The following is a 72,089-nucleotide window of genomic DNA, read 5'->3' on the forward strand; positions in this document are numbered from 1 at the left end:
GATCCAAGCCCTGGACATCACTCTATGCCAGGTCGCTATTAAGGACATCGCTGGAAGAGTCACCAGTAAGGAGTGTACTACATTGAAGCCTGAAGCTGTGATAGATCAGTGCTTGCAGTGAGCCACACCCCTGCAGGTACAGAGAACCAGGAATGTGTGTTTAAGTCCCTGTCTTGTTAGAGTGTGTCAGTAACCATATATTATTTAACACTGAGCCACACCCCAAGGTACAGGGATTGGGAGTGTCTGCTGAAGTCCCTGTCTGCAAGCATGTACACACATTCATGAGCGTTTAGAAGATAGGCAGTCACTGGTATCAGATCCAACCTGGGTCCAATGTGAATGTCTATATAATTGTTTAGTGGTTGAGTAATTAAGTATCGTTTGACGTTTTCCTCTGTTTGTCTCCTGTGTGTTCAATAAATACTTGTAATTGTAATACTTGTGTCCAGACCCATCTCTCTGTGAACCCACCAAAACTGATACTCTTACAAACACAACAGATGGGTCCTTCAGTGTGTTGGCTGCCTTTCCCAGGCAGCAGGAGATATAGATGGATTCCATGGAGGAGTGGGGGAGGTGTTCGTGTGATATTCTAAGCTCATTCAGCACCTGTGTTCATCACTAAAGGTTCATCTCTTGACTTGTTAACAAGATTGATTAACATTTTAAAATTTAAAAGAATGAACTTGGTCAGCTCTTTGGAGGCTGAGGGGAGACCTTAAAGAGAATTTATAAAATTACAAGAGACATCGATAGGGTGGACATTCCCCAGTGTAAAAACATCACTGCTTAAGGTGATGGTGTGGGGTGGGGGTGGGGGTGGGGGTGGGTGGTTTAAAGGAGATGTACAAGCCAAATTGTTTACACAGAGATTAGTGGGTGCCTTGAATAAGCTGTCTAAGGTAGTGGTGGAAGCAGCATTTAAGAGGCTTCTGGATAGACACATGAATCTGCAGGAAATAGAAGAGTACGGATCATGTGCAAATGCAGAGTTTTAATTTAATTTGGACATTGTATTAGACACAGACACATGCGCTCAAGGGCCTGTTCCTGCGCTGGACTGTTCTAGACCATTAAGACTATTGTATCTGTGCCCGTTGAAGAAGAATTACAAAACCTCATCCCACCTCCCGATAATGGGTCTCTCACCTGGTGGGGAACAGCTGTATATCGAGGCCCTATTTAAATCAGTGGTTCTCAACCTTTTTCTTTCCACTCACATTGCACTTTAAGTATTCCCTATGCCATAGGTGCTCTGTGATTAGTAAGAGATTGCTTAAGGTAGTATGTGGGTGGAAAGGAAAAGTTTGAAAACCACTGTTTTAATTGTACCTAATTTACTGATTATGTGCATGGTTTCAGAACTCCAAAGGAAATGGGCCAATGACAATTTTTCTCAAGCAAAATATTTTAGTAACAAATTGGGTCTAGAGCAGTGATTCTCAACCTTACCTTCCCACTCACATACCACCTTAAGCAATCCTTTACTAATCACAGAGCACCGATGGCATCAGGATTACTTAAAGTGGTATGTGAGTGGAAATAAAAACGGTTGAGAACCTCTGATTTTAATGCAGGAAGGGTTTCTACCTCCTCTGCCTTTCCAGGCAGGGTCTGGAACCCCACTACTTTCATCATCTAATCTCCCATTAGCCACTTTATTCCTCTGATGCCCTCCCCATACTGTTCATCCATCTGCAAATGAAAAGAAAATTGTTTTATTTTCATTGATTCTGCATGGGCCGCCGTCGTTTTAAACAATCCATTTAATTGTTCATCAAAAATAAAATATCTTGAGCTTATCCAATATTACATCAAAACTACAATTTTCCAATCCCAGCAATAAATCTCTTCATCTTTCCTGCCATGTGGTGAACGAACCTGGACATATGACTCAAACACTGGTCAAATTAGCATTGCATAATAAAAATAGAAAACGGTTGAAAAACTCAAGAGATCAGGAAATGGTTGATGCGTCAGGTTAAAGACCCTTGAAGCCTAACATTGGAGAGACAACACACAAAAGTGCTGGAAAAACCCTCCCAGCATCACACAAACCAGGTCACACAATGTCTTAAGGAAGCAAAGGGACTCTGAGCCCTTCATCAAGGTAAGAGCAAAGTGCAGGTGGGCTCCTGAATCAAAAAGGAGAGGGAGGATAGGAGAGAAGAGAGAAAAGGGCAGGAGGAGAAGCACAAGCCAACAAACAAGAGGTCATAGGTGGATTTGGGTCAGAGGGCAGAACAGAAAAATGCTGAGAAGTGATGGGAGAGACGTTAGTTTGGGTCATGAGAACTTTGATCTTCACTTGAGGTCCTTGAATATCTTCTCTGAAAGATGGCATCTCACACAGTGGAGCATTCCCTCAGTTCCAGACCCTACACTATGGAAAGGATAGACCAGCTTTGGATGAGTGAGAGAAGGTTCTTCAGGTTCATTCCAGAGATGAGCCTTAGTTTATTTAGTCACCTGGGACCATACTTGCTGGATTTTAAAATAATGAGAAGGAGATCTCAGAGAAATTCTGAAATTATGACATGAAAATAGGATAGAAGCAGGAAAGTTATTTCCACTGGAAGGTGAGATTAGATCTCGGGGACTCAGCCTCAAGATTGGGGGAGTAGATTTAGAATGGAGATGAGGAGGAAATGCTTCTCCCAGAGAGTAGTGAATCTATGGAATTCTCTGACCAAGGAAGCAGTCGAGGGTTCCTCATAAAATATATTTCAGACTCGGATAGATTTTGTATTGTGGTGGAATTAAGGGTCATGGGGAAAAGGTAGGTAGTGAAACTGAGTCCATGGCAAGATTACGTGTGATCTTATTGAATGCTTCCATTTCCAATGTACTTCTGTGTAGGGACATCAGCTTGTGAATGAGCACCTAAAGTGAGACTTGAAACAATAAAGTTGTGACTCCGTGGAATGAGATTGCAACCCATCGGGTCCAGCTGTCAAGCCAAAAAAATTAAGTTTCTCTTCCTTCTACCTCCACACAGCTACATGCAATTCAGAACCTAGGCAGCTTTTAGGCTGCCACGAAACATATTCAGTCTATTCACTCCATCCTGTTCTTAACTCCCAATCAATGATCCCAATGACTGACACGTTCCAATTGGATTGCCAATTGAAACATTAGCTGTGCAATATTCCACGACATAGAACATGATATTGTGCTGACCTATGTAAACCTATTAAATGTCTCATCTTCCACCACCACCCCCAGCAATGTATTTCAGGCAGTCACAACTCTCTGTGTACTTCTGATGTCTCCCCCAAACCTGTCCTCCATTCACCTTCACAGATGTCCTCTGGTATTTGCTATTTGTCAACCAGGAGAAAAAAAAGATGCTGGCTGTCCATGATCATCTACACTTCCATTAAGTCATCTCTAATTCTCTATAAAGCCCAAGATCACTGAACCTTTCCTCATACCAAACAAGTCTCCTCTAAATTTGAAATGAGCTCCCGTATACAGAACCCTGCAAAGCACCAGATTTTGAGATTTGCTCACACCAATAAATTTTGATCCTGATTCTGAACTAACCTTCTCCAAATTTCCAGAGAATGTGCAATCAAGAGACATGACTGAAATGGTATCAATCTGAGAAACGTGCTCTAGAGCAGCCCTTCTCAATGGGGGCTTATACAGCCCCAACTCCAAATGGGGCCACAGCACATTTAACGGGGGGCGCGGACTAGAAATCATGAATTTTTTTTATGTTTGATACGTAGTCGTAAGGAGAGAAGTATGGAAGAAACCGACTAATCTTGACTGCTTGTCAGGGAAGTTGGATCCATAAATTCAATACAGTAGAAGCCAATTCTGAACATTTAAACCAGCACTGCCCAATTACACCCAACTAACCTACAATTCCATACTTTTTGGAGGGTGGGAGGTAATCAGAGCATCTGGGGAAAACCCATGCATGCACAGAGAGAACATACAAACTCCTTACGGACAGCGCCGGATTCGAACCCGTGTCATTGGTGCTGTGATATTGTTGCGCTAACCACTACACTAACTGTGCCACACAGCTTTAAGCAGAGTCCTAAGTAGTGATAGCCAAAAAATAGTTGAGAATGGCTGCTCTAGAGCTGATCAGTAAACAAGAGACGGCCCAGCCTGGTGCACTACAAATCTTAGTCAGCTTCTTAAACCAGCCCTGTGTCAAGGAAACTCTACCTAAATACCACCACCAGGTAGCCTGCTGTACCAGAGGTCCAAGCACACTTGGTCACTGCTACACCAAGAGAAGGAAGGCCTAGCATTCTTTCCCAGGACCGCACTTTGGCAAGTCTGATCACCTGGCTGTGCTCCTTCAGCCTTCAAACAGACATGGCCTAAAAAGAGAGGCTCCAGAGGTCAGGATAGTTTGGTCACAGGATGTTACAGAGGAATGGTTACAGGACTTTCTTGAGTCAACAGATAGGGCAGTGTTCAAAAGCACTGTTGAGAATCTGAATGAGTGCAATAAGGCTATCACACACATTATCAAAACAGCTGTGGATGAGTGTGTCCCCACCAAATCATTCAGGATTTTCCCCAACCAGAAGCCCTGGATGAACAATGAAATCCAGAACCTGCTGAGAGCCAGATCACAGGCATTTAAGTCTGGAGATCCAGATCAGTAGGTTGGACCTGCAGAAGGCCATCTCCCTGGCGAAGTAGAGATTCTGGATGAAAATGGAGACGAGGGACACCCGACAGCTGAGTTAGGGACTAAATGCCATAACCTGTCATAAAATCAAACTGCTAAAGTAGCTGATGGCAAAGCTTCTCTCCCAGAGGAACTCAATATTTTCCATGCCCAATTTGACGACAGTAACAGTAAAGAACTACCCCTCCACACCCCCACATCCCCTGACGATCCCACCCTGTCCGTATCTTAGGATGACGTACATGCTGCCTTCAGGAGAATCCAAGGAAAGCATTGGCTCAGATAGAGTACCTGGCTGAGAAGTAAAAATCTGTGCTAATCAACTTATTGAGGTATTCATGGATAATCTTCAATATCTCACTTCAACAGGGCGTGGTACCCATCTGTTTCAAACAGGCATCAATTATACCGGTACCCAAAACGAAGGAACTGCTTGCTGACTTCAGGAAAGGAAAGACAGAGGTATACAATCCAGAGATCACTGGGGTTCCTGGACCAAACACAACAATGGCATCATGAAGAAGGATGTCAAGGTCTCCATTTACTCAGGAGTTTGCAGAGGTTTGGTATGATATCAGAAATCCTGGCAAATTTCTACAGAGGTGTAGTGGAAAGTGTACTGACCAGCTCACGGGCTGCTATGGGAACACCAATACCCCTGAGCGTAAAGCCCTCCAAAAGGTAGTGGACACAGTCTAGGACATCACAGGCAAAACCATCCCCACTATTGAATCCATCTACAGGGACCGCTGCCGTCAGAAGGCAGCAGCAATCATCAAAGACCCTCACTCCCCAGCACACGCTCTGTTCTCATTGCTGCCATCAGGAAAGAGGTATCGGTGCCACAAGATTCGTACCACCAGGTTTAGGAACAGCTGCTGCCCCTCCACCATCAGACTTCTCAACAACAAACTCAATCAGGGACTAATTTAAGGATTCTTACTTGTGGACTTCATTGATTTTCTTTGCTCTTCTTGTATTGCAGTTTGTTTACATTTTGTATCTATTTACATTCTTTTATCTGTTTACATGCTTACGCTGTGTACAGTTTATTTTTTTCACTACCAATTAGTGGTAATTCTGCCATGCCCACAGGAGCTAGGAATCTTAAGATTGTATGTGAATGTCATGTATATATTCTGACAATAAATCTGAAATCTGAGATGTGTGAAGCTAATATTTTACATAGAAAGTGGTGGGTGCCTGGAATGGGCTGCCAGAAGTAATGGTGGAAGCAGATACATCTGTAGCTTTGAAGAAGTAATGCACAAATGTGCTGGAGAAACTCTGCAGGTCACACAGCATCCACAAGAAATGAAAGCTACATAATGTTTCAGGCCTGAGCCCTGCTGAGTTTCTCCAGCACGTTTCTGTATTACACGACCTGATCATCTGCAAATGTTCTTCTTTAACAGCATTGAAGAGGCTTCCAGACCAACATATGATCTTGAAGAGAACAGAGGCTTAGGGATCATGTGCAGCCAGAAGACTTTTCATTTGATTTGGACAACATGTTCAGAGCAATAACATGGGTCAAAAGGTCCATTCCTGATCTACGTTCTATGTAGTTGAATCCGCATTCTTCTGTGCTTTGTCCTTGCTCCATGGCAGTAATCACTGGCACTGACCCTATGTATCATCCACACCGCACACCCAATCTACTTTAAAAGTTTCTCAGATATATTTCACTGAGTAACCTCCTCTTTGTTTTCAGGTGCTTCTCAAAATATTCAATAGGAATATGTCTTATTTACCCACCCCAAAGTCATGGTGCAGCAAGTTCACCAGGTGGGCTGGAGGATCGGTTTCCGTGCCATGTAACTCCATGAAATCTTGGACGGCAGTCAGTCCTTGTAACTGTTCCACCTTTCAATCAGACCAAGGCTGCTCTGTGACTTAAACACACCACCACATCATGTCCTTCAATGCTCTTCCAACCCAAAATATTTTAATCTGCTCTTGAATATTTAATTTCTCCAAGCGTGCACAAGTTCTTCCATATTTTCATCAGGTTTTAAGTGAAAAAAGTGTTTTATAATTTCATGTTAAAGGCCCAATGAGCATGGAGTTTTACAGCAAGAAAAAAGACCATTCAGTTAATTTTGACAACACTGACAAAGCGATGAAATTTGCCAGTGTTAATCCCATATCCATCCAAACTGGTGTGGTCGGGTGAGAGCAGAGAGCAGAGACATAGCACATGAATCCTAATGTGAGTGGCTTGGTAGAGGCTTTAAACAGACTGTTAAAGGAATCCATGGTGTTTGTAAGGAAAATCCTGCGACTGCAGAGATCTGTGCCCACAACGGTGAAACCTATGCTCAGCAGTGGCCACAAGGTATTGCAAATCTGAGGAGCAGTGGACCAGTGCAGAGAAATAGAAACAGGGAGCATAGCCCCTCCCTCACCCCCCCATTTAGAAGGAGAAGCAGAGAAGATGACCCTACAGGGAAGATGACCATGCCAACAGACCAGCAAGGGGCTCAGTGACTAAATAACCCACACAGGTTGTGGGCGACTTGTGGCCAGCGGACCGGGATGGGAAGCTGGCTGCTGGAGAACCAGGTATCGGAACTGGGATTCGAGAGGGTGCTGAGGGCAAGAAGGGCACTCGAACGGCCACGGGTGCTGAAGGCTTCCTCAATGGTGTCAGAGGTTTGCATCTGGAGCTTGTGTTGTTGATGCATCGAGCAGGAGTTTGTGTGGCTGCAGAGGCTGTGGGAGGAGCACTTGAGCACCTGAACACTCCATGTCTCTGAGGGACTCACTTTTGCTTCTCTTCCTCTTTCTGTAAGGGGTGCTGGGAGACATTAATGGTGACTCTTTGCCTTACAGCAGGCAGAAGGCAATTTCATGTAATATTACATGTTCTGTACTACTACATGATTATAAAGGAATCTTGAATTCTTCTACAAGGGAAGAAGCCTCTCTGATTCACTTGTTGATTACCTTTATCAAGTGCCAGACTTTGATCAAATTAACACTTAAATTTCTCCCTCTCAGGCACAGAAAGTACACAAGCCCTTTTTGGGATCAAAATTAAGCTTGTGGGACTGGTGTTATTCTGGTGAATCCTTTTTTAAAAGCAACGTCTCCTTTCTGAAAGGCAATGGTCAAAAGGATAGTGGTGACGGCAGGCCAGTTCCAGTGGATTGTCAGAGTGGGGGTAGAAAATGTAGTTGAGAACATGAATCAGCCCTCCTCTATTGTTTTCTTCTCAGTCCTGCTTGTTGGTAGATGCTTCAGTTCAGACTTTAAACTAGAGATACAATGATAATGAGTTTATCATCACACACGTTTTACAATGTACACGTGCATCAAAATTCTTACTTGCTGCAGCTGAACAGGTACTTCATTTGAAAAAGAAGATTATAAAATAACTAAAAAGCAACGACAATAGTAGAGTTAATTGAATTAAAAAGTGACAATAAATATGAAAAATATAGATAATAAATATTTGCCGTTATCCTAGTGCAAAATACAGTGACTTTGCAATAGTGCAGAGAGTTCTTTTGCGATATCAGGGCAGTCCTTGATTAGTGTATCAAGGGGAGGTTCACAGGGCTCCAGTGCATCCCAGACAAGGAGGACAACCTTTATATTTAGGATTCGTTGATGTTTTAACAAAAGAGATTTTAAAATAATACACAAACAAAAATGCCTGTACAAAATGGGAGGCAGGAGATAAAAAGCCAAAACTGGAAGTCAAAAGGTACAAAAGGCAGAAGAAGGTTACCAGAGAAGTGCCAGGAACCATGAACAGGGTTCGGTGCAGCACACAAAAGAGCTGGAGAAACTCTGCCAGCCACCCAGCATCTGCAGGAAAGTAAAAGGTAGTCGATGTTTAAATTAATTTAAGGCTGACATCAAATGCTAATTGATTAGATAGAAGAGATATTACAGAATGTATCAGCAGTGGAAGGGCATGGGTGATGGTCTAACACAAAGGGCAGACAAGTATCAAACAACGATCATGTTTTTATACAAGATAAAAAAACCTTTTTGATTTATGGGCTCTGACAGATGAATATCTGTAGCAAGTAGGGCAAAAATATTGATTACTGTGCAGAGCGTTTGCAATAAGGAGTTGTGTGGGGGCAGGGATCGAATTTGAGTTGTTAGCTCGGAAAACAAGTCAGAATCAAAAATTGCCAATACAAAGTTAATTGTAATACTGAATGGCAAAACAAAGATTTAAATCAGTTTAAACATGTTGGCAATTCCATATATAAAAATAAGTAAACCTTTGTTGTAACTTTCATTATATTTCCAGTATAGTAGAGTGTCAGGGTCTTCAACCACCTGGTACTATTCTAACCCTAACCATAAACAATCCTGTCAGCACGACTGAAACGTCTTGACGAAGGGCTCAGGCCCAAAACATTGGTTATACATCTTTGCCTGTAATGGACGCAGCGTGCCCTGCTGAGTTCCTCTAGCATTTCTGTGTTTTTACTACTGAAACATCAGTTCCAGTTTTTATTTTTTGCACAAACTGCAAATGTGAATATTCCTTTATCTATCCTTCCCTATTTATTATCTCTTTGCACTTGTGGTAATTTCTTTTACTATTGTTGGTGCATATTATTTACCAGTTTGAGTGCAGCAAGTAAGAAGTTTGGGGCATGTGAGAGACAATGAACCCTGAGAGAAGTTTATTCCATATTTTACTTCAGAATTATTGGCAGGAAAGTAACTGAGTATCTATATGTTGCAATGTTAATCGGTGGGAGCGCTGGAGGTGAATCCATGGACTCTCTGTTTCTCTGAAGGGACTCTCTTTTGTTTTTTTTCCCTATTGTTGTGGGGGACTGGTCAATACACATGGTAACACTTTGTTTGCCTTGTGGCAGACAAAAGTTTAGTATATCAAGATATTCCATTTTTATATATTATTATGTGACACTGAAAGGAACTTTTGAACCCTTGATTTTCACTACTTTCATTCAGTGTAGTGTTTCTCGCCTTTCTCCAGACTTGAAGCTGTTGTGAAATGTTGCTACGTCAGGATGGTTGGGGGGGGGGGGGGGGGGATTCGAATTCTTATCCTTTATTGATTAGTTGCCATTGCTCATTTGTCACTCTTCAACCCCCTAATTTGTCCTCCAGGATCACTAAGGGGCAGATCAGGCAGTCAGCTCTGAATGGGCAGTTTTGCTGTCAGCTCGCGGTTTGCGAGATGGATTTGACATTGAAATTAAGTCTTGTCCATTTGTGCAGCTCTGGTGGATGGTAGAAAAGATCACGGGATGAAGTTCCCTTAGACCGTGAGCACAGAGAGAACGAAACAGGGCAGTGTCATTCTAAACTAGTTTGTATGTCTTAAAAGCGACAGGCAAATCAACATCTGAGCCTCTTCAACAGTATAGCAAATTTTCCCAAGGATACACCTTTGCTAATGGTTGTAGGAATGCACAAGGTACATACATACTGGGAGCAGAAAGAATCAACAGTGATCAACTGAAGATGAGTTTTTCATAAAACAGTCTTTCAGGTTGGAAGCCTGTGACAAGCTGGTGCCTCAGGGATCGGTGCTGGGCCCCTTGTTGTTTATCATTTATATTAATGATTTGGAGGAGGGTGTGGTTAACTGGGTAAGCAAATATGCAGATTATATGAACATAGGGGGAGTGGTGGATTGTGAGGAAGGTTTTCTTGGATTACAGAAGGATTTGGTTTGTTTGGAAGAGTGGGCTGAAAGATGGCAGATGGAATTTTATGTAGACAAGTGCGAGGTGCTGCATTTTGGAAAAAATAATCAAAATAGGATGTATGCAGTTAAGGGGAGGGCATTGAGGTATGCAGAGGAACAGAGGGACCTAGGGGTTACGGTACAGATTTCATTGAAAGTGGATTCCCATGTAGACAGGGTGGTTAAGAAGGCATATGGTATGCTGGCCTTCATAAATCATAGCATAGAGTATAGGAGCTGGGAATTGATGCTGCGGCTGTTTAAGGCATTAGTGAGGCCAAGTTTGGAGTATTGTGTTCAGTTCTGGTCTCCAAGTTATAGAAAGGATATAGATAAGGTGGAGAGGGTGCAGAGAAGATTTACAAGGATGTTGTCTGGCTTACAGCATCTTGAGTACGGAGAAAGATTAAGGAGACTGGGACTTTATATATTGGAATGTAAATGGCTGAGAGGGGATTTTATAGAGGTATTTAAAATTATGAAGGGAATAGATAGACCAGACATAAAGTGGGGAGAACAGATGGGGAGACCAGGTGGGTAAGGTGGGGGACAAGATGAGTGAGGAGGTGGAGGAGAACAGGTGTCGATAATGTGGGAGAGGTGAGGGAAAAGGTGGGGCAGAAGGCTGTGAAGGCGGGGAGAGGACAGGGGAGAAGACAGTGGAGAAGATACAGACCAGGTGGGAGAGAAGGCATGGTAAAAGGTGGGGGGAGAAGGCAGGGGGAGAAGGCTGGTGGGGGGGGGGGAAGGATGGGGAGGAAGGTTGGGGAGTAAAGGTTGGGGAGTAAAGGTTGGGGGGGTAAGGGTTGGGGAATAAAGTTTGGGGGGTAAAGGTTGGGGAGTAAAGGTTGGGGGGAAGGTGGGTGAGAAGTTTCATCTCCCAATCTTCTGATGAACAGAAGCTTTGGTTATGATATACTTAACTCTCTGCTAAGTGAACTTTTCCCATTTGTACTTCCCTCTCCCTTGTCACATTCCCTTTTACTAGCACAGAGTTTTTTATTGTTAGAATTTTGTTCAGTGAAGCATCAAAGCAGAAAATTATACTGATCCTCCTTAGGACAGGCAGCTTCTGTTATATTACATTGAAACCTTAACTCTGCTCCTTTCTATACTGGTGCTACCTGCCCTGCCGAGTGTTTCCAGATTTTCCTGTCTTTCTTTTAAATTTATTCCTTCTATACTTTCTGACTTGCACTTTTCATCACTGACTCTCAATTTACAATTTTTGTTTCAATTCTAATTACTGTTTGAGAACTCAAAGAGGTAAATGTGGAAATATTGAGTGTGTTGGTTTGGCATCATCCAAAATTCTACAGAGTATGTAACATTTTTTGGTGGATTAGGTGTGAAAAATATCACCCAATAAATAAATTTGAGATAGAAAAAGCTGAGGAACTACAGACAAGTTAACCTGACATCAATGGGGGGTGGGGGGGGGGGGGTGGTTGGCGGGGAAACACTTGAACCAATTATGAAGTACCATTGTCATCAGAATTAAAGAAAGTCAATATGGATTTATCAAAGGTAAGTCAAATTTGACAAATAAACTGGAGTTTTTTGGAGGATGCTACAAGTAATATAGATAAGGTATATCCAGAAGCTATATTGTATTTTGCTTAATTAAACTAAGTGTGATAGTGGGTCATTTATTTGCATGGATTGATAATTGGTTGACTGATAGGAAACAGTATAGAAATAAATGGGACTTTTTTGGGGGTGGCAAAAGGTGACACATGGGGTATGACTGACCATTTCTTGAGGCCCAATTACAGTACAACTCCAATTATCCAAAATGTTTGGGACTGGGCCTATTTCAGATAAACACTTTTTTTCGGAGGACCGGTCATTTTTTAAAAATCAGCCAAGTAGCAACAGCAAATCACTTTAACAGTGTTTAAACAATAACAAATGACAATGTAAGGCTTTTTAAGGATTAAAATAAAGTTTAATATCTCCACAGCCGCCAGGGGCCCAAAGTCCGCTGCTGCCACCGCCAGGGGCCTGAGGCCCACTGCTACCAGTGCCAGGAGCCCAAGGTCCACTGCGCTGCTTTCAGCGCTGGGAGCCTGATATCCCCGGTCAGTTCGGCTCCGAAAACATTTTGAATAAATGAGGATATCAGATATCTTCATTTATCTGAAATTATTTTAAAATTTTAGATAACTGAGGGTTTTAGAGAATCTGATTTCGGATCTTTCTTTGGCTCGGCTTCGCAGACGAAGATTTATGGAGGGGTACGTCCACGTCTGTTGCAGGCTCGTTGGTAACTGACAAGTCCGATGCGGGACAGGCAGGCACGGTTGCAGCGGTTGCAAGGGAAAATTGGTGGGTTGGGGTTGGGTGTTGGGTTTTTCCTCCTTTGTCTTTTGTCAGTGAGGTGGGCTCTGCGGTCTTCTTCAAAGGAGGTTGCTGCCCGCTGAACTGTGAGGCGCCAAGATGCACGGTTGGAGGTGATATCAGCCCACTGGCGGTGGTCAATGTGGCAGGCACCAAGAGATTTCTTTAAGCAGTCCTTGTACCTCTTCTTTGGTGCACCTCTGTTTCGGTGGCCAGTGGAGAGCTCGCCATATAACACGATCTTGGGAAGGCGATGGTCCTCCATTCTGGAGACGTGACCCACCCAGCGCAGTTGGGGCTTCAGCTTCATGGATTCGATGCTGGCAGACTCTGCCAGCTCGAGTACTTCGATGTTGGTGATTAAGTCATTCCAATGAACGTTGAGGATAGAGCGGAGACAGCGCTGATGGAAGCATTCTAGGAGCCGTAGGTGATGCCGGTAGAGGACCCATGATTCGGAGCCGAACAGGAGCATGGGTATGACAACGGCTCTGTACACACTGATCTTTGTGTGTTTCTTCAGGTGGTTATTTTTCCAGACTCTTTTGTGTAGTCTTCCAAAGGCGCTATTTGCCTTGGCGAGTCTGTTGTCTATTTCTTGTCGATCCTTGCATCAGATGAAATGGTGCAGCCGAGGTAGGTAAATTGGTTGACCGTTTTGAGTTCTGTGTGCCCGATGGAGATGTGGGGGGGCTGGTGGTCATGGTGGGGAGCTGGCTGATGGAGGACCTCAGTTTTCTTCAGGCTGACTTCCAGGCCAAACATTTTGGCAATTTCCGCAAAACAGGACGTCATGCGCTGGAGAGCTGGCTCTGAATGGGCAACTAAAGCGGCATCATCTGCAAAAAGTAGTTCACGGACATGTTGCTCTTGTGTCTTGGTGTGAGCTTGCAGGCGCCTCAGATTGAAAAGACTGCCATCCGTGCGGTACCAGATGTAAACAATGTCTTCATTGTTGAGGTCTTTCATGGCTTGTTTCAGCATCATGCTGAAGAAGATAGTAAAGTGGGTTGGTGCGAGGACGCAGCCTTGCTTCACGCCGTTGTCATTGGAGAAGGGTTCGGAGAGCTCATTGCTGTATCTGACCCGACCTTTTTGTTTTTCGTGCAGTTGGATAACCATGTTGAGGAACTTGGGGTGGCATCCGAGGCGCTCTAGTATTTGCCAAAGCCCTTTCCTTCTCACGGTGACAAAGGCTTTGGTGAGGTCAACAAAGGTGATATAGAGTCCTTTCTTTTGTTCTCTGCACTTTTCTTGGAGCTGTCTGTGGGAAAAGACCATGTCAGTAATTCCTCTGTTTGCGCAAAAGCCACACTGCGATTCTGGGAGGACATTTTCGGTGACACTAGGTATTATTCTATTTAGGAGAATCCTAGCGAAGATTTTGCCTGCAATGGAGAGCAGCGTGATTCCCCTGTAGTTTGAGCAGTCTGATTTCTTGCCTTTGTTTTTGTACAGGTTGATGAGGATGGCATCACGAAGGTCCTGAGGCAGCTTTCCTTGGTCCCAGCAGAGGATGAAAAATTCATGCAGTTTGGTATGCAGAGCTTTGCCGGCAGCCTTCCAGACCTCTGGGGGGGGATTCCATCCATACCTGCTGCTTTGCTACTTTTCAGTTGTTCAATTGCCTTATATGTCTCTTCCCGAGTAAGGACCTCATCCAGCTCTAGACTCAAGGGTTGTTGAGGGAGCTGAAGCAGGGCAGATTCTTGGACTGAGCGGTTGGCACTGAAAAGGGTTTGGAAGTGTATTTGAATGAGTAAACCAAATGTCATATCTCTGAGCTTTGGCAGGACACAATACTGGGTGGGATTGTGAGATGCAAAGACTTGCAAAGGGGATTCAGAACGATTTAGAAAAGTACAGGGTAGAATCAATGAATGACGTGGACAAATGTGTATTCATTCACTTTGGCAGGAAAGAAAGAATAGCAATGGGATTATTTAAGAAGGATGGCACAATTAAGGTAGAAGTTAGCACGATACTATTGCAGCACCCACGAACTGGTTCAAATCCGCTGCTGTCTGTTAGTAATTCTCCCCATGACCTGAGTGGTTACCTCTGGATGCTTCGGTTTCCTCCCACATTCCAAAGACGTACAAGGTTAGAGGGTTAATCGGTCACGAGGGCCTGTTGTCGTGCTGTATCTATACTAAAAATTATATAGTAGTAGATTGGAAATTGTTCATAAATTAAAAACTTCAGTGTTCTTGAACACCAATCACAAAAGGAGATTTGATTGAAGGGTGCAATCTTCTGACACAATTGGACAGGAATGTGGTTCTAGAACCAGGTGTTGGTCTCCGAATATGGCATAAGACATTTGGGAGACAGTCACAGAGCTATCCAGCATGGAAACAGGCCCATCAGCACAATTTGTCCATGCCAACCAAGTTATCCATCTGAGCTCATTGCATCTGCCGACCCGAAGGACAGGCGTTGAGCTCCAGCAGACCCTGTGGTTGATGTGTTTTTCATTTTCTTTTTCTTTCTTCATTTATTATTTGTCTTTGGTCAGTAGTGTCTTGTTTTTTTAAAGTTAAATAAACATTTTCTGCATTTTCATGTAAGTTAAATTTTTTATGGTTAATGTGTTCTTTTCTTTAAGTTATTTTGTGTTGTGGGTAGAAGAAATGTAAATCTACTTGATGGACGTAATTGTTGTACTGTGAATTATTGGAACTGTCTGAATTTGGAAAAATCATAAAATATTCAAAAAAAATCTGCTCATTTCCTACATTAAGTCGGTGACTTGGCTCCTGTAGTTGCGGACATTCTGAAGAGACAAAAAAACATAGAGAATGCTTTTGAAAATGTTGATGCCAATTTAAACTAATGCCATTTATTTGCACGCGATCTCTGTCCCTCCAATCCGTGTTTGCTCACGTGCCGGTCTAAAGGTCTCTGACACATTGCTATTATATCTGCTTCCACCACCTCCCCTGGCAGACAAAGAACTTGCCTTAATCTCCCTTAAACATTTCCCCTTTCACCTTAAAACTATGCCTTCTAGCATTGGTGCAAATTTAAGTTTATTTATCATCCGATTGTACGTACAACCTGATGAAACAGCATTCTCCAGTTCTCGGTGCATGCAAACATATATTCAGACACAACACACATACAGACAAATGATACAGATGCACAGTGCGTACATACAAATAATGAAATAGATAAATATTTGTTAAATATATAGTAGGATCTCAGAGGGTTTGTATGAGCAGTTCATCAGTCATTCAGCATTCTCACTGCCCGTTGGAAGAAGCTGCTTCGCAGCCTGGTGGTTCTGAATCTGATTCTCCTTTATCTCTTTCCTGACGGGAGTAGCTGAAAGATGTTGTGTGCGGGTTGGTCGGGGCCCTTACTTTTTTTTGTGTGTCCTCTTTAGACAATGATTCCAGTAAATCCCATTGAGGGAGGGAGGGAAAAAGACTACCCTATCTACAATCTACTATCTACAAACTTCTACCAGGTCATCTCCCACTCTCTAATGGTCCTAATTTGTTCATACTCTCATTATAGCTAATACTGTCTAAACCAGGCTATATCCTGGTGCACTCTCTAAATCCTCCACCTCCTTCTTGTGATGCAGCAAACAGAACATCGTACAAAATTCTAATCGTGACCTAACCAAAGAAGCATAAGAAAGGCTCCTGCTGGAACCATGAGCAATTAAACAGATGCTGGAGGGAGCACCCAGAGAGTGAAATGGACAGTCAACATTTGGGGGTCAAGACCTAACCTAACCCTAGTTTTATACAACTTGTTAACTTTTATACAGTTAGCCTCACCGAAGAAGGCAAATATAGCAGATACAGCTGACTTTTGCCACTTTCAGGAACCTGTGGACTTCCACACCATGAGCCTTCTGTACAACACGACAGGGTTTAGATCCAACATCTCCTCCGATACTGCCTGACCTGCTGAGTTCTCCCACAGTTTGCCTTTTCCCCCAGAATCCAGTGTTTTGCAGTTCCCCCCTGACTCCGAGTGATTAACGTATCCACACTACTGCCACTGTGAATGCTTCTATCATCTAGTTCCTCCCCAGTGGGGTGGGACTTGGTACACCTGTTTACACTGCACTCCAGTTGAGACATATATCTCTAGATGTTTTGAAGTGCTTACAATGAGCCAATCCTGTTTATTTTTCTTTCTCACCCAACTCACTCAACTTTGCATGAGATTCCTATTATGATGCAATAGAGTTGGGAGGATGAAAGTTCTTGTAATTCCCCTAAAATCAAATCCACAATAAGACAACAATAAAGGGTTAGCCAAACAATTCCAATGAAAGCATTGCTAAACAGCAAAGGAACCTGCATATGATAGCAGTACCATTCTTTTCATCAACTACTAAGAAGCACGATTTGCCCATGTTACAGATGTGATCATTCCCTTTGAATGCACCATCAATCCCTCATTTCACTCTTACAATTCTAAATACTTTGTAACATGACTGACAAAACTACTGCTTTTGCTCCTGCGGCTGCAACCCAATTTTTGTGGTGAAAGATATGAAAGGAACTGTCACAAACTGCATTCAATAATCCTTTGAAGACTCCTCATTGATGAGCAGAGAAACCTAAACCTGAATAAAGTAAACAAGCAGATTGTTTCCCAGTGTTTCTCTGCTAATACAGCCAGGGAGTCAATCAGCACAGAAGCAGGCCCTTCAGCCCCCTGTCTCTGCTGATCATCAGGTTCCTGTTCATCTGACCCCATGCTATACTCCTTAACCTTGGCCCTCCTCAGGATTTTACCACTCATCTGTGAAGTGACTAATTAACCTGCCAACCCAGGCATCTTCAAAACATGGAAGAAAACCAGAGCGCCAGGAGGAACCACAAGTTCAAATTCCTCATGCAGACACCATGGGAGGGCAGGATTGAACCCAGTTCTCTGGAGCAGTGAAGCCGAAGCTCTGCTCACTGTGCCAGTTTGGCGGCAAAATCTTGGGCGGGAATCCAGAGAATACATCTCCACTTTCTTCCGCTTGGTGCTATGCAATCTTTCACATCACCAGAGTGGACTTATTAGCATCTCATCTGACAGGCAGCTCCTCCATCAGTGGAACCCTCCCTCATAGTGCTCCCTCTGCAGTGTCAAGCTCCCTCAGTGATGCACTGAAGCATCACCGTGGATTAAGTTCCAGGACCCTGGGGAGCACGTCATCTGAGCTTATGAGAGTGCAGAGCATAAGAAATACTTTCCCAACTGAGAAAGCTCATATCCTGCACTGGTTAAAGATTGGGTCACTCCTGCAGAGCAGATTAGTTACAGTCTCCTTGGATGCAATTCCTGGGCATTGAAAAGTCCAGTTAAAAGAGTTCACACAGGAATGGAGAAGTAAAATCCTGCTCTTCAAATTTAATTTTTTAAATCACCAATTGCAGTATCTAATTTGATCAATTGGTTGATTCTGGTTAAGTTGGACAAAAGCATTGCAAGAGCCAAAGTTAAATATATATTTAGAAAATTATTGATTCTTCAGGTCACCTGATTTAATAAATGCAAATATGGAACATGTTCCATGGGTTTAATGTGTTTGCTTTTGCCATGACTCCATCTCTCTACTCTCTTTATCCAGCTCACTCTTGTCTGCTAGAAAGGCAATTCCGAACAAGAATTCCATCCTTAAAGTGACTTTAACAAGCAGAGTTAAAGGAGAGAAACCAGACAAGGATGTTAGTTTCAGGGAGGGCCTCTGGCTTCAGAACGCATGGATTTTAACGGTGGTATTAGAAATATTAGGTGGGAAAAGCATAGACATTGGATAATCTGTTGGAGGAGACTGCTAACACAAAGAAGGGAATTAAAAGCAAGATGGACTCATGGTCCCATCACATGCTAAAAAGTGTGTGAGAACATCCCAATGAAATTTATTCAGGTCTGGCAGAAGGAAATTTGAAAAATGAAATGTATCCTCAACTGGAGTTGGATCTTCAATGTGCTGTGGGAGTATATTATGCTTTTGAATTTCACAGAGCTGACATGAAGATAATAACCATTTCTCTCATGCCAAGAAATGCCAGAACTACACTGCAGGTCAAGCAGCAGCTGTAGAGAGAGAAATGGAGTTCATATTTCAAATTGATGACCTTTTCCTAGAGCGAGGAAATGTTAGAAATGAAATGTGCTTCAAGTGGCAGAGAAAAGGGAGGGGTGGAAAGGACAAAAGACCTTTTTTTTTGCGTTTGTAGGGTGGAGACCAAGAGATTTCGGATGACTCAACTCTCAGTGCTATCATCTGAGAGAAGGTGGTGAAGGTTGTTCATCCAGCTGATCTGCCTGGTGGAGGAGTAAGCAAAGAGAAAGGAAAGTTGAGGTGTTGCACCTCCAATTTGGAGGTTGTCTCAGTCCGGCAGAGCATGAGACCATGGACAGACATCTCATCAAGGGAATGGGATGAGGAATTGAAATGAGTGGCGACTGGGGTCCCTGCTACTGTGGCGGACAGAGCTGAGGCGCACGACGAGCAAAGCGATCTCCCAGTAATGCGTTCAATCTCTCTGATGTAGAAGAGACTACAATGGGAGCACCAAATCCAGTAGAAAGGTATCATCCATTCTGCATTTACTTGAACGAGGGCCAGAAGGTCTCTGCAATGTCAATGTATGGAAAAAGACCATTTAGCCCATTGTACATGTGCAGCATTATTGCTGAGAAACCGTGGTTGGTGCCTATTCTTATCCCTTCACCACATTTTCTTCACAGATAAGCACATATTTCTGCTTCATTTGTCAGTTATTTTTTTAACCTTTGTGGCAGGATCTTCCTGTATGTGTCTGACTGGTTGCTCTGTCACTTTACATCTTTCAATCTTTCCAGACGACTTCTCAAGCAACTTCCCTGAATTAAAATTCTCTTTCATGAGCTGCTCTTGTCGGTATGCAAGGAATGGCTTATGTATGTAGATTTTGCACTAAATGAACACACAGTACCAGTGTTTTTGCTCTGCACCATCACCCTCTCATTTCATCTCATTCTTTTGATATATCCATCGAGTCCTTCCCCTTGCCATTCTCCTCTGCTTATCATTGACTTCTTCCCATGGGAGCATGATCGACACTCTGACTGAGCCCCCCTGGCTTTCCTGTGAGGGGTACAGCCCCCCTTTTGATTTTGCTGTAAGTAATGAAGACTAGAGATGACTGGATTGTTGAAACAACTGTCTTGGTTCACCATTGTCCTTTGGGGAGTCTGAGATTGCCATATGTATCCACTTTTAATGGAGACCAACCCCACTCCAGGATGTGTGGGTCTGAAATGGGGAGAATCCTGGATGGACACAAATGCCGCGGTGAAACACGATAGGCTGCAGATGCTGCGATTGTAGTAAACACTCCAAAATGCTGGTCCTTTAATCATCAATAGGAGATAGATATCTTGCTGATGTTGTAGGCCCAAGCCCTTCTTCAAGGTAAAAAGCTGGCTGTGCGATTGTTACCTGCACCCTGTGCACAATACAGACAGTGGAAACTTCTCCTCTAGGTTTCCCCACTCAGGGTTTTATAGGTCCATTTTTTAATCATATCACTGTCAAAAAAGGGCTTGGGCCTAAATGTTTGAAAGGCCATGAAGTTATCCGGCGAAATAGCAGAACTCGCAGATCAAAGTTCTGCATGTCATATTTCTCTTCCAGAACAATATATTTTTTGTGCATTTATGGCCTTTTTAATTCAATTAAATATTCAGTATGTAGTTACTTTAGTTGTTTTGTTGTATTTGTGTTAAGTGTTTAGTTGCAGCAAATAAAAGTTTTGGTGCATATGTACCTTGTGTAATGCACATCACAATAAATTCATTATGATTTCCACTATTTCAGAGAAAATCTGCATGAGAGGGTTAATGCCACATGTAACAGTGAGAGTCATTGCTGTTCACTTTCCAATTTATCCGAGTGTACGTAGCTCAGAGCTCACGTAGTTCAACTGGGTGGCACAGTCAGTGTCACAGTTAGCATGACATCCACTGCTGTCATTCATATGCTCTCCCCGTGACCTGTGTGGGTTTTTCCCAGGTTCCTTCCCACATTCCAAAATGTTTTAAATTTAGACATACAGTCCCTTCTAACCCATGAGTCCATGCCCCCAAATATGCCAATTAAATTCAAGCCCCATACTTTTTTTTTAGTATTTTATTGTTTAATTGGGTATAATGGACAGGAATGGTTTAATGGGCTCTATTATTGACATTTTAATTAAAATTCTCACCCAGCACCAGTGAAATGGTGAGCATTTGGGCCAAGACACGATGGATCAGGACTCAGAGCAATTCAGAAGCAGCTGCTGCCTAACCACCAAAAGATGGAATATTCAGGATTCTTTCTCAGATGGATTGAACACAAGGAATTCCATTTCCTTTCTGTGTTTTCCATACTTCACAATCACTGCCTGAAATTCACAGTGAAATTAAAATGTCCATGTATATACCAACAAATGAATAGTAATTACATTATTAGGTTCATCCAGGATGATCCAGCCCGTGTAGTTTAAGTCCACCCACAGGATGATCCAGCCTGTGTAGTTTAAGTCTACCCATTGAACGAAACATTCACTCCAGAGTCATTCATCAGACTGAACATTCACCAGGGAGTCTTGATAAAGGGTCCCAACCCGAGACGTTGACTGATCATTTTTCCCCATGGTTGTTGTCTGACCCACTGAGCCCCTCCAGCAACTCTTTGTCTCCTAAACACTCAATCCTTCCACAGTCGGCAACCAGTGGTTTCGGGCCACCCTCCTATCGCTGATCAACTCTCTTAAGAGCACTTCTCCAACTTGCAGTCTCTCGTGTGATGGACAGGGCAGCAGGACAATGCAAGTGCAGCAATTTGTACTGTTGCCTCACAGCTGCGGGGTCGCAGGTTCCAATCTCACCTCCATGCTCTCCCCATGATCGCATGGGTTTCCTCCACATACTCAGTTGTCCTCCCACATCCCAAATTATCCCCAAGGTACATTGGTAGCCAAAGAGCCAAAAACAAATAAGGAGTTGAGGTGAGAATGAGGAACAAGGCAACAGGAAGAATGGGAATGGGAATGGGACTGGCAGGATTGCTCTGATGGCGATTGGCTTTCATGATTCAAGATTATGTTTATTTTGTTGTGTTACACAAAATGCACAAAAATCTATCCTTTGCTCTCCAAAGGTACACAATGCAGCATTATCAACACAGCACCACTCTCAAGGCTAAATGCTTCCCCCCCCCCCCCCCCACAATGTAGTAATAAGTTAAACTGATTTATTAAAATGCCTCCACCTGCAGATCCTTCCCAACCAAACACTCCTGACTTGGTACAGTTTGCTGATCCTTTATTGATGGGTGCAGGTCCACGAACTCCCTCCCCATGCTGGAAAACCCTGCTTATGCCAGAAGAGAAGCAAAAATAAAAACATTGCACAAGAATAACTAAACTTGTGTGTCCAATGGAGATTCTTAAAACAGTCTGCAGTTCACGGCTGGGAAACTGGCGGCTACAGCTTGGCCCAAGCTTTATTTGCTTCTCTTTTTCCGGCTATAGCTGCATTGTGGTGTAGGACGTGTATGGGGCCAGACTGTCAAACTTACAAAACACTACGCAGCAAGTCACTACAAATGCCAGGCAGAGCCAAGAGAAAAGATCACAGGCTGAAAAACCACAACAACCAATATATTGAAAACGCAGGAGATAAAAGTGCCTTTGCCCCAGTTTTCTGTGCTGGTAAAAGCTGATTATCTGGTACATTATTACTGTGAGTGCAAGGAACACAAAGCCCCAAGGAACAGACACTTAAAGTTCCAACACTGGAAGGTAAGAATTATGTCTTGCATTAAGAGAGAAGCCACCTCTTTAGATATGTAGTCAGCCTAAAGGCCAGCAAAGAATGCATTTTATTTTTCTGTCTTTTTACTGCTGCCGAACAGAAAAATAAAGACCAGGGCCTGAAAAAACAAGGCATCTGTTCAAATTATGTGGAATCTCTCTTGTATCCTCAGGTTTTCAAGAGATCAACCTCATTGCACAATGACCTCACACTTCACTGAGTGCATGGAGTAGCACTAATGGACTTTGTGTCACAGCAGAGATAACAAGAATCCTAAAGAACTGTGTAAACTCATTCTCTGATGGCCCTCTCAAGGCAGGGGTCGTACATTGCAGAGATGATCAAACCACAGTTTGGAATACTATGTCAAGACAAAATTAAAGAATGGGCAGGGTTGACCTACTCTCATTCTTTCAAGGTCTTAGGATCCTTTTGTGAAAAGAATCCGAGACTCACAGAACACAACAGGTGCAAAATGTAAAGGATTTTACTCAGTCTATCAGCTTCCACTCACCTATTCCATCCCCTTCTGTCCCACCACCCACAGTAGTGGAAGCCAGGTCCATGGTCAGAGGTCTGAAGCTGGTGGTTGCTCACCATGGTGCACTCAGTTTGAAGTGGTTGTTGGAGGAAAGGTTGTCCTCAACCATGACAGATCTCCCTGTTCTGCTTCACCCACCACACATGCCAGCCTCTGAAGTTCTGGTCGTCTGCTTATGAGCGAGCAATAGAAATGGGATAAGGTGACAGAGATAGTGTTTTGTTGAACAAGCCATTAATCCAGAGACAAGAATCTTGATGAAGCATTGAACAGAGAACTTAAAATATTACTGCACAGTACAGGCCATTTGGCCCTCGATGTTGTGTCAACATATATTCCTATCAAAGATATACTAAACCCTTCCAACCTTGTAACCTGCTATTTTTCTTTCATCTATGTGCCCGGATCTTTTAAATTTCCTAAATGTTCAACCTCCACTACTACCCCAGGCAAGACATTCCAAGCACCTACAACTTGCTGTGTAAAAAGTCTTCCCCCTGATGTCTCCCCTAAACTTTCCCCCCTTCACTTTGTACAGAAGTCCTCTGTTGTTTGCTATTCCTGCCCTAGGGAACCACTGCTGGATCTCCACCTTATTTATGCCTCTCAGAATCTTGTCGACCTCTATTAAGTCTCCTCTCATCCTTCTGCACTCCAAAAAGTCCCAGCTCTGCTATTCTTGCCTCATAAGACTTATTTTCCAATCCAGGCAACAACCTAGTAAATCTCCTCTGCATCCTCTCCATTTCATCCACATCCTTCCTATAATAAAGTGACAAGTACTGAATGAAATACTCTAAGTGCAGCCTCGCCAGAGATTTGTAGAGTTACATCGCAGCCCCTCGACTCTTGATCCCCTTACTAATGAAGCTCAGCATCCCATAGGCCTTCTTAAATATCCTATCAACCTGCATGACAACCTTGAAAGAGCCATGGATTTGGATTGAGAGTTCCCTCTGTTCCTCCACACTATTAAGTATCCGAGCATTAACCCTGTACTCAGCCTTCTAGTCTGACCTTCCAAAGTGCATCACCTCTGGATTAAACTCAATCTGCCATTTTCCTGCCCCGATCTGCATCCTGTCTATATACTTGTGTAAAGTATGACAACCTTCAGCTCCATCCACAATTCCTCCAACTTGCATATCGTTCGCAAACTGAATGAGCCATCCTTCTGCTTTTTCATCAAGGTCATTCATAAAAGTCACACAAAGCAGGGATCCCTGAACAGATCTCTATGGAACTCCACTAGTCACTATGAGGAAGCTTTCAGCACCCAGGGCCCTTCTTGCCCTCAGCACCCTCTCAACTCCTGGTTCCAATACCTAGTTCTCATAAGCTAGTCTGCAGCATCCACAGTCTGGTGTGAGTCCTTTGACCCCTTTTTTGCCAGAAGCTCACGGCCTGTGTGGGTTCCTCACCTGCAAGTCATCAACATTTGTAACTCTTGCACCAACTGCATCTGTGAACATTTACCTCCCCTCTTATTTATAGAATCTTTTATCACTGGTGCGGTAATTTAATTTTTACTCATTCTTTATTTGTGCATTTTACGTATCTGTGTAGCTGCAGCCAGCCAGAAGAATTTTGGTGCATTTGTAGATTGTACTTGTGTGGATGAAAATAAAGCCTCAGACTCAATATTAATGTTTCTGTCGATCTCTCCTGGGCCCTTTACATTAATATAAATATGAAGAAGGAATGCCAATACCTATATTTCATTAGAAGCTTGAGGAGATTTGGTACATCAACAAAGACTCTCGCAAATTTCTAGAGGAGTCCCATGGAGAGCATTCTGGCAGTTTGTCTGGTATAGAGGTGGAATGCACAGGACAGGAAAAGACTATAGAGGGTTACAACCTTGGCCAGCGCCATCATGGACATCAGTCTTCATTCCATTAGGAGGTGGTGGTTCAAGAAAACAACTTCTTTCATCAAAGACCCTCACAACCCAAGCGATTCCTTTTTCCTCACTGCTACCATTAGAAAGGAAATACAGGAGCCTGAAGACACATACCTAATGTCAAAGAAAAACAGCTTCTTCCCTCTGCCATCAGATTTCTGAACAGACAATGATCCTATAAATGCTACCTCACTTTTACTAGGATGCTGCCGGGATTTCAGGAATTGGGTTACAGGGAAAGGTTAAACAGGTTAGGACTTTATTGCCAGGAGCATAGAAGAATGAGGGGAGATTTGATAGAGGTATATACAAAATTCCGAGGGGCATAGATAGAGGCTAGGTGAGATACAAACCAGAGGGCATGGGTTAAGGGTGAAAGGGAAAAAGTTTAGGGGGAACGGGGTAATTTATTCAAACAGAGTGATGAGAGTATGGAACGAGCTGCCAGATGAATCTGGGCTCAATTAGAATAATTAAGAAAGATTTGGATAGATGAATGGGAGGGATATGGACTGGGTGCATAATAGTTTAACACAGGCTAAAAGCGCCTTAGCCTGTTTCTGTGCTACAGTGTTCTATGGTTTTATGGTTCAGGAGAGACAGCACTGAGAGAGAAAGGAGGTGGGGGGAAGGGGGTGGGTGGGGGGCGGGGGGAAGTTACTCAAAAATTAGAAAAAGAAAGAGACCTTATATTGATTTTAATCAGTCAGGCCCCCCTATGGATGCTGCCGGAGTTTCTCCAGCACATTTGTTGTATTCCACTCAATCCCAGCATCTGCGGATTTTCCAGCTTTAGTCACCTTCTCAAGTTAATCAACAAGAGATTCGGAACTGAGATGAATTAGAGGGTGGTTATCTGTGAACTTTGCTAACACAGAGGACAATAGAAGCCAAATCAGGAATATACTTAAGAAGGAGGTAGATCGATTTCTAGACTAGAAAGAGATCACAGGTATGGGGAGAGTGCAAGAATGTATTATGGAATAAATGAGAAGCCATTTTTGAATGGTGAAAGGGGTTCAAAGGGTCAAATTTACTGTTTCTATTTTTACCCAGACTGGAATGGCTAGTTACCTGAAATATAGAATGCTACAGCACAGAAAAGCAGGCCATTCAGCCTTTCTAGTCATGTGCCAACCATCATTTCACTAGTCCCACTGGCCTGCTCCCATTCCCATTCTTCCTGTTGCCTTGTTCCTCATTCTCACCTCAACTCCTTATTTGTTTTTGGCTCTTTGGCTACCAATGTACCTTGGGGATAATTTGGGATGTGGGAGGACAACTGAGTATGTGGAGGAAACCCATGCGATCATGGGGAGAGCATGGAGGTGAGATTGGAATGATACGCTGCTGCTGTCATGCTACATTTGACATTGATCTAATCACCTCCATTCATTTCCGGAGATCTGATAAACACCGTTTTCTTTACATTTTTCCAAGATGAAAGAAATGCACAAATTCCATTTCCCACCGATCCTATGAACTGTGGGAGCTCTCTCCAGCCAATCCAAAATTGATGGTGCTGGTCCAAGTCCAGGCAGAGGTCAAGACCCTATGTGCAGAACTACTATCCCAGGTAACTCTCATATCAAAAAAGAAAATGTCAAAAATTGAATGCCACTGAATGTAAACTACTTGGTATCTTACGTTATTGCTATGTAGTTCAAGTTTATTTATCCTCTGAATGTAAAAGTACAACCCGACAAAACAGGGTTCTCTAGTCCTCACACTGCAAACACGCATGTAGGCATAACACACGTGCAGACAAATGATACATGTGCACAGTATTTATATATTGTACAAATATTAAAATAAGTAAATACTATTGTTAAATAGTTGAGTCGCAGAATGTTTGTACAGCAGTTCAGTTCCTGTCACAGTTTACTGTAAATTAATTAATTTTGGCATTTCTTCTGGTACAGAAATACCAACATTGTAAAGTGGCATCATTATTCTGTGGTATTCTATGGGTCTGAAATGATTACCGCAGACTTGTCTGCATTAAACTCCATCTGCTAATTGTTGGCCCATTCTCCAAGTTGGTCCAGATTCCTCTGCAGCCTTTGAAAATCTTTCTCACCGTCCACAACGTTTCCTTTCTTTGTGCCATCAGCAACTTGCTGATCCAATTTACCAACATTGCTTATAACCAATATATAAGCAACAACGGTCCCAACATGGATCCCTGAGGCACACCATTAGTCACAGGCCTCCAGTCTGAGAAGCAATCCACTACCATTCTCTGATTTCTCCCACACAGCCAATTAGGAATCCAATTTAAAACCTTCTGAACTAACCTCCCATGTGGGACCTTGTCAAAGGCTTTACTAAAGTCCATGTTTAGCAAGGTTCCAGACTGTTTAAATGCAATGCTGTCATTTTACAGTTTTTATTTAATGTAGATTCCCTGATCTTAGTCAACATCCACAGTCCGCCTCTCATCCATCTTCCTGATAACCTCCTTAAAAAACTCTAAAAGTTTCGTCAAACATGACCTATCATGTTAACTGCCCTTAATCAGCCCATGACTGTCCAAGTACCTATATATCCTACCTCTCAGACCTCCTTCCAATAATTTACCTATGACTGATGTCAGGCTTACTGACCTATAATTAGCTGGTTTATTTTTGGAGCCTTTTTTAAAACAACAAGACAACAAAAGCTACACTCCGATCCTCCAGCACCTCACCCATGGCTGAGGTCATTTTGAATACGTCAGCCAGGACCCTTGAAATTTCTACACTAGTCTCCCTCAAGTTCCAAGGGAATACTATATCATATCCAGCCCAGGTGATTCATTATTCATATAAGGCAGCAAGCACCTCCTCCTCCTTAATCTCCATATGTTCCATGACCCTTCTGTTTGTTTCCCTTCCTTACTTATGCACTAAGCCAGTTTCCTGAGTAAATATGGAGGCAAAAAAACAATTTAAGATCTCCCCCATTACATGGCTCCACACATAGTTGACTGCTCTGATCCAGCATGAAATGGACATCACCATACAGTCCTGATGAAGTGCCCCCCCTCCCGAAACATCAGCCATTTCTTGTCTGCCTTTGGTGCAGCTCAGCCCACTGAGATTGCTTTGTATCACCACAGAATGATTGGATGTTGGTGGATTTGCCTCGAACACAAAGTGAGTGAGACCCCTGGTTCTCCCCATGCATGCAGTCATTCAGAACCACACTTTCTGCTGTGGGTTTAGGTAAATCCTTCTCGGGTTTTTTTTTGCCTTTCTTATACCCTTGCCCTCAGGCACATTGGAAGAGCATTTCAATTTAGACCTTTAGAAATCCCTTTTCTTCAGTGTAGAAAACCCCTCCTCCAAGCCTTACCCCAAAAGCTCAGCCACTCCCAAATTTGACACATCTCTCATGCCTTACTTGCTAGGTATAAAGACTGATTTGCACTGAGCACTCTCCTGACCTTTTGCACAGTATATTTTGAAGCTGCCTTAATTTTACCCAGTTTAGTTTTAACTGACATCCTTGGTACTAATTGAAGTGTTGAAACACAACACCACTTCCTCTCAGTGAAGAATCAGGGAATCTACATCAAATAAATACTGTAAAATTACAGCATTGCATTTCTGGATGCATTTAAACAGTCTGGAACCTTGCTGAACAAAGACTGAGTCAAGGCACTTTCTACTGGTTAGAAAACGACATGTTAGAAGCTCAACAGTGTTTAGGATGAGTCAGTCAGTTTGATTGGCATCTATTCTCCATTACAGTCAAGACAGAAAGTCATAGAGTTATGCAACATATAGCAGACCCTTCAGGTCATCACATCCTTACCTGCTTTTTTAACCATAAGCCAATCACTTCAATTCTGCTCCTCTCCTGTGACAACATGTCTGTCCATGGTCTTATGCATTTCCAAACCAAGATTACCCATAAATTGGAGGAACAAAATCTAACATTCCACCTGGGCACTGTCCAACCAGATAGCATTAACATCAACTTCTCCTGTCTCTGCCAAACTACTCCCTGTTCTCCCTCTATTCCCTATCCTACTGTCTCCTTTACTGCAGCTCTCCACCCCCCTCTTCCATCTCCATTCACAGAGACATTCCCTCTCCCCGTTTTCTCTTGTGCCCTCCTTCCCTTATCCACCTATTACCTCTTGCTTGTGGGCCTGTGCTCCTCCCCCTGCCCCCACCACTGCTTTATTCTGACACCCACCTAGATTTAGTTCATACCTTGATGAAGGTTTCAGGCCCAAAACATTAGTTATGTATCTTTATATTTACTATATAAAGTACACTACGTGACTACAGTCACTGTGATTGCAGACTTTCATGTTTCATTTGGCCTAAAGTAAACTATTTCAACCACTCAGAACTAGAGTGACGGTGTTTCAATGAAGATGGATCATTGTTAAGAGGACGTCTATTACTGCAGTCAAAATCCCAGAAAATTTGCCAGTACCAGGTGGCAACACTGTTGGGGCATCAGTCCGGGATGCCTCACCACCACCTTCCCTGTGGAATTACAACATCTCTTCTGAATGACCATCACAGCCAGAAGCTCCAGCCATGAACACTTTGTCAGACAAAATAGCCATGCTCCTGTAATTTATCATCTTCTTCTATGAAATGGAAATTAAAAAAAAAATGCAAGAAATCTAAAATAAAGTGGAAAATGAGAGAAATACTCCACATCTTCAGAGTGACACAGTTTCAGGCTGAGGAATAGTATTTTGAAGGGTAGTGGCAGTCACATGACTGCACTGCCCACCGCCTAGTCAGAAGACACACCACCTGCCAATCAAGGATTGTCCCCACCCCACTTCTTAGTGCACACCTTGCCATTCGCCAATTTAAATTCCTTTGTACCTGGCCTTGGTCCATTGGCTGTTTGTAATTGGATTAACCTTGCTGCCACCAAGCCACTGGACCCTGTAAACAACCTGGGCGGGACCCCTCAGCCCTCCAGCACTATAAAAGGTGCCTTGTGTGCTCAGTTTGCCCTCTTTGGTCATCTCTGAGGGACCACCCAGCTTCACTCCAGGCTGAGAACTGTGGAATGGTGCCAGAGAAACTGTTGGTGAGCTGTGCACTGAATAGGGTTGGGAGCTTTGGTTGTCGTCCCTAATAGTATAAAGCAGTACCTGCACGGAGTCAAGGGGTGGTGTTGCATTGACTTTTCCCTTTGGGGGGATGGGGGCTGTGCATGCGCATGTGCACGTACATTGTGTTCCCATATGATTTTCCCAGTTTGTTGTTAATTGTCCATGTGAGTTTTATTGCTGATCTGACTTTTCTCATGGCCTACTGTAAATTGTGTGTGTTTTGTCCCTGTTGCCATTTTCCCATGTAAACAAAATCCTTTACTACCAAAACTTTGTGTCCTGGGTCTTTGCCTTTGAGACCTACCAAATCTCATTCCTCATTCTCAACAGGAATGAAAACTAATTGTAGAAGATGGGATAAGGTTGAAAGGGACAGCATCCCTGAGTGGCTCAGATCAAATAGCTTCATATGGATTGGGAGGTGATAATGCTGCTTTGAGTAATAAATGGTTTGCATGGTGCAAAGCCAGCCATTTCATCCAGTGCTTGAAGAGGCATTGCATCATAGAGTAATAAAGAACCAAAATTAGTCCTTTGGCTTGTCTGTTCCATATTGACTTTCTGTCCATTTACACTAGTCCCATTTGCCTTGACTATTTAAGTGTTCATCTGAAGTACCGGGAGTTGGGGTAAATTGAAAACAGGCAGCATGAATGAACTGGTTAGGAGGGTTAGAGTTGCCTAATTTGAAAAGTAAGTCTTATGAAGCAAGGTTAGCAGAGCTATGGCTTTTTTTCTTAGGAGTAAAGGATGAGAGGTGACCTTATAAAGGTCTACAAGATTATGAGAGGCATAGATAGGGTGGACTGCGAGTGCATTTTTCCCAGGGCAGGAGTAGCAAACACCAGAAGACATCTGTACAAGGAGAAAGGAGGAAAGTTTAGAGGAGACATCATGGGCCAGTTTTTATTTTGAGTTGTGAATGCCTGGAATGCATTGCCTAGGGTGATGGCAGGGGTGCAGTGTTAATTTTATAGGTGCTGGAGTTCACCAAAAAATAGTGACAAGGTCTCATAAGAACTAGTCTTGCTGGCCACCATGTTGCTTTTGGCATTGTTTAATTGAGAGCAAATGGTGGATGAGGAACAAGGACGAATGTGCAGACATGGAAGAAATTGGTTCCTTGTATGTCCAGAATAGCACTGAGTGGGGGGGGGGGGAGAGGGGGGAGGATGGACCGGGACCAGAGTGGAGGAGCCCCATGAGGTGTCAGAACGGTGCTCTGGCAGTCCTGCACCCCTGGATGGTAGTAGGGGCTGAAGCATTAGGGGTATTTAAGAGACTCTTAGACAGGCACATGGATGAAATAAAAAATTAAGGGTCACGAGGTAGGAAGGGTTTAGTTTTTTGTAGGAATATATAGGTTGGCACAACATCAAGGGCTGAAGGGCCTGTACTGTGCTGTAGTAATCTGTTCTATGTTCAATGATTCCGCTGGTAGCTGGTTCAAATGTTAACCAACCTCTGTGTTGCCCCTCAGTTTCCTTTTAGATCTTTTCCCGTTCACAAATCCACATCCTCTAATTTTACTCTCCTATACCAGGGTGAAAACTATGTCCATTCACCTTATCTAGGTCACTCATGATTTTATAAAGTCACAATTTAGCCTCAAGTTCCAGGGGAAAAAAATCCTAGCCTATTCTGCCTCACTTTCTAACTCAAACCTTCTTCAAGTTTGTTTATTTAAACAATCGTTCAAAATTTGCCATCCTCAATGATAAATTAGAAATGCCTGTCAAGGCTCAATTTCAGAGCTCTGGGATGCAATGGTCTGGACATGGAGATTTATCCACCTGATAAGATTTAAAACTGTCCACACAATGACTGACAAGACAACTAACAGGTTACTGGGTTCTATCTCTAAGAAATTCCTCCATGAAATGAAAAGTTGGGAAGTCACATTGCAACTGTATCAAACTATAGTTAGGAAATATTCAACTAAGAAACATGCTGGAGAAACTCAGCAGATCATCCAGCATCCATGGGAAGTAAAGGGTAACCAACATTTTGGGCCTGGGCCCTTTATCAGGTATGGAAACCTTTGTTGGTTACCTTTTACTTCCTATAGATGCTGCATGACTGGAGTTTCTCCAGCACTTTTGTATATTCCACTCAACCCCAGCATCTGCAGCTTGCCTTGTTTAACTCTGTTTGGAGTATTGTGTGCAGTTCTGGTCTCCACACTGTTGGAATAAGGTAGAAGAGTTACCCCTGGATGTTGACTACATTGGTGTATTCATTCATGACAAGGAGAGGTTGTACAAACTTGGATTGTTTTCTCTGGAACGTTGGAGGTGAGGAGTGTACTGATCAAAGTTTATAAAATGACGAGAGAGAGAAGACCGAGTCTTCTTCCAAGGGCATAGTTTTAAGGGGAGTGGAGGCAAGTTGAGAGTAGATTTTTGAGGCACAAGAAGCTGTGGAACATTTTGGTGGAGAGGTGATAAAATCACAACTTTGTTTCTCCAATTTGCGGATGGTCTCAATCTGGCCAAGCACAGGTCCATGGACAGACATGTTGGCAAGGGAATGTGGTGAGGAATTGAAATGGGTGGCCACTGGGAGGTCCACGCTATTGCAGTGGATAGAGCCAAGGTACTCAATGAAGCAATCTCGCAGTCTGCGTCCAGTCGAGAGTAGATTTTTGAGGCACAAGAAGCTGTGGAACATTTTGGTGGAGAGGTGATAAAATCACAACTTTGTTTCTCCAATTTGCGGATGGTCTCAATCTGGCCAAGCACAGGTCCATGGACAGACATGTTGGCAAGGGAATGTGGTGAGGAATTGAAATGGGTGGCCACTGGGAGGTCCACGCTATTGCAGTGGATAGAGCCAAGGTACTCAATGAAGCAATCTCGCAGTCTGCGTCCAGTCTCTCCAATGTAGAGCAGACCCCAGAGGGAGCAACGGATGCAGCAAATGACCCCTGCTGATTCTATGCTCGAGGTAAATAGTGAAATACGAATTTCCTTCCACAAAGTTTTACTTTCACATTTGATTGATAAGAAAAAGTGCTAGAATGCATTGCCAGAGGGTGGTGAAGTTGGAACAACTAGCATTGAAAAGACTCTTTCCATGGATGTATGAAAATACAGGATTATGGATGTGAGAGAGGGAAGGATTAGAATTTTGTTGTTTATGTTTACGTAGGTCAGCACAACATTGTGGGCGGAAGGCCTGTACTGTAACATAAACAAAAGTGTAGATTATGAACAACTGAGGGTGCATCCACTCCAGGTTCAGTAATTAAGGCTTGAAGTCTGTTCCAATGGGAAGAACAGCAGAATGAAAAGGTGGTCGATAATGAACTTGAGTCTCGACACGTCAGCCACTTGCTCCAAGAGATGGTATGGCATTACAGATACAGACCTTTATGGGATTAGACAAACACCGTCAACAAAGACAAGAGGCTTCTCAAATATCACAAAGAAATCCACACTGAAGGAGATTTGAGCATTTGTTTAAGTCTGAGATAGGGACAGCAAATCCGTGAGAAAAACAGGAAGCCCCTTCCTTACTGCAGATTAGATTTCCAAATTAATTTCCCAATTTTGTCATGTTGCTGGAGCTTGAATGCCAGCAGAATGTGCCACTAAAACATAATTATGGTAATCTATTCTCACCTTTAGAACATGAGAAACAGGATCAGGAAGTGGCCATCTGGCCTGTCAAGCCCACTCTGCCATTCAATAAGATCGTGGCTGATCTGGCCGTGGACTCAGCTCCACCTAACACCCTTTAACCCTTGATCCCCATCTATGTAGTTAATTAGGCAGCCTCCACCGCCTCATTGATTGTACAATTGCAAGGTCTGTAGACTTTTTCCTTGGACAAAGAATTCCACGGAATCACTACACTCTGGGAGGAGTGGTTCCTTCATGTTTGTCTTAAATCTATTCTCTCAGTCTCAAGGCTACGCTCCCCAAAGTGTCACTTATCAGTGGAAGAAACTTTCTTAATTCTGTGTTATCTATACCTTTCATAATTCTATGTTACTATAAGATCCCTTCAAAGTAAGCCAGGAGTTTGTGGATATTCGGTATGACATTGAAAATCTTGGCAAACTTCTGCAGATGTGTAGTGCAGAGTGCATTGACTGGCTGCATCATGGGATTAGAACAAACCTCTGAGCAGGAAGTTCAGAATCACAGGACATCATCCCCACCACATCTATATGAAAGGCTGGTGATGGAGACCAGCAGCAATTTTCAAGGATCCACACCACCGGGACATCCTCTGTTCTCGCTGCTGGTATCAGGAAAAGGGTATAGGTGCCACAAAATTCATGTCACCAAGAACAGTTGCTACCCCTCCACCATCTGACTCCTAAATACCATTCAGATACTTATTAAAGGTCTCTTACTGTGCACATTGTTTACTACTGAATATTTATTTTTTCTGTAATGCACAATCAGTTTATTTTTTTTGTATATGTATCTTTTTCTCAAGTTCAGTTTAGTTACTGATAAGTAGAAATTCTGCCTGGTCCACAGGAAAATCTCAGGATTGTAGGTGATGTCATGTTTGTACTCTGATAATAAATGTGAACTTTGATAGAGTTTTGTCCTGAATGTAGCTGAGCCATCTTTGATCACTTCAGTGGAGGGACGTCCAAGGTCACTTGCCAGGGTGACTAACTTTGCATGGATGATGATGTGAACTCAATCCCTCCTCACTGACTAATCCCCTCATTTACAGAATCAATCTAGTGAGCTCCCTCTGCATCACCACCAAGGTAGGCATGTCCTCTCTCAAGAACGGGACTGTAAGCAGTGCTCCATCTGACAGATTCTTTGCCCACTCAGTTAGCCCTGCAGACTCTCCAGGTCCTCTGCCCAAATTTGCTTTTCCATTCAGTTTGGTGTCATCGGCAATAGATACACTAGGTTCAGTCCCCTCTTCCAAATTTTTAATGTATACGGTGAACAATATCCATGTAGCCCAACTCTCTGCCTTCTATCCATTAACCAATCCTCTATCTATGCCAATACAATACACCCACCTCCATGCATCCATATGGATGTATTTTAGCCAATATATTTTGGAAATCCAAGTGTACAACATCCACCTGCTTCTGACTCTATCCACTGCATTCATTATATTTCTCATCTTCTTCTCACCCCCCCCCCCACATCTAACAACTCCTTTTGACTTTTATATAAACTCTGCCTCTCAGCCTATACACCCTTCAGAAATATCTGTTTTGTCCTTGAAACAGCTGTGAGTGTTTACAGTGGAGACCTGGTCTTCCTTGTCCATGCTGAGATGTTTCCCATTGTATGGGCTTTTCCAACCAACTCCTCCATGGAGATGGAAAGCATAGCTACACCACTGAGTTCGGATCTAAATGATGAAGCAAAATTTGCCTTAAAATGTTGGTTTTATAATTTCAGCATCTTTTAAATAACCTACTGACTCTACTGTAGTGTACCTTGAACCCAGCTCCCACTAACAGCAAAATGACAATGACCATCTTCAGCTGAACTAAGAGAATCTGGAGGGATTCAACGGTCAGGTAGCATCCATGAATAGAAACGGTTTAGGTTTATTATGTATTGAGGGATACTGAGGAACTTTGTTTTGTGATGTCCAGTTCGACATCCCGTGCAGGGTACAGTTAGTAAAACAGAACAAAGTTAGAGAGAGATTAGTTACTATGGAGCAAAGGCAACATTATTTACTGCTGGGGGATTCATTCTACTCTGATAACCATGGGGACGAAACTGTCCTTGAATTTGATAATGCATGAAACTCTCACTTGTGAAATGGGGGAAGAGGAGGTTAGAAGTAAAGTGAAGAGAGTGTGGCCGGGAGTGGGATGACTCTTTTAAGATCTTGGATGCTTTTTGAAGACAGTGGGACTTAAATTAATTTTTCTTGTTATTTACAATACGGTAGAAGTCAATTCTGGCCATTTAAACGAGTGTTGCCCAATTCTTCTTTGGCTTGGCTTCGCGGACAAAGATTTATGGAGGGGTAATGTCCACGTCAGCTGCAGGCTCATTTGTGGCTGACCAGTCTGATGCAGGACAGGCAGACACGGTTGCAGCGGTTGCAAGGGAAAATTGGTGGGTTGGGGTTGGGTGTTGGGTTTTTCCTCCTTTGTCTTTTGTCAGTGAGGTGGGCTCTGTGGTCTTCTTCAAAGGAGGTTGCTGCCCGCCGAACTGTGAGGTGCCAAGATGCTCGGTTCGAGGCGATATCAGCCCACTGGCGGTAGTCAATGTGGCAGGCACCAAGAGATTTGTTAAGCAGTCCTTGTACCTCTTCTTTGGTGCACCTCTGTCTCGGTGGCCAGTGGAGAGCTCGCCATATAACACGATCTTGGGAAGGCGATGGTCCTCCATTCTGGAGACGTGACCTACCCAGCGCATTTGGATCTTCAGCAGTGTGGATTCGATGCTGTCGGCCTCTGCCATCTCGAGTACTTTGATGTTGGGGATGAAGTCGCTCCAATGAATGTTGAGGATGGAGCGGAGACAATGCTGGTGGAAGCATTCTAGGAGCCGTAGGTGATGCCGGTAGAGGACCCATGAGTCGGAGCCGAACAGGAGTGTGGGTATGACAACGGCTCTGTATATGCTAATCTTTGTGAGGTTTTTCAGTTGGTGGTTTTTCCAGACTCTTTTGTGTAGTCTTCCAAAGGCACTATTTGCCTTGGCAAGTCTGTTGTCTATCTCGTTGACGATCCTTGCATCCAATGAAATGGTGCAGCCGAGATAGGTAAACTGGTTGTCCATTTTGAGTTCTGTGTGCCCGATGGAGATGTGGGGGGGCTGGTAGTCATGGTGGGGAGCTGGCTGATGGAGGACCTCAGTTTTCTTCAGGCTGACTTCCAGGCCAAACATTTTGGCAGTTTCCGCAAAACAGGACGTCATGCGCTGGAGAGCTGGCTCTGAATGGGCAACTAAAGCGGCATCATCTGCAAAAAGTAGTTCACGGACATGTTGCTCTTGTGTCTTGGTGTGAGCTTGCAGGCGCCTTAGATTGAAGAGACTGCCATCCGTGCGGTACCGGATGTAAACAGCGTCTTCATTGTTGAGGTCTTTCATGGCTTGTTTCAGCATCATGCTGAAGAAGATTGAAAAGAAGGTTGGTGTGAGAACGCAGCCTTGCTTCACGCCATTGTTAATGGAGAAGGGTTCAGAGAGCTCATCTGACCCGACCTTGTTGGTTTTCGTGCAGTTGGATAACCATGTTGAGGAACATTTGGGGGGCATCCGAGGCACTCTAGTATTTGCCAAAGCCTTTTCCTGCTCACGATGTCGAAGGCTTTGGTGAGGTCAACAAAGGTAATGTAGAGTCCTTTCTTTTGTTCTCTGCACTTTTCTTGGAGCTGTCTGAGGGCAAAGACCATGTCAGTAGTTCCTCTTTTGCGCAAAAGCCACACTGTGATTCTGGGAGAACATTCTTGGCGACACTAGGTATTATTCTATTTAGGAGAATCCTAGTGAAGATTTTGCCTGCAATGGAGAGCAGCTTGATTCCCCTGTAGTTTGAGCAGTCTGATTTCTCGCCTTTGTTTTTGTACAGGGTGATGATGATGGCATCACGAAGGTCCTGAGGCAGCTTTCCTTGGTCCCAGCAAAGCTTGAAAAACTCATGCAGTTTGGCAATTACAATTACACCCAAATTAACCTACAAACCCTGTATATTTTCGGAGGGAGGAAACTGGAGCACCCGGGGTGGGGGGTGGACGGGGGGGGGGGGGGGGAGAAGAGCCTACACAGACACAGGGAGAATGTACAAAGACCATATGGATAGTGCTGGATTACATCCCGGGTCACTGGTGCTCTAATAGCATTATGCTAACCACTGCACTAACTGTGCTGCCCACGTAATTTTGAGTGGTGGGGAGAGGGGGGGGGGGGTGTTGTGTAAAGGTTGGAGCTGCATTCACAATCCTCTGCAGATTCCTTCCTTTAAATGGTCCCTCTTCTCTTTGTTCACTGAAGACTACATCTGCAGTTTCTGCATTGCTCGTGTTATTAGGCTAAGGACATCTAATTAGTTCGTTCATAAAGGATTAGAGATATTATATCACATAGACATCTGAGGAAGCAGAAGGGGCTTTAGTCTATTATTTCATCTGAGAGATAACACCTCTGGTAGGGCAGTATCCCTTACGTAATACACTGTAGTTGCCATGGATTTTGTTACGACTCTGACAATGAACTCAACCATATTCCTACCTGCATACATCAGGCCCCACCATGTGTCCTTGAATGAACAGTATTTTTGTTCTAGAAACACAGGAGACTGTAGATGCTGGGATCTGAAGCAAAACAAAATATGCGGGAGGAACTCGCAGGTCAAGCAGCATCAGTGGGAGAAAAATAATGGTCGGCATTTCAAGCTGAAACCTATAATCAAGACCCTTTGTTCTGGTCACCCAGACCATCCAGATACTGACCAAGTACAAGGTCTCCAACCCAATTATCATTAACAAACATTTTTAAAGGAGATCTTATTTCATATCCCTTTGTACATGGGAACTTTCAATTTTTTCTCCATTTAGAAAATAGTCTGCCTGTTTACTACTTCTGCCAAAGTGCATGACTGCTCACTTTCTGACATTGGGCAGAGAAGTGGCAAATTAAATTCATTCTTCTAAGCAGTCCCTCTGCAGCTTCTGTTTCCTCAACTCTACCTGCTCCTCCACCTAGCTTCATAACACCTGAAAATTTGGCCACAAAGCCATTCATTCTATATTGTGATCATTCAGTTTATACCACTGTAGTTGGTATATTTTACATATCTGTTTGGCTGCAACATGCAAGAATTTCAGTCCACCTGTGCATTTTTCTCATCTCTCTCTCTTTGGCTTGGCTTCACGGACGAAGATTTATGGAGGGGTAATGTCCACGTCAGCTGCAGGCTCGTTTGTGGCTGACAAATCCGATGCAGGACAGGCAGACATGGTTGCAGGGGAAAATTGGTTGGTTGGGGTTGGGTGTTGGGTTTTTCCTCCTTTGTCTTTTGTCAGTGAGGTGGGCTCTGCGGTCTTCTTCAAAGGAGGTTGCTGCCGCCGAACTGTGAGGCACCAAGATGCACAGTTTGAGGCGATATCAGCCCATTGGCGGTGGTCAATGTGGCAGGCTCCGAAATTTCTTTAGGCAGTCCTTGTACCTCTTCTTTGGTGCACCTCTGTCACGGTGGCCAGTGGAGAGCTCGCCATATAACACGATCTTGGGATGGCCCTCCATTCAGGAGACGTGTCCTACCCAGCGCAGTTGGATTTTCAGCAGCGTGGATTCGATGCTGTCGGCCTCTGCCATCTCGGGTACTTCGATGTTAGGGATGAAGTCGCTCCAATGAATGTTCAGGATGGAGTGGAGACAACGCTGGTGGAAGCGTTCTAGGAGCCATAGGTGATGCTGGTAGAGGACCCATGATTCGGAGTCGAACAGGAGTGTGGGTATGACAACGGCTCTGTATATGCTAATCTTTGAGGTTTTTCAGTTGGTTGTTTTTCCAGACTCTTTTGTGTAGTCTTCCAAAGGCACTATTTGCCGTGGCGAGTCTGTTGTCTATCTCATTGTCAGGATATACAAGATAAAAACTCATTCTAAGCCCCTGTCCAGAGGGATTTGGGTGCATTTCCTTCTCTCTGTACAGTGGAATAGAAGGAAGAAGCAAACGCAGCAGAGAGTAAACAAGTACCAGGAGGAGAGTGGGCCTTTCACAAAGTCTACTGCCTTGAATAAGGTGGCCTATGACAATGTTCTCCTTTGGAATGGCCACCCTAGCCTTGAAGCCTACATGTTACTGAATATCTCTTTCTTTGACTTGGCTTCGCGGACGAAGATTTATGGAGGGGGTAAAAAGTCCACGTCAGCTGCAGGCTCGTTTGTGGCTGACAAGTCCGATGCGGGACAGGCAGACACGTTGCAGCGGTTGCAGGGGAAAATTGGTTGGTTGGGGTTGGGTGTTGGGTTTTTCCTCCTTTGCCTTTTGTCAGTGAGGTGGCCTCTGCGGTCTTCTTCAAAGGAGGTTGCTGCCGGCCAAACTGTGAGGCGCCAAGATGCACGGTTTGAGGCGTTATCAGCCCACTGGCGGTGGTCAATGTGGCAGGCTCCGAAATTTCTTTAGGCAGTCCTTGTACCTTTTCTTTGGTGCACCTCTGTCATGGTGGCCAGTGGAGAGCTCGCCATATAACACGATCTTGGGAAGGCGATGGTCCTCCATTCTGGAGACGTGACCCATCCAGCGCAGCTGGATCTTCAGCAGCGTGGACTCGATGCTGTCGACCTCTGCCATCTCGAGTACTTCGACGTTAGGGATGAAAGCACTCCAATGGATGTTGAGGATGGAGCGGAGACAACGCTGGTGGAAGCGTTCTAGGATCCGTAGGTGGTGCCGGTAGAGGACCCATGATTCGGAGCCGAACAGGAGTGTCGGTATGACAACGGCTCTGTATACGCTTATCTTAGTGAGGTTTTTCAGTTGGTTGTTTTTCCAGACTCTTTTGTGTAGTCTTCCAAAGGCGCTATTTGCCTTGGCGAGTCTGTTGTCTATCTCATTGTCGATCCTTGCATCTGATGAAATGGTGCAGCCGAGATAGGTAAACTGGTTGACCGTTTTGAGTTTTGTGTGCCCAATGGAGATGTGGGGGGGCTGGTAGTCATGGTGGGGAGCTGGCTGATGGAGGACCTCAGTTTTCTTCAGGCTGACTTCCAGGCCAAACATTTTGGCAGTTTCCGCAAAGCAGGTCGTCAAGCGCTGAAGAGCTGGCTCTGAATGGGCAACTAAAGCGGCATCGTCTGCAAAGAGTAGTTCACGGACAAGTTTCTCTTGTGTCTTGGTGTGAGCTTGCAGGCGCCTCAGATTGAAGAGACTGCCATCCGTGCGGTACCGGATGTAAACAGCATCTTCATTGTTGGGGTCTTTCATGGCTTGGTTCAGCATCATGCTGAAGAAGATTGAAAAGAGGGTTGGTGCGAGAACACAGCCTTGCTTCACACCATTGTTAATGGAGAAGGGTTCAGAGAGCTCATTGCTGTATCTGACCCGACCTTGTTGGTTTTCGTGCAGTTGGATAATCATGTTGAGGAACTTTGGGGGACATCCGATGCGCTCTAGTATTTGCCAAAGCCCTTTCCTGCTCACGGTGTCGAAGGCTTTGGTGAGGTCAACAAAGGTGATGTAGAGTCCTTTGTTTTGTTCTCTGCACTTTTCTTGGAGCTGTCTGAGGGCAAGGACCATGTCAGTAGTTCCTCTGTTTGCGCGAAAGCCGCACTGTGATTCTGGGAGAATATTCTCGGCGACACTAGGTATTATTCTATTTAGTAGAATCCTAGCGAAGATTTTGCCTGCAATGGAGAGCAACGTGATTCCCCTGTCGTTTGAGCAGTCTGATTTCTCGCCTTTGTTTTTGTACAGGGTGATGATGGTATCTCTCTTTGGCTTGGCTTCGCGGACGAAGATTTATGGAGGGGGTAAAAAGTCCACGTCAGCTGCAGACTCGTTTGTGGCTGACAAGTCCGATGCGGGACAGGCAGACACGATTGCAGCGGTTGCAGGGGAAAATTGGTTGGTTGGGGATGGGTGTTGGGTTTTTCCTCCTTTGCCTTTTGTCAGTGAGGTGGCCTCTGCGGTCTTCAAAGGAGGTTGCTGCCCGCCAAACTGTGAGGCGCCAAGATGCACGGTTTGAGGCGATATCAGCCCACTGGCGGTGGTCAATGTGGCAGGCACCAAGAGATTTCTTTAGGCTGTCCTTGTACCTTTTCTTTGGTGCACCTCTGTCACGGTGGCCAGTGGAGAGCTCGCCATATAACACGATCTTGGGAAGGCGATGGTCCTCCATTCTGGAGACGTGACCCATCCAGCGCAGCTGGATCTTCAGCAGCGTGGACTCGATGCTGTCGACCTCTGCCATCTCGAGTACTTCGACGTTAGGGATGTAAGCGCTCCAATGGATGTTGAGGATGGAGCGGAGACAACGCTGGTGGTATCTAAGGCTATCAATAATCACAAGATTGAAGTTGTGAAACTTATAGGCTTTTATTAACTCTAGACTGGAACAGCCATCAACCTCGTTAGCTGATCAAGGCAGAGTGGAATGGGGAGCATGCAAAGAGTAGGATTAGTCTTGGGAAGCGAGTCCAGCTGGCAGCAGTCATTCATCGCATAAGTGGTTTATCACACGCTGGAAGAGATTGCATTCCCTCAAGGTGTAGCTGTTGTGCTCTGCATCCTACTTGGCAGCTTGTGTCCATGCCACAAGCCTTCCATAACCATCTGCATTTCAACATGCACGGGACACAAAAGGTACCTGCTGGCTAATTCCACTTCCCATTCCCACACTGACATGTAGCAACCAAGAGGTTACAATGAGGTGACCTCTTCTTCTTCCTTGGGCTGAGATTTCCACAGGTTATTGCCCTCAGCGTTATTGTCAGCTGAAGAACACAAAATATTGGTTGCAAACAATAACTGCTGATTGTAACATGTGATGATCCCTACTCTGGGCAGCAACAAAATGCATAGAAAGTTCCAGAGACAATCTGTTTAAGCCTCACATGCCTGGACACCCTGTGGTGGAGTTTGTAGGGGTTAAGAACACAGTGAGCACATCTTTGCAGATTGTTAAAATTCGACCACAGAGCTGAGTCTGGAGGCAGAGGGAGATGAGGGAGTCAAATTCTCTTTCATGAAGATCATTTGTGATCCAGATAAATGTTGTAATAATAGGCCTTTTCACACTGGCGAACAAGTGGGTAAACCAGGTAATTTTGCCAGTTACCTACCTGGGAATCCTGCAATATAAAAAGGTTGGACTAGGCAGGACTGGTCAAAATTGGCTGGGCTCCAAGGCCTGGGTCAGGGGTAGTCTCTGAGCCTGGCTGAGTTCACCCGCCGATCACCTTATGGTGATGTGAATCAATAAATGACTTACAGGGAAGGCTTCATGACATCAGTCCCTGCGTGCGTCATATAGGCAATTAAATAATTATACCAAAGGATAGGCATGCAATCTGCCAACACTGTCTGATATGGAGAAAACCAGTTCAAATGGCCTTTTCACTCATGGGAAGACTGTTCTTTCACTGTCAATTTGCTTTGATAAAGTTTGAACTTGAAGTAAAGCAGCGGATGAGAATTTGAGGCATTAACCAACATGTCACAATGAGAGATCACAACAGATGAGAGAAGGGATGTGGCTGGTGACGTATTTACTATCCAACCACGCACACGGGGTGCAAGTGTCTGTCTAAACTAAACATGGGGAACAAAGATAAATAGTGCTGCCTCTCCCACTCTACTGCTCCTGTTCTATGTATCATCTTATCAGTCTCCATACCTTTGCTTCTATCATCCAGTTTTCAATTCTAACAACAGTGTGTCTATAAATGTACTTAATCATTAGAGCTCTTGTACATGTAACCCTTGTTTCCCTTAATCAAGAACGTATCTACTTCCATCTTGCACATGCCCAATGACGTGACCTCCACAGCCATCCGCGGCAAAGAATTCCACAGATTCACCACCCTCTGAGTAAAGAAATTCCTCTTAATTTTCTGTTCCGAAGGGATATCTTTGTATCTCCAGATTATGAATTGAAATCTCTGAAGAGAGGTTTGAATTCTCTTTCTGCCCCCCCCCCCCCAAAGGTTCTGTCTCGGAAACAAGACGCATACAGGAACAGCCAAAGAAACCTCATCATTGTCCTGCCAAAGGAGAAAGGGGAAAATTGGTCCTTCATGGAGAAGGTAATTGTGAAGTCCCAAAGAGAGTTTATCACAACTTGTGTGATACAATAAAAGGCAGTGGTAAAAGCAATGAAATTTCTGTACTCGGCATAAACGAGAAACATTAATACCCCCAATTATTATCTGAGTGATTTAGCAAAGCAATGCTTCTTTTGTCTGTCTGTGTTGGCAAGAGTTCTAAATTATTTCAAGTGACATAAACAAACCTCTGTCTTTTATGTACTGTAGCCACTTGGAGAAGTGAATCTTTGAGATGCTGATGGCAGTGGAAGCAATTTGACAGCATTGCTGCTATTTTTAACAAAGCAATTATTTCTCACTCTTTATTCTCAGCACAGACAACTAATACCAACCTCAAACCCCATTGGGTATGGGAGCATGTAATCTAGGCAGTGTGTGTAACACTCAGGCTCATAAAAGGTTAGCCCTATCTTGTGACCAGATTTGAATGCAGCCATAGACAATTTCTACCATAGTGGTCATTTATTTCGAAGAATTTTTTTTGTAATGTGTGCAATACAACTCTACCAGTAAAGAGGGAGATGTAAAGGTTTATTCTCTTTGTGAATTCAGCCTATGGGCCAGGTATTGGAGGATTGTGGAGCTTAAGAAGATGATCGAAAGAGGGAGGGGTGATACCATGGAATAATTGTAAAATCAGAAAACAATGCCCAATGAGGGACCAGACAAGTGTGTTGTTTTCTCAGACGTGAGGTGTGGTATTCAGTGCCCACTGAAACCAAGTCCTGCTCGTGGGAACATAACACAATTAATTCTGGGGAACCTCCCAGTCTTTGATACCTGACAACAGCCTGGAAAAGTTTCGGGCAACGTATACTGGAACCACAAGGAAGGGAAAGATTTATGACCATAGAAATAGACAAGAGACCAGCACAGCAGTGGAACAAGCCTTTTTGCTCAGGATATCTGGACCGAACATGATGCCAAATTGAACTAAATCTCTGCTGCTTGCACATGATTATTGAATAGATCTATTCAGTCAATCAACTCTATTCTCTTCCGCCACCCTCTCGTTAACCTAACATTGATTTATTTTTCTCCTCTGCAGCGTGCACTTCAGCAACTCGCCAATTCCCTCCCTAACCCACTAGCTCTACCAGTTTGAAGGTCAAGGTAGCAAATTTATGGGAGCACATGACCCTAACTTGGAAAATATCTAGAAATCCCTCCCTCAGAGCATTGTGGATACACCCACACTTTTAAAGACTAAGAGGTTCACCAGCAACTTCTCAAAGCCAATTCGTGTCAGGCAATTAAAAGCTGGCTCAGCCTATGATGCCCACAGCCCTTCAAAGAATAATAAAAATCCCCCAACTGATTTGTTTCCAAGGCCGATTGCGTGCAATCCTCCAGACTCCCTGAACAGCGGAGCTCCTTCTGTGATAGGAAATAGTATAAAATGAGGGGAAAAAATAATTACCTGTGCCTTTGGGGAACATTAAAAAATGTGCAGATTCGCGTGCATCATTCCCCTGTGATTCTCTGACAGGATAGTTTGATGGGTGTTGGCTGTTTTTGCACATAGAAATAGATTTTTGAAAAAAATCAACAGTATCCGTGCCAGGGAACTGGTTCCACAACTTCTGAGCTGAAATGATGGAAGATCCTGGAGCTTCACTGCTGGCTCTCCACTTGTGCAGCATCCCCTCACTTCACTCTCACCACTTGAGAATATTCCATACCTGTTCCAGCCCAGCTGTGGTCTTGGCTTGTATCAGTCCTTCAGCTGACGTCACTAAAATCAATGACTTAATTGGAATTTAAATTTTAAATTTAAATTTTGACCTACAGCACGATTACAGGCCATTTCAGCTCACAATTACATCCAATTAACCTATATCCCGTTATGATTCAAACATTGGGAGGAAACCAGAGCCCCCATGCAGACAAGGGGAGAACATACAAACTCCTTACAGACAGCGTGGGATTCGAACCCTGCTTCCAAATGCTGGCTTTGCATTGCGCTAACTGCCAACCGTGCTGCCCCAAATTGCTCTTTGTACATCCTTGTTCAATACTAATTGTCTGCCATATTAGGTCTGTTTAAGTTTATTGTCACACATACCAAAGTGCAGTGATACAGCTAGCTTTGTGAGCAGACCATTAGACATCTCATACATAGCACAAGTAAGACACAGTACAGGAGAGCAGTTAGAAAGGGAGATCAGTTGGTATGAAGCAAAGGCACGAGTAAATTTACTACTGAGGTTCATTCAGGAGACCGGTAATGATGAGCAGGAAACTGTTTTTGAATCTGATGGCATGTGCTCTCACACTCATGAATGTTCTTCCTGTTTAATAGAAACTTGCATTGTCAGAATCCAGGAAAACACATAACCCATCAAGAAAGGGGTTAAGAGAGTGTATCCAGGGTGGGATGAGACATTTAATATGTTGGTTGCTTTTTCAAGGCAGCGGGAGTTATAGACTGAGACGTTGGAGGGAACAGTGGGCAGTTTGTATGGTGGTCTGAGCAATGTTCACAACCTTGTGCAGTTTCTCAAGGTCTTGGGCAGAACAGTTGCTGTCCCACGCAGTGATATACCTGGACAGGATGCTTTCACTGGTACACCTGTAAAAGTTAAGGGACACTGGGACCTGCCAAATTTCCTCACACTTCTGAGGAAGTAGGGACACTGGTGCACTTTCTGGGCCAATGCATTTATGTGGGTGGGTCAGGACAGGTCACTGGAGATGTTTACAAGACCACCCATTTTATAACTTTGCCTGCTTCTGTGAGAATTGTAATGTCACAAGTCAAGCAGGTAGCTTTGTTCTGGGGATGTATCCTTGTATGTGAGGAGTTTACTGGTACTAGCAGGGGTAGATGAGAATGTGGTTAAAATTACATCAGATTCCAGGTTTCATAAGATGTACTGAGTACAAGAACAAGGAGGTCAAAATAATTACAATGGTTTTGCATTTTAAAATGTCCTGATATTATTCATCGAGTCCAAAGTTTTTTTTTGTTTGATTTGTTCATTTAATATTTTCCAAGTTTAAATTGTTATATCTTTTTAATCTTTCAATATCAGATCCACATTATCTGTCTCTCTGGTAAATAGATGCAAAGTTATGTCCAAGACAGAACAGATGAGAGAGCAGTGAAGAAATACAGGAATGCATTTGTCTACTGTGTATCATTAGAAACTTGGTGTTTTCCCTTCCTTCGTACACCTATCTATCTTTTAATTTTAAAAATTTAGATATACAGGACGGTAACAAGCCATTTCGGCCCCCGAGTCTGCGCCACCCAATTAACCTGCGTATCCGGTCCATTTTGAAGGGTGGGAGGAAACCAGAGTTCCTGGGGAAATCCCACAGATACATGGGGAGAATGTACAAACTCCTTGCAGACAGCGCAGGATTTTAATCCTGATAGCTGACGCTGTAAAGTCAGTTTTATCCGCCATGCCTACTGCGCACCAACTGAAAGCAGCGAGTGAAATGAGAGGGCAGTTTGTCTGGATCAGGTGGTATTGAGTGAGGAATTTTGCTGTTGATACTGGGACAATTCCACTTGGTGACTGGAGTGCTGTCTGTGGGATTTTTCACATCAGCAGATTGCACTGTTTCCCATACCCTAATTCTCAAATTAAAGTTCAAAATTCAGATTTATTGCCAGAATTCATACATGGCATTACATACAACCCTGAGATTCTTTTTAATAAGCCTCACATTAAGCATTTAGATCAATGGTTCTCAACTATTTTCTTTCCACTCACATACCACTTTAAGTAATCCCTATGCCATCTGTGCTCTGATTAGTAAGGGATTGCTTAAGGTGTATGTGAGTGGAAAGGTTGAGAATCACTGCTCTCAACCCAATTGTTACTGAAATATTTTGCTTGAGAAAATTGTCATTGGCCCATTTCCTCTGGAGTTATGAAATTGTGCACATAACGAATTAATTTGGAATGATTTAAACAGTGGTTTTCAAACTTTTTCTTTCTACCCACAGACCACCTTAAGCAATCCCTTACTAATCAGAGCACCTATGGCATAGGGATTACTTAGTGGTATGTGAATGGAAAGAAAAGGGTTGAAACCCATGCTAATTTTAATCCATCATCTCTTTGACTCTGAACAATTTACTATTTTCCTCCCATCAATACTTTCTCACTGACTGCTCTGCTAGATAATTTACTGGACTAATAAGATATTATTAAGTAAGGGACAAGAACAAAGTCACGCACAAAATACATGGGTAGTAGAGGTTAGTAAGATGCAGAAAGATGAAAAGTAAAAACATGCAAGTTGGAAGTTCAAGAGAAGCTTTCAGAGCAGAGGAATCTTTCTCAGATATATACATAATGAAAGGCAAGCGAGCTGGGGAGAGAGAACAGACAGGATACAATCACATGCAGGGTCGGTAAATTATTCAATATCCATTTATTTTGCTTCACTGTTTACCAGTGAGACAGATAATGTGGATCTGACATTGAAAGATTAAAAAGATATCACTATTTAAACTTGGAATAGAAATATTAAATTAAGAAATCAAACACAAAGAAACCCTGGACCAGGTGAATAATATCAGCACATTTTAAAATAACCTAGAGATGAGATAACAGTACCACTGTCTTCTGTTAAATGAGCCAAAATAGAAACATGAATGTGTCAAAATACAGGAAAACGCATAACCCTGGGGTTACAGAAGGGAGATGGACCATGTTCTTTAGACCAGGAAACTTTATGTACTTGTATCAGAATTTATATTCTTTCTTGAACTTGGCAGAGAAGCATTTGAAATATTTCCATTGACTGCTCTGACTATTGTTGTTGATTTATTTTCCTAAGTTCCATGCTCAGCCCCTCAAAATAAAATTCCCTTGATTTGCTCCCCTGGAACTCATCATATATTTGTTTAGACCATAAAGCTTTGGAGTGGAAATAGGCCATTCAGCTCATTGAGTCTGCTCCACCATTCAATTGAGCTGATCCATTTTCCCATAGCCCGGCCTTCTCCCCATCACCCCTTTATTCCCTAAATCATCCTTGTGAATCTTCTGTAGCATCAGCACATCCTTTCCTAAATGAGGCGTCGAAAACTGCTCACAGTACTCCAAGTGATGTCTCACCGGTGCTTTATAAAGTCTCAATATCACATCTAGAAAAATATTACATTTTGATCACTATTATCTGGATGTTCACCCTGTTTTAATTTATCTTAGTTATGGTTCATTTATCATTACAGGACACCTTTGTCAGGTTTGAAAGCAGCCCAGCAAATAATGTTAGATCTCCATTTTTTAATTATTCTGATAGATCAATCAAAATTAACAAAGCAATCCAATGATCACTTTCCATATTTTTTGGATAACTTCACTGTATATTTCCTCCTCTGCCTTCCCATGCTTTTAAACTTTATGATTTGTTGCACCACCCATGGAAATTCTGTATTTTTCTTGCAGATGCTCCAACATCTCTCCTCATTTGACCTTTCTCCCCATTCCTTTTGCTTTTCACTTTATTTGTGGTCTCTCCACGATTTCTCCTGAAGCTGTCTGTTTTAAGCAACCATCTGTACCTTTAGTCTGTAGTAGCTGAAGAATGCAGCTCACAGCCAACTTCTAAAGACCAACAGGGATGGAGAGTTAATGTTGGCATTTGCAGCAGTGTCCAGATTATCAATGAACAAATGAAAGCAGGGTATCAAGGTTATGGGGAGAAGGCAAGGGGATGGGCTGAGTGGGAGAAAGGATCAGCACATGATGGAATGGCAGAGTGGACTCAATGGGCTGAATAGACTACTTATGGTCCTATATTTTATGGTCTTGTTCTTGACGCGGCCACCACCTGTAATCTTGTACGCCTTAATATTCCCATTTTCTGTTCCCTAATTTTGAATATCTAGAGTCCTGGCCCAACTGGGAACAAATTTCAAAGACTGACCATTCTCCAGGACAAGTTGTTGCTGCCCTTTGTTCTAAAACTCTTGCAATAAAGACCATTCCATTCATGTGATGTCCACTCATGTTGATCACTGATACTCTCCATCCTCACCACAACTATAACTTGCAACAAATAGTATTGTCCCATCTTCTTTGAATCATTATTTTACATGTATTTATCTCTAATTATCATTTAACTGAAGAGCAGTTAAGAATCAATCAGATGAGTGAGTTTGGATTCATTTTTGGTCCTCAGTGCATGAGGACAGCAGTTTTTCTTCGCCAAAGGACATGAGTGAACCAGATGAGTTTTAGTAATAATTCAATCTTTTTTGTGGTTAATATTCTGACTCTTCAAATTCTGGACTTGTTTAGTTACTTCAATTTACAGCCCCTAGTACTGGGTTGGTTCTCCAACACAAGTCTTTCGGGCTCCGGTTGCCAATTCACTGATTAAATCCTAACGACTGAGCTCCATTCAAGTCCAGTGAATAAAGTCACAGCTATTTAAGTCTCTTTTTGCACTTTGCTTTCTTTCTAGCAGGCAGCATCCTGGGGTCCTATTCTGGTTGGCAGCCAGTTGCTAGTGGTGTTCCACAGGAGTCTGTGTTGGGGCTCCTTTTTATGTTGTATAGCAATGATTTGGATTATGGAACGAATGGCTTTGTGGCCAAGCATGCAATTGACATGAAGGTAGGTGGTGGAGCAGCTAGTGTTGAGGTGGCAGGGAAGCTGCAGAAGGACTGTGGCAGATTAGGAGAATGGCCAGATAAATTGCAAATTAAATATAACATCAAAGTGTACAGTCAAGCACTTTGCTCAGACTATTTTCTAAATGGGGAGAAAATTGAAAATATTCAGATGCAAAGTGACCTGGGAGTCTTTGTGCAGGATCGCCTGAAGGTAAATTTGCAGGTTGAATTGCTGATGAAGAAGGTAAATGCATTGGCGGCATTCATTTCAAGAGGAATAGAATAGAAGAGCAGGGATGTGATGTTGAGGCTTTATAGGGCAACATCTCCAGCACTGAGATACTCCTGACACCTTATCAACAGGGATGGATAGTCATCTCAGCAATCAGAATTGGACATTATGGATTTCCAACTTGAGAAATTGTGATCTGGAAATGCACTGTCTGAAATGCCATAATTGCTTGGATTGAAGAACTTTATTTATAGGGAGAGATTGGATGGAGTGGGCTGGTCTTCCCCAGTGTGAAGGTGGCTGAGGGGTGACCTGATAGAGATGCATGAAATTACAAGAGGCATTGATTGGTCTTTTTCCCATGGTAGGGGTATCAAAAATATGATAGCATAAGCTTAAGGTGACAACAAAAAGCTTTAAAGAGGATGTGAGGGGAGTGTTTTTTAACAGAGAGCTAGTGATCTCTTCCCCCTGGAGGAGGAAGTGTCACTCCGTTTAAGAGACATTTATACAGGCACTTGAATAGGCGGGGGATATAATGACGGGAAATTTGGCTAGTATAAATAGCAAAAGGATCGTGGCAGGGTGAAGGGCTTGTTTCTGTGTTTGCACTAAGGAGCAGGCTCAGTCAGATCTTTTCAGAGAACTGAACAATTACAATTTTCAGGGCAATGGGGCAGGAATAGATGAGGGGGACTGATTGAAGAGCTCTTTCAGAGTTGAGAGAGGTATAATGATGCGTGGCCTGTCACTTGACAAGTTATTCCTGCAGGTTGGTTAGAATGAACAGAATTCAGAGGTCAGAGATTTTCTGCACCCTTAAAAACCAAGTTCTTGGTCATTTGGATTCACGAGAGGTTGTAGATGCGGGAATCCAGAGCAGAAAATGAAGGGCTGGACCACGTTAATGGGCCTCTGTGGAGGCAAAGGGAAGGTCGATGATTTCGTTTGAGACCTCTCCTACGATCAGTTTTTGCCTGGAGTCACATTTGTGCTGTTTTACTGCACAAGAGGCTTCATTGCCCTGAACTTCCTCCCTGGTCAGTAGGTGCTTTGCTGGCATGTTCTCCGAATATTAACCTCATGCATGCTCTCAGTGTTGTTGTCGTGTCAGTTCAGAGCTGTCAGCACACCTGTCTCTGGGGCAAACTGTTGTGGGTTCATATTCTTCAAATCAACAGCCTGTGTGGTTTTCTTTTAGCTTCAGTGCCCCTCGCTGGACCGCCGCCATGATCACCATCCCGTTGGTCATCTCCTCTGCTTTTCCTCAAACGGGTGGTGGTGTCCTGCGCCAGTCCTCTATTTCCCCGGAATACACAACCTCTATGGCTTCTGCCAATAATGGGCAATGTCATCTTTGGCCCAGACTCCACGGTCACGGGATTTTAAATAAACCAGCGTCGGCTCCATTTACAGGCTGTTTAAAGCCTGTGTGGATTTGATGGCAATTGGACAGGGCGGTTGAACCCCGCGGGCATGCTGTGACTCCATTCCCTGTTCTCCACGGGTCCATGCCAATGGCAGTGCTGTTGTTACAGCAGCTCGAGCAGTGCCACCATTTTCCAATTAATGTCTATCCTCCTCCAGCATTTCTTTGTTTTTATACAATGATCTTCTCTGCCATTTTGATGATCTTCAGCATTGATTTGCAGTACAGGGCTTACCGTCCCACAATGATGCTTTCAGACGGGATACTTAATTATACTCCTGAAAAAGGTTGTAAGATGGGGGGCTGGTAGCCTTGCCCTCCTCAACCTCCTTCAGAAGTGGAGACGCTGCTGTGCCTTCCTGACTAATTATGAGGATAGGCTATCTTTTATATGCACACCAAGGAACTTTCTGCTCTCCCTTGATGAGTAATGGCTATTGCGTGAGTATTCAATAAGATTATGAGAGCCTTGAAAAGTGTGGGGGCACCAGCACTTGTTTCCCAGGGCAACAACATCAAATACCAGAGGATGTCTGTTTAAGGTGAGTGGAGGAAAGTATAGGAGAGACATCAGAGGTTAAGTGTTTTTTTTATATAGTAGCGGGTGCTTGGAATGCAATGACAGGGGTGATGGTGGAGGCTGGTAACAGGGGCATTTAAAAGACTCTTGTTTAGGCAGATGGAAGGTTATGGGTATGAAGTAGGGAAGGATTAGATTGTTGTGGAGTAGGTTTACATAGATTGACACAATGCTGTGGGTCGAAAGGCCTGGACTGTGCAGTAATGTTCATGATCTACTGTCTAATACAGGAGCAAAGGTATCTCAATATTTCAATTATCTACAGCCTTGGTGAGGCTGCACCTGGAGTATCATGGACAATGTTGCCCTCCTCGCCCACCTCAACATGGATAAACATGCCAGCATTAATTAGTTTGGTTCTGGGGATTGACGGCTTGCCATTAGAAGGAAGATTGAGTGGTCAGCATTTCGAGAAGTGGCGTGGTCTCGCTGAATCCATACAAGGTGGATGCAGGGAGGATGTTTGCCCTGGCTGGGGTGTCTTGAACCAAGGTCCTCAGAATAAGGCATACATGATTGTGTGCTGAGGTAAGGAGAAAGTGCGATTTGGAATTCTCTACCCTGGAGCACGGTGGAAACTCAGTCCCTAAGTTCATTTAAAACAGAGCTTGATATATAACAGAACCAAGGAGTTTAGGGGTTGTGATGGGAGTTGTGGGTGTGAAGCAAAATGCAAGGAAATGGTACTGTGGTCAAAGAATCAGCTATGATCTTAATATATAATGGAGCAGACTCAAAGGCCAACTCCTGCTTCTGAGTTTAATTCGCATAAGATGACAACTTTTTTCTTTTATTATGCCATATCAGGAATGCACAGCAGCGAGTGCACTTGGAAGGCTGAAGCAGGCAAGGCAAGGCAACAAGCCACCATCCTGTCAGCTTTCTACAGGAGTTCTATCAAGAGCATCCTGGCCAGCTGCATCAGAGTGTGGTACAGTTGTGGTAGAGCATACAACTACAAAAGTGGCAGAGAGAATCACTAGGGTCTCCCTAGTAAACTTGTGATTTACCAAGACTGTTGTTAAAGAGAGCTTGTAAAATCTGTGAGGACCATTACCATCTCATGTGCAGCCTCTTCCAGCTATTCCTGTTGGGAATGATGTACAGAAGTATTAGAGCCAGAACCGCCAGGCTGAGAAACAGCTTCTCATAGGTAGTGAGACCACTGAATGATTGATGAACTGCTCATACAAACCCTCCATGACTCTATTTATTTCATAATATTTATTTTAAACATGTAAATATGTTCTGTGCATCATTGTCTGTGTTCACTGGTTTTGCACCATGGTTGGGAGAATGCTATTTCATCAGGTATGACTGATACAATCAGATGATAGATTAACTTGAACTAGTACAGTTGTAATAATGGAATAGTCCTTCGTTCTGCCATGCTGCTCACCTCAGAAGTAACCTGAAGCCCAGTGTATAATACAATGACATCACTGAACTCTAAATCGCCTGTGATAAAGCTCTCCTACCTTTTAATGTGACAGTACCCTATAATTAAAACAAAGGTGAACCCTGTCTCCAGCTTCTTTCATTATCACCAAAGCTACAGTGTCTCGTTTTAAACAGAAGTTGGAATTAAATGGGGTGATTTTGTTAAAAAGTTCAACTCTTCCACCTATTGTCATTAGCAGGGATTGAAATGTAACAAATGGCCATAAAATGTTCAGGGCTTTGGGCAAAGTTTGGAACCTGCACTCTCTATTTCAACTCCAGGATGAGAAGCTGCTTCATGCAGATGGTCTGATGGCCTCTGTTAGTACTGTACCATTGTGTCCAAGGGCCCTTCAGTGCAAAGCTTTGAAAGTTCTATTCCAAGGACCTTGGGTTCCAATGTGGACCTCAGTTCCCAGTCTTGGGGTTTGGGGAAGAATAGGAGGTCCAGTAGTGCAGCAGTTAGCACAATGTTATTACATTGCCAACCACTTAGGTTCGATCTGGCACTGTCTAAGGAGTTTGTATGTTCTCCCTGAGTCTGCATGGGTTTTTCCCGGCAGCTTCGATTTCCTTCCACTGTTTGAAACTTAATTGGGTGGCATGGACTAATGGGCTGAAATGACTTGTTACCGTGCTGTATGTCTAAATTTTTTTGAATTAAAAATTTTAATTTAAAATTTAAATTGGGTGGCGCATTTAAATGGCCAGAATCTGCTTCTCCCATGCTGTAAATAAAAATTAAAAATGACTAACATCAAATTAACCACATTGTGCCACATTCAGGGAGGGAAACATAGGGTCATGTGTACAGACCACAGCTCCACTTGTTCCAACATCGACCTGGAAATGAAATATCAAATACAACCTTTGCACTTGGGGAATTTAAGTTTAGTAAATAATTTTCACTTGGGCTAAAACATTAACCGACTCTTCACCCAATGAATTGTCAGAGAAATTAAAGCATGTTGGAAATGTACAACAGATCAGGCAGCATCTTTAGTGCTGAAGGACAGGATTTGGCTTAGCATGTATAAGATTGAAGAGTTCAGATAGGGTTACAGCCTGAAGATTTTTTTCTCCTGGGGCAACAACAGCAAATACTAGAGGACATCTGCTTAAAGTGATTAGAGGAAAATTTAGGGGAGACGCCAGAGGCAAGTTGTTTACACAGAGTGGTGCATTGCCGGATGGTGATGGAGGCTGGTACAATTGGGACATGGGTGTTTGAAAAATAGAGATTTATGAGTGTGGCAGAGAGGATCACTGCAGCCTCTTTCTTCCCCCCTCCCCCCCACACTATTGAATTGATTTACCAGGATCTTTGTTTGAAGAGGGCCCCTTTCACCCCGCACACAGCATCTTTCGGTCGCTCACATCAGGAAAGAGAAACAGGAGTATCAGGGCCAGCACCACCGGGCTGAGGAACTGCTTCTTCCCAAAGGCAATGAGAATGCTGAACGACCAAAGGAACTACTCACACTAACGATCTGAGACTCTTATATTCATGAAACAATATTTATTTATTTATTTGTATGTATGAATACTTGTCCTACACATATATTGTTCATCTGTATGTGTGTCTGGTTGTGTATCTGCATGTTTTGCACCAAGGACTGGAGAACGCTGATTGTCGGGTTGTACTTGTGAAATCAGATGATAAACTTGTTGACTCGAGGGAGAGAATGGTTAGATTATCATGCAGTAGGTTTCCATATTGTGGGCTGAAGGGGCTGTAATGGTGTAAATGTCTAACTTCTGCCAATGAAGGAGGTCTTAACGTGAAATGTGGACTTTGTTCCTCTCTCCTCCATTCTCATTGCTTGACCTGCCGAGCATTTCCAGTAACTTTCCATTTTACGAATTCTAGCCCTGTAGAGCTTGGCTGCTGGATGGTGTAGGATCCATCCTGATTCAATTTTTAGCTCAGGGATGAACATTTGCCCAGTCTTCACGACATCCCCTCTGAAAGGGCCCTTCAGTGCAAAGGCTGAGCACCAAATGCTGAGAGATTTAAAAAAAAAATCCTCCATGAGGAAGAAATAAAAATAAATCCCATTCTCCTTGAGGACCTTTACACTGAGAATTTGAAGATGGGTTTACGAGATCTTAGCCTGACAATATTGTTACCTGCCATTCCATGCAGCAATGGACAGACCAAACATCCATCCTGTAACATTATACCCAGCAGCCAGAGTTGAAGCTGTTGATTGATAAGGTTTTACATCCGGTACTGCACGGATGGCAGTCTCTTCAATCTGAGGCGCCTGCAAGCTCACACCAAGACACAAGAGAAACTTGTCCGTGAACTACTCTTTGCAGACGATGCCGCTTTAGTTGCCCATTCAGAGCCAGCTCTTCAGCGCTTGTCGTCCTGCTTTGCGGAAACTGCCAAAGTGTTTGGCCTGGAAGTCAGCCTGAAGAAAACTGAGGTCCTCCATCAGCCAGCTCCCCGCCATGACTACCAGCCCCCCCACATCTCCATCGGGCACACAAAACTCAAAACGGTCAACCAGTTTACCTATCTCGGCTGCACCATTTCATCAGATGCAAGGATCGACAATGAGATAGACAACAGACTCGCCAAGGCAAATAGCGCCTTTGGAAAACTACACAAAAGAGTCTGGAAAAACAACCAACTGAAAAACCTCACAAAGATAAGCGTATACAGAGCCGTTGTCATACCCACACTCCTGTTCGGCTCCGAATCATGGGTCCTCTACCGGCACCACCTACGGATCCTAGAACGCTTCCACCAGCGTTGTCTCCGCTCCATCCTCAACATCCATTGGAGCGCTTTCATCCCTAACGTCGAAGTACTCGAGATGGCAGAGGTCGACAGCATCGAGTCCACGCTGCTGAAGATCCAGCTGCGCTGGGTGGGTCACGTCTCCAGAATGGAGGACCATCGCCTTCCCAACATCGTGTTATATGGCGAGCTCTCCACTGGCCACCGTGACAGAGGTGCACCAAAGAAAAGATACAAGGACTGCCTAAAGAAATCTCTTGGTGCCTGCCACATTGACCACCGCCAGTGGGCTGATATCGCCTCAAACCGTGCATCTTGGCGCCTCACAGTTCGGCGGGCAGCAACCTCCTTTGAAGAAGACCGCAGAGCCCACCTCACTGACAAAAGGCAAAGGAGGAAAAACCCAACACCCAACCCCAACCAACCAATTTTCCCCTGCAGCCGCTGCAACCGTGTCTGCCTGTCCCGCATCGGACTTGTCAGCCACAAACGAGCCTGCAGCTGACGTGGACTTTTACCCCCTCCATAAATCTTCGTCCGCGAAGCCAAGCCAAAGATATTTTTGCAATACAGTAGCATTACAAATATCACTCATAAATTATAGCAAATACCATTAAACAGAAACAAGTAGAGAAACCATTTGTTATTTTAACATTTATTACATGCATTGTTTTGTAATATTTTCACTGAGACTAGCCCATACTATATTGAATCCTCTGGCATGAACCAAACCTACCAGATGTTCAGGGTGTGCCTGACCCACAAACCACACATACTCCGCCTCCCACTTGCTTAAGATCCTGGGGGATGGGAATGACTTAATTACCAAGGAACAACCTTTTTTTTCCAGTGCCAACAACTTTGACCCTTCTTGACCTCAATAAATTCTTTACTTCCATCGACTAAGAGCAATTACGGAATTTGCTACTCAAACTTTGTTGATTCAGAGCACACAAGGAATTGCTGGAAGAACTCAGTGGGTCAGGCAGCAGCCATAAGAAACATTTTGGGTCTCAATCCTTCATCAAAATGAGAGGGAAGGGAGGTGACATTATGTAGGAGGGGCCCATAGGTGATGACAGAAGATGAGGCTGAGAGACAGGTAGACCGAAGGACCACTTGGATTGGAGGGGGGGGGGGGGAGGTGAATGAGAGAGATGGGGAAAAATAAATTCAGGAGTAAGGGACACAGTGGAACCAGATGAGGGTGAAGGTTCTTTAAAATTGGAAAAGTCACTTTTCATGCTATTAGGCTTAAGGCTGTCAGGAGGGATATGATCTCTTATTCCTCATGTTCACACTTGACCTTGCGCTGACAATGGATGAGACTGCGAACAGACATGTCCATGTAGGAATGGTTTGGGAAGTTGAAATGGTTAGCTGCAGAAACTCCAGTTTAGGCCCATGCACAAAGCGCAGGTGTTCAGTAAAGCAGCCACTCAATCTGTGTTGGCCTCACCCATGTAGGGGAGGTGTAACTGATGAGATTGAAGAGGTAGATGATCCCCTGATCTCACTAGAGGACCCAGGGGAAGGTACCCGAATCCCTGCTTATGCTCAATGGCCCACCCCCTCTTCGGGAAGGCCTCGGCCTTGTCCCGTCCACTGGGCAAAGGACCCTGTGGGCCAATGTGTGAGCAGAGGTCAAGAGGAGTCAATGATACGTGACTTCTCTATAAAAGCACTGGCTGCCATTGGAGATATATTTAGTCAAAAGGCGGGAGAAGGTATACTGGCACCCCTTCCAGGTAAAGGTGAACTGATCCTGTGAGTCCTCAGCTATAAGAATACTGAAGAAGGTGTTAGCGAGATCAATGACAGCATACCATGTTCCTGAGTTCCCAGTAGCAATGTTTTCAATAAGGGTAACAATGTCTGGAACTGCCGAAGCAAGTGGTGGGGCATGCTCGTTCAAGAAACTATAATCAACTGTCATTCTCCAGGAGCCATCCGGCTTTTGGACCATCCAAACTGGGCTATTAAAGGGCGACGTTGCGGGCCTCACTACCCCTTCTTGCAAAGCATCGATGGTGGCAGTAATCTCTTCCTGCCCTCCAGGGAGGCGATATTGTGGAATGCACACTGGTTTCGTGGGGGGGAAAGAGACACCATCACAGGATTCCACTTAGCCCGACCCACCACTAATCTTTTGGTAATAGTCCAAATTCCAAATGCAAATCCCCCTTGGCTAGTATTAAGGGCTGTATCGGCCAACATGTTAATACCCAGGATACACTCGTCAGTGGTAGCCACCAGGGCTTGTAACTGTACAGGGGAAGGGCCATCACCCATTGTGGCATGGTCTTTTATTTCCTTCTCCCATCCCCTCCATTCAAAATGTTGGTCCACTCCAGAGGTCGGGGTTACCAGGAATCACCGAGTGCTCTGCACTGGTGTCATTCATTACCCCCACCCTAATGGATTGTTAATGATATGTAGGGCCGTGGGTCCCCGTGTATCTCAATGGAGTAGACACGGGAGCCCTGCCCACACCCTTATGCTTTAGTATGGTTCAGGGGCTTCCAGGCCCACATAAGCCTTTTTAACCATTTGTTGTATCTCATCATGGGTAACTGGAGCAGGAGAAGCTGGCTCGATAGAAGCAGCAATGGGAGCAGAAGGCACAGCTGGGCCAGGAGGACTCAGCAGTTGGGGATGATGTTCCCCTGCCTTCCTCTTATAAAGGGCATAAAGGACCGCAGTAGGTTTCCCATCAATATCACTTTTAGGTACGCCTAACTTTAACAAGGTTAGATAAAGGTCCTTTCTTGTCAGTCCATTATTAGCAGCAGGCCCTCTCTTTTCATCCTGCTTGTCTGATTTAACCTGGGCTGTACGTGAATAGATTTTACCTCCCACCTCTAATTCTCGAAGCCCAGATAAGGCGTGCACCGCCTCAGACACAGGGTGCCCAATTAGTGGACTAGTTACAGACAGAACCAGTCCCCGTATAGAAACGCCAGTTTAGGCCCATACACAAAGCGCAGGTGTTCTGTAAAGCAGCCACTCAATCTATGTTGGCCTCACCCATGTAGAGGAGTCATTACCAAGTCCACCAAAAGGTGGGACAATGCGCAGCTAAAGCTCTGCCTCACCTGGAAGGTCTGTTTGTGGTCCTGTGTGGAGGTGAGGGGCAACCTCTTCCATGTGATGACATGTCAGCCTTAATGCTAACCAATGAGTCCACCACAGTGTGAACTTAGATTAAGCAAGGCTGCGTCATCCAACCAATGTTTTCCCAGTCTTTCTGGGAGGGCATTGAGCCGCAAGTCCCTGTGACAAGTGAATACAGAGGGCAAGAACAGACAGTGAAAAGGGTGCACAACTTCCCGAACTACCCACTCCCACCATTCCCATCCCTCATCCCACGTGGGGGGGTCTTCTACATCTGGACAGCTAGTGTAAGCAAATCAACCTCAGCTTCAAGGGATTACCCAATGAGTTTCAAAAGTTGATGAATTGCCAATGAAGTTCGATGGAAATGGCTGTTTTTGTGTTTGGCTCCTCAAGTTGCATTCCTTTTTCTAACCTTCAATCATATTGCTTCATGTTTTTACACTGACTCACTCAAAATAAACTTGTACGGTTCCTCTTCTCTCTATAAAAACATGTACAGAACACTCCCTTTTATTTTAAATTCAGAAAGTTTTAACTCCCTGAACCTGTTTTTCATAGATTTTAACCTGTTCTATTTTCCATCTTAAAAACCTTCCTGGAATCCTTCCAGTTCTGTGATACTCATATAATTTCCAAGTCAGAGAAACCTTCATGACAGCAGGATGCCATCTTCGTGTCTTAGGATGCTCTGATACCTTAGACGCAGTATGAAAACTGTTACTGTTTGAGGGAGGTTGCAGCGCTTCAGGATTTCTTCAGATGAGACATTCAGTGCTGAGTGACTATTCCAACCACAAGTTGAAGACCAAAGTCTATCTGTCCAGTCAGATCAGATTTATTGTCATGTAATAAAAGAGAAATATATTACACAAAATTGCCTTTTCTCTGCCATAAGGCAAAGATTCACCATTAGCATTGCCCCAGCGCCCCTTGCAGTCAAAGAAAGAGAAGCAAAGTCCCTTTAAAGTCACTGAATGTCCGTCCATTCGCCTACAGCCACAGACTCCTGGTCGGTTCAAACCATCAGCAACCTGAGCCCAGATCCAAACCTCCGACATGATGAGGAAGCCTTCAGAGCCAAGGACCCTTTAGGATAGTAGGATCTTTCATTAAATAATGAGAAGCTGGAGGGTCTCAATGGGTCAGGCAGCATCTGTGGGTAGAAATAGTTAGTCAGAACACTTATCAAAGCACATGGGGTGCCTGGTGGGTAGTTTGGGAAGTGATGCACTCTGTTCACTGTTTGTTCTTGGCTTCTGTGTTCTAAAGAGAGGCTTGAGTTGTTCACTGCAGGGCCTGCAGAAAGGCTCCGAACTTGAAACATTGACTGACTATTTATCTCCATTGGATGCTGCCGAACACAGTCTTTCCAATTTCTCATTGACTGCTCACGATCCCAGCATTTGTAGATTTTGTCTCACTCATGATCTTTCATTGTTGGCCAACATTACGTACAAAAAATGCAATTACAGATCCAGTGGTTGTTAATGGGAAATGTGCTGTATGCATTTGCCTGTTGAATAACTGAGATTGCCTTCGCTCTGCACCAGTTTCCTTCATTCAATTAATTTCTGGGTGCTTTGGGACACATTGAAATATAATCAATCGGTTTCCTAAATCTTGAATGTCACCATTGCAGTCTGGGTATTTCAAGGTTCAATTTAATGTCATGTAATATTACACAAAACTGCTTTTGTTTGCTCTAAGGCAGACAGATTTGCCATGGGCAGAAATTGCTTGAAGCACCTCTTTCTCTTAGAGAGAGAAGCAAAAGAGAGATCCCCCAGAGTCACCAAGTGTCAATGGATTTGCCTCCACAGCCACACGGTCCAGCCCAAACCATCAAAATCCTGAGCACCAGATCTAAACATCAGACATGATCAGGAGTCCTTCAGCGCCCTCTCGCATCCCGGTTCCAATGCTTGGCACCCCTTCAGCTAGTTTGGTGCCAGTCTCCAGCAGCCTGGTGTGAGTCCCTTGACCAGGGTCAGCATCCCACCACCTGTGTGGGTCTTTCATCCACCAAGCCCCTTAATGGTCTGCCCCCATGATCACCGTCCCGTGGGTGGTCTCCTTTGGTTCTCCTCATTTGGGGGTTGGGGGGGGGGAGTGATCTCCTTGTTTTCTGATTATCTGAGCCAGTCCTCCACTTTCCTGGAATCTGTGGCCCCCCCCCCCACCCCGTGGCTGCAGCTGATCACCAGCACCGCCATCTTGGGTGCAGACCCTCCGGTTGGGGGTTTGTAAATAAAACTACTGTTGGCTCCTTTAATGAGCCGTTCAAAGTCTGCGTGGAACTGATGGCAGTTAGACCCTACAGGAGTACTGTGTCTCCGCTCCCTGCCCTGCATTGGGTCCACACCAGAGGCAGTGCTGCCATCTGCAAACAGGAAAGAACATTTTCTCTGAAATTAGAAAATTGCTTTGTTGACTGACATTGTTCCACTCTGATTGGAATTTGCAAGTTAGCTGTCGTGGATTGAAATGTGTATATCCTGTTCTACTTTATTCTTGTCCTACCCTGTTCCTGTTTCCCATGTTCTTGTGTTGTTTATCAGTGGTCATATTTATATTTCAGTTTTTTGCTTTTCTGTCACAGCCGTTACGTGTATAACCAAGGACTCGTGTTCGGATGCAAGAATAACAACCAGAGTCTCAATATGGACAAGAACTCTTGACCTTCAGAGTTCGAGGAGCATCCAGATGATGCCCCAGGGCTATTTAAAGTTCTCGATGTGCACATGGTGGGAGGGCCCTACCTGAACCCAGGGAGGTTGCTCAGCCAGTTCTGTCAGCAGGGATGTTCCCATATTCCTGTTGTGGGAAGGTGCAGTTAAGTAAGTGGAGGGAGCAATGTGGCTCAGGGAAAAATGCAATGGCAACTCTCCAAGGCCCGTCTGCTTTATCTTCAAAAAGAAAACAATGGAGCCAGTGCTTTCGCTGAGATGTCACTCATCCCGACAGCCCAATTTGACAAGTGATCGAGTGGAAAGGGGAAGGCAAAGGGGAGGGGGTGAGGGTGATGAAGCCAACAACTTTGTTGGAAACATCAGATGGTTTGGTGGCTCTGCCCACCCTCAGTCCTTCAGCTGGCATCTTGGTGAGATGGTTTACATCCAATGACATGTTGGTGAGACAGGTTACATCTGGCGCAACCTTGGTGAGATTCGTTGTCTGTGGCAGGATGACACAGTGCAGACCTGCAACGACAACACTGAGTTAGTCTCACGCTGACATCGTGGCCCCCTTCTAGTCAACCAATGTGACTCCCTTCCAAGCACATGGAAGACCTCAGCACGAACAGAGAAAGGTCCTTTAGCTGCTATCATTACTTCCTGATGTCTTCTAACTTCCATGGTTTGTGGTTTTCCACATCATTTCAAGTTCCCAAAGTCTGTGCTGAGTGGCGTGGTAGGGGCTAAGGAAAGGTAGTTGATTTGAACACAAAGCAATTACTTCCAGACATACAGTAGCTGCACCAGAAAGGATGGTGCACTTGAAGACTTGTACCTGATGGTATTGCAGTTCAGTTGAGAATTACTGTTGGCAATTAATGATGTTCTGTAAAGTATTTTCTCTCTGTCCAGTTGTCCGTTTACACTAACACCAGCCATATTGACTCAGACATTATAAATCTCTAGACCTTAGTTTAAATCTGAGGTGATGGTATATCACCGAATACTCCTGCAAACTTTTACAGGTGAACTATAGAAAGTGCACATCATCTTTTACCACTGTTGTAATATAGGAAGTAAGTGCAGAGAAAACGCTCGCACATGGAGCAGATAGTTGCATGCTGGTAAATGAATATTGAGCAGGATCAGGGTCAGTGCCAGAGCGAGTGTTAGCAGGGCATTTGGGCACAATTTTCCACTCCAAATCTCGCTCAGCGAGGGAAGTGCTAGTGATGCTTGCCTGCCTTCATGCGCTACAGCGGTCACGCTCCCACTGCCCCTGTTAAATATGGTGCCGCGGTATGACATCACATGCAGATGTGCATTGTGTCTTCCCTTCTGATGTCACGAGCGGAAGTATTTTTCCTTTCCTATTTCTAATTGTTTCATTTAAATTCGTTCAGAGAACGGGCAAGTTTTAATAAAAAAAACATTTTGTACATTTTGTGCTAAAGGCTTGGCCCGCGGATGGGTGCGTCACTGTGCATGGTAGAGGGGGGGGCAATGCCCACAAATGTCCTCCCTTGGCGTCGACGGTAACCAGGATTCTTCCTCACGAGTAAAACACGAAAGTCTGCAGACACGGTGATTGAAATAAAAACACAATGCTGGAGAAACTAAGCAGGTCAAACAGTGTCCTTCATATAGCAAATATAAAGATAAAAAACTAACTATTTTGTCTTGAGCCCTTCATCAAGGTTCTTCCTCTCTGTGGTGTTTTGGGATATTTATCCACACGAGGACTAGTTTTGTGCCTCATCTAAAGACTGTGCCTCTGACAATAACGGGTTGTTTCTCATGCATCATTTTGGTCTCAGGTTGGAATGAAGTGATCAAACTCATCAGGGGACCTTGAACCCATGATCTTCCAACTCCGAGGTAACAGAATTGCCTACTGCAACATAATTGATACCTTAAGCAATAAGGAATTGGTGTGACATTAATTCAAATTAATGAAAACAGTCTCATGACAATTTTCCTGCTCATACATTGTGATATCAGTGGAATAAGAATGGATATCGTCTTTCAAACATTTGCAGAAGTAAGTCAGTGGATGAAGTTACAATGGACAAGTGGCCTCAGGGAAGTTCAGCTTTACAATTTTTCAGTTGGATTTTCACAAGGTCTCAGACTGAGCCTGCCAAGAATTTCCCTCCCTGTGGCAATGTTGATCATGGAATTCCCCCGTAACTACAGACTTGTAAAAGATCTTTCACCAGCATGGTGTCAGCTGTGTCTGGCAAGCAAGGGATATAAAAGAGCTTGCTGCTAGAGGCAAAATGGCAATAATTAGTAGCAGCAGAGAGAAGGATGAATTTACAGTGCACATGAATTTGCTTTCCAGCTTTTGAGGGACCAACAAAGGAACAGGACACTTCAGATCCAGAATTCTACAATGAGAAAGGGTTAACTCTTCTTCTTACCCTTGGGCATTTCCTTAGTGTTGGGATGATTTTCTCCGACTCGATTTCTGCATATAGTTAATTGGAATCTCATATGAGAAAGGTGTATGGTGAGGCAGGTATATGAGATGGTGCACTCCTTCCACAGTTTACACTGAACTTCCAAGTCCTCCCAATGTATAGATTTGAGATTATTAGTGCTATTCTAAATGTTCCTTCTCCAGATTGTGCATTCCTGGGCAGGAGATTCCAGATGTCTGGTGGATGTGGCAGTTTTTCAAGAAGGTTTTGAAAAGATCCTTGAACCCTTCCCTCATTGTGTCTGGTAATCTCAACCCATGACAGAGCTTGAAGAGAGTGTTTCAAGAGTCCGGTGTCACCATGTGAGCAGCATCTTTTGATATTTTGAGTGCGGGGGGCCTTTCGGAAAAAGTGATCACAACATAGTAAAATTCAGCACCCAAGACTGCAAATGATTTGATTCAAATCTAAACAAAGCAAATTATGAAGTTATGGAGAATGTTGATAATAATGGACAGAACATTAAATATATTGTGGAATTGAGAATGATGGGGAACTGCCGCAAAAGAGGAGTTCAGGCCAGTGTAGCTCAGCTGAGGTCATTCAATAGCAGGCAACCTTGAGAAGGTGGGGCCAACTCCTGCCCCTGTTTTCTTGAGTTCTTGTGTGACTGTAAATAGCCATATGACAAAATAATAACAGGATTGTATTTCTGGAAACTAATCTTTAACAAAATTGAGTTTTTTAAAGAAAAACAATACTGGAGAAACTCAGCAGGTCACACAGCGTACTTTATACAGAGCAGGAGAAGTTCTTCAGGGTAGGAACCCTTTGAAGAGAATTTTTCAGTAGAATGGAGTGAAACATGAAAGTCTGTTTGTGGTCTTGATTGGGAGAATAGGAAAGGAGGAACCAGTGGATGTAGTGCGGTTGATGTTTGAAAAGTTAGAAGTGAACAAATCTGGAGCACCAGAGACTGGGATAGCATTGAGAGAGGACTAATTAGTGGACAGAAAACAGAATAAGAATAAATGTGCCATTTTCAGGTTGAAGGCTATGAATAGTGGGATGCCCATTGGGGTAAGTGTTAAGGTCCCAGCTAATCACAATCTGTATCAATGAGAGAGATTCATGTAATAGTACAGAACATGTAATGCACAAAATTGCCTCTTCCCTGTCGTAAGGCAATAAAAGATTTGCAATTAGTGTTGCCTGAAGCCCCTTACAGTAAGAGAGAGAACCAAAAGGGAGTCTCTTCAGAGACAGAGTGCCCATGGATTTGCCTCCACTGCTCCTGCTCCCACAGCCTCTGCAGCCACACAGACACCTGTCTGATTCATCAGCAATTGAGCTCCACATCCAATCCTCTGATATGATCAGGAAGCCTTCAGTGCCTCAGGCCCTTTGGGAGGCCTTCTTGCCCTTGGGACTTTCTTGGAATCCCAGCTCCAAAACCTGGTTTCTGTGAACTGGTCTCCAGCAGGCTGCAGCCCATGCGGGTCCCCGACTGCAAGTTATCTGCAATCCATGTAGGTCTTTCAGCCGCTGAGCCCCTCACAGGTCTACTGCCATGGTCACCTTCCTGTAGTGTCATCTCCTCTGTTTCTCCCGCTCAACAGGAGGGGGGGGGTGTTCTTTCCATTTCATGTGCCCTTGCTCCCCAGGGTCAACAACCTCTCGTGGCCACTGCCAAGCCCAGATGCCTGTGAGAGCATCAATGGAACATACGCAAATGAAATCCAGAAAAAATGCAAATAGTAGAAATCAGAGCTAAAGATAGCAGATGGTGGGACCATTTCCATGTCAGGCAGTGTCTGTGGAGAGAGAAACAGTTAGCATTTCCATCAGTACACAGAAAGGTTGAATGTTGAGAACAATGGCAGGAACACTGTTCTGTCCCAATAGACAATGCTAACATCCAGGCAGGTGACGAGAATTTCAGTACAGTCTCCATACACAAGCAGTGATGAGGGTTTGACTTGTCTGTCCATGGCCTCATGTACTTCCAGGAACAACGTCTTCCATTCTGTCTGGGCAGTCTCTAACAGACAGCATCAATATCAACCTCCAATTTCTAGTTTTCATCCCCTCTCCCTTGCTTTCCCTACACTCTCCAGCTCCATTCCTCCTTCTCTTTCCCCTCCCCCACCCTACCTGCCAGTCTCCTGCACCTTCCTTCCTCCAATCAGAGAACACTTTTCCTCACCTCTCTGCCCCTTGATCCATCACTTCTTAACTCCCCTCTCCCACCTCCATTCACCTATCACCTGTCAGCCCATCCTCCTCTCCACCCCAACCCACCTTTTATATGGCCACCAGTCCAGTTCTTCCTATTCCCAATTAAACGCCATCTGTCCATCACTTACCACAGATGCTGTCTGACCCACCGAGTTCCTCTAGCACTGTGTTGAATTTAACATTTAAAAAAAATCAAGTCAAATTTCAGATCTACAGGTACTGTGAAATATTACCCCATGTGTTCTGGGAACAGCACAAAATTGCTGATGTGGTCCTTTTAAATATCCATTTCCCTCGTACCCTCATAGTCAACAACACTAGTCTAATCTGTGGCAACCACCCTTGAATTTATAGAATTTAAGGTTATAATCCACTCTTTCAGTATCTGCTTGGTTCCAATTCCAGCCTCTTTACACATCGCACATCCCATGATCCATCATTAGAACTCATGCCTTCAACTCTCCCTCAGTCAAACACCAGAATCCCCTCCTGAAACATCGCAATCTTCTAGCCTTATGCTCTTGGAATCTACCTCTTCAACCAAGTTCTCCCAACATCTTTCTGCGTCAATCAACATCAATGATGGGACTTTTATGAAGCACCTTATAACCATTTTATGTTGAAATTGATATGCAAATATGATGATAATAATAATAATATGACATCTAATATTGTCAGTGGCTATTTATGGTCATTTAAATGAATATTAATAACAGCTTAAAGTATGGTGATAGCAAACACCCAACCAAGGTCTTCAAGTATAAGTAAGACACAGTACAAAAAATGGAGATCGCAGAGAGAGATCAATTGGTATAGAGCAAAGGTGGTATAATTTTACTATTTTATTGTTCATTCAGGAGTCTGATAACAACGAAAAGAAATTATCCTTTAATCTGGAGGCGCATGATCTCACAATCGTGAATTTTCTTCCTGATGAAAAGGGGATGAAGAGAAATGTGGCCAGGGTGGGTTGAGTTGTCGTCTGTACACATTGGTTGACCTTATTTTTGGCCAGCTTTCTTACTTGGGTGACCGCCTGGACAAGCTTTTTTTGATGAAGGATCTGACTTGAATCGTTGACTGTCAATTGCCTTCTGCGGATGACTGACCATTGAGTTCCTCCAGCCTTTGGTGTGTTGCTTTTAAAGACACTAATGTTTGTTCCAAGTGGTTGAAAGTCATAATCCTCCCTTTGCAGAGAAGTTTTGCTGTTTTTCAACAACGTCAGGTAGAAAGACAAATGCCTATCCTCATTAGCTCCACCACAGTGGAAAAGAAAGTGTTCATCTGGTACAGGGAAAGGACAGGTGCTCACAGTCTAGCAGATGGATTCTAAGGTTTCTGTGGCTGGACTTCTGTAAGTCTGCACCTACTGTGTGGGTTGAAGGATTGGCCAAGTGCATTGTCTCCAGGTCTTCAAAGCTTTAGATATATCCAAGGAGCCTAGACCAAGGAGATCTATGGAAAGGATCAGGAGTCTGTTCAGTGGCCTAGATCATTTGTTTTTCTTCCTCATTTCACTCAACCTGGTTTTGTGACCTGTTGAAGTACTTGTCTAACAAAAACTTCAGGTTGAAATTTGCAATTGGAAATGCCGATCACCGTATTTTGGGGGAGAGATCCAGAATTTGATGCCACTTCACTGGATGAATTGTTTAATATCAGAGGGGTGAGCCTGGTGAATCTGCTGCCTCACAGCTCCAGTGACCCTGATTCAAGTCTGGATCTTGGGTGCTGTCTGTGTGGAGTTTGGACCTTCTCTATCATCGCAACACTGTCACCCCGCCCACCACCCCCCCCCCCCCAGCCAGCCGCTTGCAGTGGCTGAACATTTATGAAGAAATGTGGTCCACTCCCCTCCACCTCCGACACAAGCCTACAGAAGGATCGGAGTTGGCACCTTGGAGCCGCTCATGGACCATTTATGAAGGTAAGGTTTACGACGCAAGGGTAGAGAATCTCTGCCTTGACGTTAAATTTTTTTTGCTTTATAAAAGGGCCTTCTAGCTTTCGTTAAAACATTCCCCCCCCCTTCTTCCCCTGTCATCTCTCCTTTTCCTGTCTCCTTTGCCAAGACATGATAAATCCTACCTAGTCACATCTAATTAACACCTTTTGTTGGTCTGGATTCCTCCCTTGTTTGAATTCTGAGACTTTGATATATCCTGCTTCTACCTTTACTGACTTTTCCTTGAAGGGCTCAGGCCTGAAATGTCACCAATATACCTTTTCTCCTTTAGATGCTGAAAATACCCGCTGAGTTCATCCAGCATTTGAGTGTGTTTTCAGCAATCCCATTCCCCAATTTATTTCCCTCTGACCTATCTGTATGTGACAATAAAATTATGATCATTGTCCTTTACACTCCTTGAAGAGAGCTATTAACTGAGATCTCACCCTCAGAGATGGAGGCAATCTCTCACTGTTGCCCTGGATAGGAGAAACACAGGGATATAATCCTAGCTAAACCCTGTCTTCCTTCTGTTCCAGCTTCCCAGTAAATTATAACAGTAAAAATGTCAGTGACAAAGGTGCAAACTTAAGTAGAGAGCTAAATCAGGACAAGTATCCATGATCACAGGATGAGAAACAAATCTGTACAAAATAAGGCAGAATATTCTGATGCATCCAACATGTCAGGCTCCATCTATGGAGAAAGGAACGTTAACAGCCCCAACATCCTACACCCAGGAGAGATGAAGGAGGTGGCAATAGAGATTGTGAAAGCTCACCTTACAAAATCCCAGAGATCCTGGAAATGCTTGTACACACTGGAAAGTATTAAATGAGCCTTCTATTTTAGGAAGGAAGGAGAGAGAAATCAGTGAACTACTCGTTTGGCCGTGTCATTTCATTTGTTGGGGAAATGTTGGATCTGTAACAAAGGGCCTAATGACAAAATAGCTAGAATAAAACTAACAGAATGGAGTAGTCAGCATGGAATTTTGAAAGGAAAATCAGGGTTGACTCATCTCCTGGTCTTCTTTTGAAGATGAGACTAATAGAAGTGAAGACAAGGTGCTGGTGGATGTGATGCTCTTGGATTTTTCGGAAGTCTTTCAATGAGTTCCCACCCAGGGAGTTGGTCAACAAGGTTAAAGCATGTGAAACTGAGATTGTCTACTGATTTGGATTGAGACTGGTTAACAGACAAAGCAAAAATAGGGAGATCATTCTCAGCTGGCACCTTGTGATTATAGATGTCTGTGGGGGAACAATGCTTCAGAACATAGAAGAGACCAGTACAGAATCACTTCAGCATAAACGTAATGTTATGGAACATGTCAGACACCAGGTTTGTGTATTGTGGGACACAGTAGAACCATTTTAGATTAAATAAAGAACACTAAGGATTAGCCAAGTCTCGTGTGAGTGTGTTCTACAATATACAGCAAAATGTTATCCCACATTCCAAATGTCAGAGGGGGAGAACAGAAGATTTTAAACTGAAACTACAATGACCTTGAGCTGCCAAAGCTCATTCACAGGGAAACAAAGGAGAAACCAAAAATGGCAGAAGGATGGTTTGAGGAATATAAGGAATCATAAACTGGGATGAGCATGTTGAAAGACTCCATTTGATCTGTACCACCGGTGAATAAGAGATGCAGAGGCCAATTTAAGAAAACAGGTTAGACAGGAAGCAGGGCATATAGCCTGATAAAATCCCTAGTGGTGCCCGCAAGCCCAGATTCTGTCATACAGTTTTGTGTCCCCTAGTGGGAGGAAATCTGTCCCCAAGACCAATAGTGACGGTAGAAAGATAAGAGTTTTAGACTAGAAAGCAGAAACCAGGTGAAACTGTGAACCAATATATGGCTGAATTGCATAGATTATTGAAAACCTGTGAGTTGAGAATATTCTTGTATGAAGCCTTAAACGACATGCTGGTCATCGGTTTGGCTGACTGCAATGCTCAACAATGATTACTGAGTAAAAGACGATTAGACATTGCCGCTGCATCAGATACAGAAAATGGAACACCAAGAATGTTTCCGCTGTGGAAAAAGCAATCACAGTCCAGATAAATGTTTCTTCATAAAAGCCAAACATTACATATGCTACAAAGAGGGGCACATAAAGTTCAGATGCCAAAGGATCACCCCAAAAAGGGAAATCCGAATTCAAGAAATAAAACACGCAAGGTGAAGAACCTCGAGGAGGAAGAGGAAAGTTCTGACGAAAGTCCAAGTAATGACCCAAGTGGCTCTGAAGAGGACTAGGTGTTGGAGGTAATGTATGTTAATAGTGTGACAAACTTCAATTAACATCAACAACAAACCATTTTGGATGGAACTGGACACTGGGGCCGTGATGTTCTTAATGCCAAAGAGCTTAAAAACAAGAGTATTACCCAGTCTTAAGGTGAGACAGCCAACATGGTATTGAAAACAATCACCGGAGAGTAAAAGTACTGGAAAATGACGTTGAATATAAGAGTTAGACATTTTTACATCATGGACACAAAGGGACCCATTTTGTTTGGAAGAACATTGGGGCAATAAAAAATGTACAGACTAAGTGAGGGAGCACTTGGCAAACCTGGAAAAAAATACTAACCTGACTGAAGGAAGCCAAGGTCAGACTATGTCAAGACAAATGTGTTTAAGGTACTCTCAGTAATATATTTGGGATTTACAATCGACATTGAAGGAGTTGGGATGAACACGGGGCACCTTGCCCCACAAATTGAGGAGAATTACAATCATTCTTGGGTTTGGTGAACCATAATCGAAAACACATCCCTTACAAGTCCACATTGTGCAACTTGCTTAATAAACTACTAAAGAAGGATCAACTTTGGTGCTGGACTACAGAAAGAGAGAAAACTTTCAAGCGGTTGAAGAAAATGCTGACCTCTAAAGAT

Source organism: Narcine bancroftii, chromosome 8, assembly GCF_036971445.1.
Source record: "Narcine bancroftii isolate sNarBan1 chromosome 8, sNarBan1.hap1, whole genome shotgun sequence".
Lineage (NCBI taxonomy): Eukaryota > Metazoa > Chordata > Chondrichthyes > Torpediniformes > Narcinidae > Narcine > Narcine bancroftii.